This window comes from Aulonocara sp. 'chitande type north' Nkhata Bay, linkage group LG9, assembly GCF_057382095.1.
Source record: "Aulonocara sp. 'chitande type north' Nkhata Bay isolate Kocher_YH1m ecotype deep benthic linkage group LG9, A_spYH_male_GT1.1, whole genome shotgun sequence".
In the NCBI taxonomy this organism is placed as follows: domain Eukaryota; kingdom Metazoa; phylum Chordata; class Actinopteri; order Cichliformes; family Cichlidae; genus Aulonocara; species Aulonocara sp. 'chitande type north' Nkhata Bay.
Genome location: NC_141352.1, coordinates 245,903 through 307,500, shown reverse-complemented (window position 1 = coordinate 307,500; position 61,598 = coordinate 245,903). Strand labels below are relative to the sequence as shown.

Genomic DNA, 61,598 nt, shown 5'->3' with positions numbered 1-61,598 from the left:
ATGATAACAGTACCCTGTGTCGCATATTGACTCTGGGTACTGTTGAAACAACCTCTGTGCATGGAGAGTTTAGGTAGCTGCTCTGCACTGTGCTGCATCGTTGTGGGGTCTACTTTACCATGTTTCACGTTGAATATGGGAGAAGAAACTAATGTGGTTAGGAGGGACTTCTCATTAAGAGCTAGTTACTGTCATTATAAATGGCCTGGATGACAGGCCACTCCAAATAGTTCCAGATTATCCAAAGTTAAGAAGAGACAAATGTCATCTACTTTGTGCAGAGAGTATCAGTTCATACATATTTAACATCCAGTTCTTTCTTCCCTAATGGGCTTCCAGATAGATGAGCATTGCATTCATCAAACACACGTTGGAGGCCTGTCATGGTGCAGGGCCAGTCTAAATGCTGCCTCTAACCAAAAAGGCATAATGAGTATTTGAATCTGTTACACTGACTGTAGTATGGAATAGGAATAGGTCATGGATGACAATTCAGTTGGTAAAATACTCTCTGTCCAATTTGAGGATGCACTAAGATAAAGAATTTGCACTTTTATTTATAATGAGCAGTGTTGGGACTAACGCGTTATTAAGTAACGCGTTACAGTAACTACGTTATTATTGTGGTAACGAGCACGGTAACTAGTTATTATGCCAAAACCAGGAACGCGTTAGTCGTTACTGGGATTTAGATAGGCTCGTTACTCGTTACTTCGTGTGGTGGCATCGCGGAGCTTCCACAGATTCAGTAACATTAGCAAGTGGTGGAGGCCAGCAGGTGGATGAAGGAGAAGAGACCCGAGGCTGCCGCCGGTCCAAGTGTGAACTGAACTTCAGGTAAGAAGTTATGACCTGCAGTCTCTCTGGGTCAGATATAAACCAAGTTTAGGTGGAGTTTATTTTCGTTATGCTGACTTTTTCCGTACTGCGTGCTAGCTAGCATGACGGAGTTTCTATACAGCTGGGTGGTGCTATGAAGTTACTGATGTTGAACTTTATTTTGTTCATAAGTTATTAGAGTTGCCAACCGTCCCGTCTGGTATTCAGAGAAAATATTACGCGTTTCTTATTGAGGTGAAAAGGAACAGTTTGTCCCGTAATTCACCTTCAATGAAAAAGACACAAAGCTGCAGTTATTCTATGTCTTTGCTGCACAGCTGCCTCTTCTTCTCTCATTCTCCCCCCTCCCTCTCCCGTTTCTACTTCAATCATGAAACTGATCAATGATCAGCTGATCGGCTCTCTTGTTTGTTTATCGCTCACTTTGCGCCGAAAGAGGAAACCAGCGGATAAACAACAGCAGCACGTTTAAGCTTGATCAGCTGTTGTTAGAATTTATTTAATATTAATTTCTAGTATCAGCTGGTGTTTGCTGGAGCCACAGCTGTAAAGCTGCTGGTCATGATGTCGGTTTGTATATCTGGTGAGAGGGAAACATGAAGATGAAACCAGGAGATGTCCTTACTGAATCATCAGAGCTGAACAGGTGATGGAGAAACAGGTTTACCTTTTAGGTGACATGGATGAGTTGAAGTTATGAACTGTTTCTGAGAGACAAATAACACCAGGATCCTTTTCTAAGTAGCTGACAGCTGGTAACTGTGCAGGGGCGGGTCTAGCAAAGTGTTGCCAGGGGGGCATGTAGGGCATTAACAGGGAGAGGGGGGCACAAGGAAATACTTTTCTTTCTTATTCTCATTTAAAATGTCTCGCTTTTAAAAAATAATTATCTGAGTCTTACAACAAACGATTGATAGATTGATGCATATATACCATCAGAACTGTGTACATCACTGTCACAACAGTGTTTGTTTTCATTCAAAGGCTTTATGATTTTTCCTATAATGGCGGCCGGTCTCTAGTCAAAATGTCCGGGCCAATTTTCTGTCCCAGTCCAGCCCTGTAAGCAGCTCATCTGCAGTCTGGTGTTACCTACATCTTCCTATTCAGAAGGCAGAAGTTCTGAGTACAATCGAAAGCACCACGACTGCAGTTTTTGTGTTGGATGTAAAAGGCGCACATGACGCTGTGACGTAGGCTAGAATCATGGCAGCAGTCAATGACGGTCCAGGCGTGGGATTTCTCTCGTGGAAATGTGCACATTATCTTTTCCTTTGGTAGGTGGCACAGTGCACTGCGGCAAGTAAGTAAGCTAGAAGACTGGCAAAGTTATGGAAGAAACACATTAACAAGAGAATTCTGAGTAAAACCAAAGTTACTTTCCCTAGTAACTAGTTACTTTAAAAGTAACGAGTAACTTGAAGTAACTGAGTTACTTTTGAGAGAAGTAACTAGTAATGTAACTACGTTACTATTTTAAAGTAACTTACCCAACACTGATAATGAGTACATAAATAAATACCCTGTTACTAAATTCTGCTCACCACAGTCTTTTTACCAATACAAGTAAAGATATTGGCAAATCAGGCATCACTATGGCTCTCGTCTGTGCCGAGAGTTGCACCTGATGCATGGACTCTCTGTGGTCCATAAACTATGTGCAGATCAAGTTGAAAATTCACAGCAGGCCAAAACGACCCTTAGGCTACTGGTCCTCTGATGGCCAGTCCACCACTGGTTATATGCATGTGACAGCACATTGCAAGGTGTAAGCTAGACAGCTGACAGGAACAAGTGCCCAACTAGCTTCAGCTCACTGTGTGACTATAGCAGCTCAATGTGAAGTCTAAAAACTCAGATCAGCATCCACCATGTTAGGAGCAGAGGGAAAGAGGCACAGGCAGAGTGATGCAGAGAGAAAAGAGGGATACGAAGCTAGTTTGCATGTGTGTGTGAGAGAGAGAGAGGACATCAGCAGATGGCATCAGTGTCTGTGAGGCTGCAACAAGAAGAAGACGCTAGCAGGAGAAAGAGGGAGGAGAACGTGTTTGTCGAGATACTTGGAGGCTTCAGGACGATACCTTTTAAAATTGAACAACAGAGCCGGGTGAGCCAAGTTATTTAGTGCGTCATTGAAAAATAATAACAGCCTACTAATTAAAAGAGGTAAGCCGGGTAATTAATTTCAGCTGTATCTATCACAACTGGTATTTTTCACATGATAAGGACTTTTGTTATATCCCAGTTGTTCGTAATTGTTGTGATATTTTGCACAATGAGATTATGATGTTTCATATGTGTACAGTCAAATTTTCTGCTAAAAACCCAGTTTTTTCCTAATTTGGGGATTTGTATCCTCTAAGGTTTGAAGCCTTGTATCTAATTTTTCTTTCCCCACCATTAACGTGCAGGACAGCATGCTGACTTTGCCATTTGATGAACAGTCCTCCAATCAAACCATCAGTTCAGTAAGGATGAGTTGGACCTCTAACAAATTAGTCAAATTGATTAAGCCAGAGATTGACAGAGCCCCAGAGGAAAGCCTTGATACCAGGAGGGAGGATGAACTGAGGGATGTTGAAGTGAAGGAGGAGGAAAGTGAAGCAGGAGATCCAGCTTGGCTCAGAAGAAGGGCTTCTCAAAAGAAGAAACTGAGCCACTCTTGCCTGGACCGGGTTCGACTACGACGGATTGAAGCAAATGCGCGGGAAAGACACCGTATGCATGGACTTAACAATGCATTGGACAGCCTGAGAAAGGTGGTTCCCTGTTATTCCAAGACACAAAAGCTGTCCAAAATAGAAACCCTCCGCTTGGCCAAGAACTACATCTGGCTTCTCAGTGAGATCCTGAGCACTGGCAAAAGGCTGGACTTGCTCACATTCGTTCAGACTCTGTGCAAAGGTCTCTCTCAGCCAACCACTAACCTTGTCGCTGGCTGTCTCCAGCTCAACACCTGCAGCCTCATCTCACAACCCGACGAGGAGTCATTGTCTCTGTACGCAGCCTATGATCACCATCCTGGTCCCGAGGCTGGGGGCTCCACCACAGCGGGTAGCGGTAGGTCTCTGCGGCCCTTTGGCTCTTTCTGCAGCCCCTTTGAGTCTGTAAACGACAGTTCCTCTCCAGACAGTTCTGGTTCTCTGGATATGGGGACTCTCAGCCCACCCTTCAACTTCAGTGGGCTTTTCACCCTCAAACACGAGGAACCGGTCGACTACCGAAGTTGTCACAATGGTCTCCGCTATTGTCCCATCAATCAGGCCTCCAGCTCAGACCTTGGTCCCTATGACATCCAACTCCGGGGACAGTTTTACCAGGTGCAGGGGGAATTAAACAAGCCTTTCCATAATTAATAAACAGCATATAAATGGATGAGTTCTTAAGAAGTTCAGTAGTGCCAACAATAACAGGGAAAAAGCTAGGGTTTGTGAGTGCATGATGAGAAAGTAGTAAGTCATCTTCACTGAACTGTCTGCGGACGACAACCTGTAATGTGACAGACACAGACGGACACACACACAAGGAAAACATGCAGAGTCCCATAATAATAATAATAATAATAATAATAATAATAATAATAATAATAATAATAATAATAATAATAATAATAATAATAATAATAACAATAATCTGTTAGCTACATAATGACTTTTTCTTCTTGTGGGCCAAATCGCTGAGGGTTTTACCCAAAACACATGAATACTTTTAAAATATCAGGGCATTTATCCAGAACTTTGCTCCCTGAAACTACATTTAAATTGAATGCACGGCCGTTTCCATGGTGTTTTTGCTGCAGCTGGCATGCTGGATGAACAGAACAAATGTGGTGTGATATTGTGATCCTCTCTGTTTTGCTTTACGTAGTAAATTATTATAAGGATGTCAAATGCATTTTGTGTGTTTCTGTAACTCCACTTTGTTTGTTTTAGCAGCTGCTGGGTGAATGTTTGATGGTGAGCTGTTGTTCTGCATTACATCTTTACCACATTTGTCACAGCTTTGTTTTCACTGACAAATACATGATGAAAATAATATTCTGCTGATAACAACAAGTCTCTGTTTCATTAATAATGTTTGGATTCATTGTGTTACACAATGATGAAAGTGTCAGTGTTTCAGCAGCTTTCCAGAGCTGACTTCAGGCAGGTATATACTGTGTACATGGACGTGTATGCTATGTTGAACTATGTGTACTATTTACTATCATTTAAAGTCTTATTATGTTCCTTGTGATTGATGTTGTGATTTGGCACTGTGTTAAATGTAATTAATTTGGCCCAAATAAATGTAACAACAATAGTTACTGTTTACTTCAGCTTAGCATTAACAATTATATTTGAAGTATTGATTCTTGAACTCTGCAGATATTTGGCAGATTCGGCTCCAGTGGTCAAAGAGAAGATTTACATGCACAGGCAGCACTTTGAGTGAAATGTAATTGTTAACTGGTGCTATGTTAATAAAACTCACACATCATAATGAATTGCATTTAAAGCAGTATGTGACTAATGTCAGATGTTACAGTGGTCATGCACTAAACACTGACGATAAACGTCTTCCCAGCTGTTCACATGCTCAGTACATTTAATGAACAATTTCCTCTTCCTACAATTTTTACATTACAAATTCAGCCCCAAAGGACATTGGTCCGTCTTTTTCACAGCAGATCTTCATGGACTGATGGAAAATGTTAAAGCTCTGATGTGAATTACAGTTAGAAGATGCAGAGTTTTCTCTGTTATTAAAGCAATGAATTGAACTTGTGATGCGTGAAGCTAGTCGCTGATAGAGGTTTCCAACAAGCTCCGGAGTCACAGGGTGACCAAAGCAGCAGGAAGCTGAATATTGCCAGGAGCATTTTAATAAGAAAGTACTCAGAGGCCCTCGTGGGATGTGGCTTAACAGCCAGTCAACAGGTGATTTGCATTTTATATCCGAATCACTTTGGGATGACTCGATATATCTTCCATGACCTCTGGACCCAGAAGACGCCATCCTGTTTCTGTGGTTGGCACTGTCCCACCTTTTGTTTTGGCAGGATTGTCGTGTGTAATCCTGTAAAGGTTTAGAGAAACACTGGGATACTTACTGTTATACATTTAAACTACTTCCTGTTTCAAAGCTCCAGTTTCCATCACACATCCACCCATCCATGCATTCATCTCATCATTCTTCTCTTCTGTTTTAACTTTTCAATTTTAAGCAAATGCCACACATGGAAGCTCTGCACTGTTTTCTTTTATTGCTTCTATTTTGTGATATAATTTTAATCTTGTGTCTTTGCCTTAGAAAAGCTCAGCTATTTTTTTGTTGTTATAACAACTTAAATATTTATCCAAAAAAGGGGAAAAAAGTTTGCTTTGTCTTTGTTTATCATGGACTGGGAAACCCAGCAGTACTTTAACTACAGGGGAGTAAGAGCCTGGCTTCATTAGAGGGGTGGAAGTAATATCAATCATCCCACTGGTCTGGGATCAGATACAGCACCAGGTCATGTCAAGAACACCATGTCCTGATATTTCAAACTAATCAATAGATTAGCAGCAACTGTAATGCAGTATTTGATCAATCGATCAATTTTATTTATATAGCACTAAAAACAACAACTGTTGACCAAAGTACTGAACAATAAAATAATCAGATAAAATTTAAAAGTTAAATAAAATGAAAGAAAATAATAAGAATAAAATAATGACAGACTCAGACAGAATTAAAAGCCAAAGAGTAAAAATGGGTCTTTAAACGAGTTTTAAAAGTATCCAGTGCTGGAGAGGTCCTGATATGTAGTTTATTCCACAGAGCAGTCACAGCAAAAGCCTGATCTCCTCTGTGTTTTAATCTGGACCTGGGGACAACTAGAAGCATTTGGTCCGCAGACCTCAAACATCTTGCTGGAGTATACCGATTTAAAAGATCAGAAAGATATATAGGAGCTAGTCCATGCAATGTTTTAAAGACAAGTGTCAAGATCGTGTAGCGAGGTGAGTATAGGGGATATGTGCTCTTGCTCCCACGTGCCAGTCAGAAGCCTTGCTGCAGCATTTTGAACCAGCTGTAGTCGGCCAATAGATGACGAGCTAACACCAGAGTAGAGGCTGTTGCAGAAGTCGAGGCGAGATGACTCACGGAAATCGCACGGCCCGTGACAATTCTGTTTATCACAGTCTTTGAGTTGATCTTCAGAGGAGCAAGCAGGTAGTTAACGGTTAAGTTCACATCAGGCCAAAGGCTTCCACCGCCAAGGACACACATAAATGAAATATGCTGATGATGTACAAACAGGCTCTTAAAGTGCTTGGTGAGTTGTTCACATGGGGATAACACCACCTTTGTGGAGAGTTCATTCTGCAGTTTACTGAAAAGCCGCTACAGCGCCGGTGGAGGAGCTACACTGGAGACCTGTCTGATGACTGATGGGGAAGGCAGCCAGAAGTGTGGTGCTACCAGAACATTCTGCAGCAAGTGCTGTTTGTGTTTATTTGTTTTATCTTTGTCTAACATTTAAATTTGTTTGATGATCTGAAATATTTAAGTGTTACATACCCCCCCCCCACACACACACACACCGCTGTACATGCATGCCCCAAATAGCCTCCGTTCTCACACTGTGACCAACCTCTGACATACCACAGAAAGCGAGAGGTAATGAACTCAAGGCTGTGGCAGCTTTGAGCCTCTACAAGTCTTTCACAGATAACTATCACATTTGCTGCTCTTACACAAAGTACACAAGAGAAGACCCCTGTGTAAGTGACCTAGTGGCTGTCACAGTGTGTGGCTGGAATGAATGACAGCAGAGATCCCACTGAGCCACACAGCAGCATTAATGAACGTGGGACTCATTGAGCATATGAGCCTGTGAGAGCTGTCGGTCTGTAAAAAAGGACATAGTACAAGAAATCCCAATTTCAGTTCATTGATTTAAAACGAGGTAGCTGAAGAAAATGATCCACAGCGAGGTCATACCTAACAATAACAACAGAAACCCCCACTGGGCAGGAGGCTCCTTATTTTGGGCTCTTTCAGAACATATCTGAGAGTGAGAGCAGAACACAGGAGACACGAGGGTTTGCAATGAGGAAATGTATCAACAGTGAAGAGCTATTTACAGGCACAGTGTATTTACAAGGCAGGACGTGTATAGAAACGCAGAGCCAGGACGTTATCAGAAGCCAGACTGGGCGGCACGGAGAGAGACCGAGAGGCGGGATGCTTCAGCCCCAATAAAGATGATCTCCACGGGTGAGCAGGCACACAGGCACTCCTGAAAGGACCATGCTCCGACACTAGACATGCGTCGCGCTGCTCCTTAAGAACGCTTCTGATGAATGCGTCTGGTGAAGAACAGGTGTGCCAGAGGCTCAGTGTAGCCCCGCCTACCTGTGCCAAAAAAGGAGACACAAAACCAGACAAAGACAAAAACAGCACACAACAATAATCGGGCTCCTAATAACATCATGTCCTTCTGTTTATTCAATGTGTGAGTGTTTTTCAGCTTTGAACGATTTCACTCAGCATAAGTAAATTCAGAGCCGCCTGTAGCCCCTCTGCATGCACACACCACCCCAAACAACAACGGTGTTGTGCAAATTTCATTTTGTTTGACTATAACTAGCTTTCAGTAATAAATGCTAGTAATTAGTAATGTTAGTAACAAACGTAACTGTAATATTTAAGAATAATAACAATATAATAATGTTCTTACTAATAGCAGCAACAGTAATATTTACCATGACAGTGGACTTGTGCACTTCCATCTGTCAGGAGGCCTTTTAAAGTAGTTGCACATACAAAACCCCTGATATCATCTTGATGATATCATAATGATTTTGTTATTTATTAAATAAAATGTCATGTTGTTTCTCAGCCAGAAAATTGTGTAACAACAAAATGGTGTGCACACTTTTCCTTCTGTCAATCTTTGATCTGATTGGTTGGCTGCTAGCTGTCTCTTCGGGCCACAGATGATCCAAAAGGCCCATCTGGCAGCCTTCTCAGGGTGCTGATTAGTAATGGATACAGTCCACTGTATCCTTCCCACTGCCTATAACAACTCCCTTGGGTGTCTTGTACATGCCACCCACTTACAAGCTGGGCACATGGCAGGCCTTTCTGAGAAGCTTTCCCCCAATAACCACCGACACACATAAAAACATAAATAACAAAAATGAAATAGTTTTCCCATAAAAAGCCTTGGTTGCTTCTCTTCAGGTTAGCCAGCTGCGATAAGTCAGAGCTCACACGGTTAACTTGACCCAGCAGCGGTTGAGTGCTTTGATATGACCCCCCAGGTGCGATCAGTGCATCATTTTTGTTTTCATTTCTTATTTTTTTGTAATGTTTTGATTGTATATTTTGTAATTTTTGTAAAGCCTCACGTAATTGTGGACCCTTGCACATCAGCTTTGTTTTTTTTTTTACATTTTCATTGAACTTAACCTGCTGTCTCTGGTTAAACAGCCGTGAGGCTGCAGCTGAAAGAATAAGAACGTAAACTGTCTTATAGAGCATACGTTTGCTCTCAAACACACCACTCATTTCCCTGTGTTGCTTTCAGTCTGTGCCTAACGTCTTCGTGGTGTGTGTCTCTCTCTTAACATATTGTAGTTTGTAAAATCAGTTGCTCTGCTGCTGATGACCGGTCTGATGCTACCAGTGTGTGTGAATGTGCACAGACAGACCAGGAAACCCTGAGCTGACTCGTTAGGTAACAGGTCTCGTGACCACTTACTCCAACTGCTGAAATGAGAGTAAACGAAGCCGTATGGGTATCCTGTAACTATACTACTCTGTAGTAGAACCCTGTAAAAAGTATCCTTCATTAGGAAACACACAGAGATTAATTTACAGATTACTTTAGTTACCCTGAGACAGTTTACATGCTGTGTTTTATGGAAGGCAGCTTCATTCAGTCCTGCAGGTGGCTTGTTAGCTCAAGAATTATGTATGATTTAGATGTTTTGGTGACACCTAGTGGTAAAAAAAAGACATTAACTTAGGGTGTGATCAAAGGTTTCTAAGTGGAGTAAAGGCACCTGGAACTATCTGTAACAGTCATAATAAGAGTTTGTTCTTTACTGTCATCGCCGTAGGACACACTCAACATTGGTTTTTATGAAAGTCAAAGAAATATAAAAAAGGAAACAGTTTAGACTGATACTGTCTGTAATTGTCATTTTTTCCCGTTTCACACCAAAATCTGATGATATTCAAAAGCAGACTGTGAACATTTAATCTGGCTTCATGAAAGGCAGGAGTTACACAACCTCTCCACCAGGAAGAGGGAATGTCTGCGGGAATACAGCTCATGTCAGTATAACAAACCTTTTCACTATTTATTCCTGATTAATATGTTAACAGCATATAATTCAGATATATTTTTCTCTAGTAGTTTATCTGTTGTATGACTTGCGTGAACAAGCACAATAATCTTCAGGACTCGACTGTTACCACAGCAGACCCACATCAGTATCATTCTCTGTTTGAAGGCTGTGCACATGGATTTTCTGTGCTTCTCTTCACGGTTATCAGGAAAGGTACATTTTTGGACTGCATGCATCCTTTTAATTCCCTTTTCCTCTTTCTAACTTTAGGGCAGACATTACTCATAAAACTGCCCATAAAAGAAAATCACTTTGCATTTTAAAGTCAGCCTATCAGCTCTTCCTGCCTGCTGAGGCCTGCTGCCATTAATGTTCATGCAAAGTGTCCCTGATAGGAAAGCCACTGTGCAGAGACAACCCGACATGCTACTTTAATGACCAAAACTTTCCTTTACCCCCCCAAAAAAGAAAAACACAGAACAATACTTCAACTTCCTATCAGCAGGAAAATCTGAAACATTTTGTAAAATGATATTTACAGAGAACAAAAGCTTGTATTAGGACATGAACTCTGTAACCAGCAGAGGAAGTAATAAGTAATTAAAAAATGAACAAAACTCTGATGAGAGCGAGATCGTTTCACACAATTACATGTTTTTATAACACTCTTAGAATAAACCTTTACGACATATCCTGGGGAGGAGTACAAAGACATTTTCTTACATTTTCATGTGGATGTACGCAGGCACACACTGATAAAATAAGAGCAGGAAGTATTCAAAGGCATTAATCACTCAACCAGGAAACAGTATTTCCTTGTAGGGCTGAAAAGTCTAACCAGGTCATTTGCATGTCCGTCCTTTGCTCGGTCATGTTTACAGTGTGGGAAGAGAGCGCGATGAAAGCTGCTCTCTGTGTTGATCCAGTTATAGGCTCAACTGTCTTGGTGCCTGAAATTCACACTGGTAAGTCATGTGTACATCAGCCTATAATTCTGTATACTTCATACTGATGTTCTGAAGTTTCTCTCTGTAGTTGTCTCCGTCCTACCTTCCTTTCATGGCGTTTGAAGGAGCTGCGGCCAAAAGGGCCAAACTCGTTGCATCCAGGGTCCACTGGGGCAACACGGGCCCATGTGTTTCCATTATGGACCAGGACACTCACGGTATGGAAACTACATGCACTTACATACCAAAACTAAAGAATACTAGTTGTTTGCCAGTTTTATTCTCGTTTGCTTAAAACCTCATGTTGCTAATATAAAGATAACTAAAGATGAATTACAATAATAGTTCCCCAGATCATGTTAGTGTTTTCATTACTTTTCTGACATGTGACCCTCAATACTTCCAACTTGTTTCCAAAAATAGCCACATGCTTCTTATTGTATTAGAAAGGATGTCTTTACTGTTAAAGTGTAAAATGACCATGTCAGTTCAACTGTTGCTGTTATGGTGCAATCTGTTAGTGGAAGCGTCCTGCTGCCGTCTCTTTGTGTTTACTGTTAGTGGTTTCTTTATAATTTGCTTGTCCGCCGCAGGAAATCCAAGTCAGGACAGTGTTGGGAAGTGGCTCAGCACCAATGTCACTCAGTGAGTATCAAGGCATGAATACAGACTGCTTTGTCAGTGTAAACAGTTAGCAATCAACCTCTAAGATTACAAAATACCACTTCACTTATTTGTAGTTTTGTCACATTTTACCTTACCCAATATCATAGAAAAACGCATAATAGACACAGCATTTCATGCCTGCAGAAGTAGCATTAGCAGCAGGGAGAGATGATATCAGTAGTGAACAAAAACATGTGAAGGGTCCTCATTGTCAGAAACCATCAAGCTAAGGGGCTGATATGTACATACATATAAATGTGATAATAATGTAATAATGCGTTCCCATTATTATGTTCATGATGGCTTGAACATATCTCCCTCTGCTGGCAACATACTGCAACTTCCGCAAGTGTGTCCATTTCATGTTGAGGAGAGGCACGGCGTGCCTGTTACACGCTTCGCCGTGATAACGCCGCGTACTTTGCGGTGAATTTTTCACACGCCTAGTTGGGAACTGTTAAGCCCAAAACACAATTATTTTTTTAAATTACTCGTCTAATGAGTGACTAAGCTAGGCAGCAAAATTAAGGGTTCAAATCAAACGTTTTGGAGTCTAGATTTTTATGGAAATGACTTTTTTCTTTTTAAATCAAATCTCAATTACCCAGAAAACCTGTGTTCACCTGGTCACACCCCCAGCTGCTTTGTAATGATTCACAGAAAGTATCCTGGACCTAGTTTTATATATAATGTTGAAACATGAACTACATCCTTGTATGGGAGAATGTATGTGAAGACCCACTTTACTGACTTGGCTTCATACTAATGCAAGAGGAAAGGTGATCATTGTAACCTTCTCTGGTTCGATGGCTTTATTAACTCACTGGTTCTATGATCACAAGCTGAAAGTTACAATGGCACTAGGGTCAGTAATCGGTATACTGTCAGTTTAAGTTGCAACAACACCAACAGTTTTATGTGTTCTTCCAGTACAGACAGCTGGTCAGGTCTGAGGACTGTTTTTAATAGATGATGACTTTTCATTGGGGCATTAAATTAAACAAAGACAAAAGATGAACTAAGCCACACTGATCAATATGATTTTGAGATGTCACTTCCTAACATCATTGTTGTTTTGTTTTGCTGAGAACACATTTTAAGAAACACAAATGTTTCCTGTGGATAGTAGTCAGAATTTCATTTTGTGCGTCATAGTTTTTATTTGATTGATCATGAGAAACATCCTCAGGTGTATTCAAACTCTTGACTAAAGTAAAATAAGTAATAAACTATTTACTACTACTTAGTAAATAGTTTATTACTTCTGCTACTTTACTACTATTACAGGTATTTACTATTTAAAGAAATAGTAAATACCTGTATAATTGACCTCATTTTTGTCATATTTGTGGAGGAGATTGAGGATGAAGATGGAGCATACTGTTGCCACTCTTCACACACAGTACCCAATGTTTATAAAGGATGGTGCCCACGACAATAGTACCGTATCCTGCCCACATTATGTGTGCTTAAGTGGACTACTTAGGATGTAGTGACTTGGCTTTATTTTATGAATGAAATAAAAATATAAATAGTTTATTTTTAGCATGAAGACGAGCTGCAGGGATATTTTAAGAGCATGTTTAGAATATGGCAGGTGGTGATAGTAAACGTATCCCCATCCCGACTCAGCGTAATGATCTCAGAAGTGATGGAAACTTACCTGTGTGTGAGTACTCTGTTCCTCCTTCTCATAAAATGTGACCTGTGTTTGCAGGGAAGATGCAAAGCAAGAGCCACTGCAGGAAGACGCAGGTACGAACAATGGGAATCCTTCTGTTTCTCTTTTGCCTGTAAGCTCTTTCACGCCTTCACTCCGCCTCAGCTGTATATTGTTTTATTCTTTGTGTTAGTTTGTGCTACAGAGTGGTGAGTACTTTGTCTGTTTGGATTCGATTGTTTCTGTAGTCATCTAGAGCCCTTTTAAATGAGGCAGAGAGCTCCGCCTGCAAAAAATGTTGGTTATTCTATCCTGTAGAGTAGACGCTGCAAATCCTTGATAGACGAAGCTGTCTGATCAATAGATGTTGTTCCTGCTGTACGTTTTTTATACAGTCTATTTTAGATGATCCAGTCTCAACATCATGTGCTGTTTAATGTTTTAATGAGTTGTTTTTATCCAAAACGGCTGCCACAGTCATCATTATGCTTTTTACTGAAGACTATAACTACATTTGAACTAAAACTGAAAATCTGGTGGTTTGGAAATTAAAAGCTGTTCCAACAACATGCACACATTTATGCATGTTGTTGTGGAGCAGTATGAATTATGTAAGCCTTCTTGCCTCACCCCATCCTGAGGCAAGCCTATTCAAACAGCATGCAAATAGTGGTTGAGAACACCATGGGAACAACAAATAGTCCTTATGCCTCTTTCCCGCTCCGGCTCCCTGAAGAAAAACATCCAGCTCGCTATTGTGTCTGTAATTCAAGGCACTGTTGCTTCTTTGTTACACGTGTTTAAATCAAAAGAACCCCACACTATTCTCTGTTTGACTATAACAAGTCACTCACAGTGATTCTGTGGATTTTACAGAATGATGAGTTTGGGCTACAATATCTAGAGAAGAAAATATAACTTTAAGAGAATAAAAACACTGGTGACTGGTCATTTGTGCCATTATTATTCAACAATCATGAATAAACACATGTTTCTTGAACATTTCTACGTACCTGCGCTGGAACCATGTATTTTAACATGGCGTTACAGATCTCAAATCAATGTGCTGTTCTGTCAGTGACAAACAGATGGTTTGTTCATGTCTGTGCTGCTTTTGGCCCATTAGCTTAGCATCTAATGTGTGAAAGGGAAAAGTAATAGACAAAGATCTTCTTCATTATTATTATTATTATTATTATTATTATTATTTATTATTAAATGAAAGTGAACAAAAAGTGAATGAAAAATATGCTAGAAGGCATGGTATACATGCAACAGCATAACCAAGTGGCTGGCATAGTTTCCAGTAACATTTGTGGTGGTTTTGGTCTGGAAGACCTGCGGTCCAAAGGAGATACGTCCCCAGGGGTGGTTGAGAATAACCAAGCTAAGCTCCCATGGGACTTTCAGATACAGACGGACAAAGTGCTAATGGCTAACCAACCAGACATACAAGATAAATTCACAGTTACAAGCAGAGAAGGAAGGTCGTAATCATAGATGTAGCTATACATGGTGATAGCAAGATCAGGGAGAAGGAAGACAAGGAACTCAAGAAATACCAAGGTCTGAGAGAGGATCTTGAGAAGAGGTTGAGAGTAACAGTGGCAATAGTGGTCCCTGTGGTAATCAGAGCACTCTGGGCAGGGACTCCCAAACTGGGTGAGCGGCTCCAGCAGATCTCAGTAATGACATCTGAGATCTCTGTCCTAGGAACACAAAGATACTGCGCACACTGTCGTACTGTTCAAAAGTGTTACAAGGAAGGAACAGTGGTGAACAAGCGAAAGGGTCATTTAATTAGCCAAGACTAATTAAAGAGCAAAGGCTGGTCCGTACACAACGGACAAGTTACTATAGCAGCTCAAACTGATGAAAGACAGAAGGTGACCTCATCTGATGAAACACTTTTTCTTTTCGTGGAAACGTTTGTAAAAGACATGGCACCAGGATGCACTATGGGAAGAAAACTAGCTGGTGGAGTCAGTGTGATGTTTATGTGTGGCTGGGAGTCCTTGGCTTCAACCATCCATGTGGAGGTTTCTTTGCCACGTACCACTTACCTGAGCATTGTTGCACTATTCCATGGAAACTCTATTCCTGTATTCAGCAGGTCACTGTGCCCTGCCACAAAGCAGAAATGAGCCTCAATCCATGGAGGCTACAGCCCACAATTCACAGGACTGAAAGGATCTGTTGCTAACATGTTAGCATCAGATACCTCTGCACACCTTCAGGGGTCAGTCCATGCCTCACTGGGTCAGGTCTGTGTAGCTGAAGGGGGACCCAATATTAGGCACATGGTCATGATGTTATGCCTGATGACTGCAACATAGTTTCAGTTGTACGGTACACTTACATATACCATGTTCAATTTCAAACAAAAGTTACATTTAAATGACAATTAACCCTCTATATTCAGGAGGAAAAATGAACCTTTGAGCTTGACAGAAATAGTGATGTGATTCATAGTGCCACATGGAAAACATATAATTGTAAGATTCTTTCCATTTTGACCTGGCCCTGTAAAATGCTTACTGTAGAGATGTAGACATCTTTGTGATTTCATGTTCCAGTCAGTGAAACGGCATACTTTCATCTAAGTGTATCTGCTTTGGCTGAAACAGAAAATGGAAACTGCATTTACACTTTTTGCACTTTTCTAAATGTCTAAATGACCATCAAAGACATTCTTACTGTAAACACCTGATCTACCTCCCATTAATGGCCAATTAAAATCACCAGTTAACCTTCCATGTCTTTGGACTGTGGCAGGAAGCCAAAGTGGATGCTTGTATAGCACTTTCTCCTGGGATTGTCTGTAAATCTTGCACAGGCCCTGACACTGTTGATGCACACTGCCGTAGTATTTTCTGGTTCTCACAATGCTGTATCTTCCCTTTAGGGCCTCTGCAGAGGAACCCCAGCAGTGACGATGACTTGGCGCTGGGTGTAGAAGGTAAATAGTGTCATTTCCTGGACTTGTAAGGCAACATCATCAGCAGGGATTCCTTACAAGCAAACAGAGCTCGCAGTTTAGGAAAATAAGTCACTGCTTAATCTTTCAGTGTATATCTTTCAACACCAGCAGAAAGTTGCCAGAATATCTTGTGTATTTATACTGAGGACAGAGTTGCTGTGTTGACACTTCACCACAACTATCTCAGTGTTTAGCTCATAGAAATCAGGACAGACTTCTTCGAGTACAGATTTCACCGTTTTCAAGTTTAGTCACAAACATGAACTACAGTCATCACAAACCAATCTGACATTTGATGTACCAGGATATAAAAAGGGTCATTTATTTGCTGCCAAGTCTTAAAATGAGGAAACCTGAGAGAAGCTATAGGAATGACATCATCATCATCATGTATTGACTTTTTTCACACACTGCTTTTTGGCTTCATGTGTGTTAGATAAACAATGACACGGTGGAATATGTAGCGTGTTGTTGCCCATCTGAGGTAAGACTGCACACATGGTTTTCTATTACACACTGATTTTTAAACCCATGTCCTGTACTTTCTTTTTACTATGTGTGTTTGCACTGCTGTCTTGGTCTGTGGCTCATTTGCTGATGACCTGTCAATCAAAGGTCAGGAAGTTGGCTTACTCGTATAATTATCATCATCAACATGGTTTATTCAGTATAACATTAAACAAACAACTAAGCTCATAAAATCACCATGAACGGGTTTACTGAGGCTTCAAAGCAACGAAGCTGAGGACATAATGATCACAGAGCTACAGACCACCTTTGGCCTGAGCATTACAACAAAGCACACACATGGAAATGACTGTTTCTGGACTCCCAGTCTGGGAGAGGGAGGCAGGGGCAAGTGCCAAAGCTTAAACATCCTCCAGAAGAAAAAAGGGTGGGAGGGTGAGGGACAGAGAAACACTTTCCTAATATAGCTCAGGGACTTTGACAGCAGACCTTTACAGGTTGTACCGACTTTCAACGAGCAGCAAATGTGTTGTTTCTGCCTTCCTGATGTTTCTGTCTGTGTTTCTGTCATTATAGCTCCACATGCTCCATTTGCTTTGCTATTTGGCTAACACGACCTTTCTTCCCTGCAGCGTCTTTATACGCCAAACAAGGAGTGAAGACGGTCCAGGAGTTTCTGCGGTAAGGAGATCGCTCTTCTTCACCATGTTTCTGTCAGTCATACAGAACCACACAGACAGCAGTACAGAGGGAGTCTGTTGTGACACAGCACAGAGCTCCACTTAAATGTATTTACAGAAGAATAGCTCATAATCAACCAGCATAGACGGATGAGTTTGTTGTTATCAGTGAAGGTGGTTTGAATATGAAAGTGCTGATCGTTTTAAATCAAGGACTAACTATTGATGATGCTTTTAGAGGTTGGATCAAATTTAATATGGTGAAATTTAAGGTGGGAATTAATCGAGGTATGTGCCAACATTGAATTTCTCAATGAACAATATGTTAGGGTGCACAATAGCAACAGTAAGATGTTTATTATAGTTCAGAGGAGTTTCCAAATCTGACTATAACCGACATGGTGGCATGGTAATTAGCTCTGCTGCCTCACAGCAAGAAGGCTCTGAGTCCGGCTGTTTCTGTGTGGAGTTTGCATGTTCTCCCCATGTGTGGGTCTTCCACAGTCCAAAGACATGCAGTGTTGAATCTAAATTGCCCATAGGTGTGCATGGTTGTCTGTCTCGCTGTGTTAGGCCAGCCTGTGCAGGGTGTACCCCGCCTCTCGCCCAATGCTAGCTGGGACAGGCTCCAGCCCCCCTCAGCCCTGACAAGGAGAATGGATGGATGGATCTATAACCTACTAAAAACTATAAAACTATTAAATTAAAAAAAAAAAAGAAGCAAAGACTTTCAGGGTTTAACTCAGCGCCAGGGAGAGGCTGCTACAAACACATATTACATAACTTTCAGTTGAAGCAGACTATAAGATATTACACATCCTTATATTAAGCAGAGCTAAGTGGTGAGTGAGTGCCACTTCAAAACTGTGCTTCATTAGAATTAATAAAACATGTTACAGTGATACCAGCGCCTAAAACTACAAATATAGTTGCACAACTACAAGTAATATTTACTAGGCAAATGAGCTCACGCTCCCCCTCTGCAAAGCACATAGTTTGCATAGAAAGTAAAAGGATCATGGAAAAGCTATTAGGATGCTTGACAGCTGTACAATAAATATGAATCAGCCAAGAGCAAAGGGGTCAAAGACAACAGGCTCAATCGGGCAGTGATCATCAAAGACCAGCAGAAGATGTGAGTGCACAATTAAATGTGTCTTTTCTCTTTTCTTTCTCTTTTTTAGTCTTGATTAGCAGGTCTGGAAAGATTGTGTGCTTTTGGCAGCTTAAAATATCAGATCTAATATGGTTGAAATACCCAAACACTGTACTCTAATGTAACTTGAATGTTTACAAATAAGCATAATAAATAAAATAACACTAAATGTAGGTATCTATCATAGCGTTTGAGCCTTTAAAGAATATAATGGGATTTCTGGTTTGGGTTGCATGCGCACATATATAGAAGGAGATACGAGATAAAAAGCTGGTCACTCTGATGAGCTACAGGTCACTTCATTTAACATCGGTAAGAAAGAAGCTAGGCCATTAAATATAATGCAATAATCCACACATGACAGGTGTCATTGTCTCTGGCTCTCAACTTCAAACCACCTGGTTACTAATGAATATGTAACTGAATGACTTCATCTATGAAAGCTTTTTAAACTAGAGCTGCACCATCGTCGCTAATTCAGATTTGAACCTGTCCAATCAAGTTTTGCAGAGTCTGATTTCCTTTCTACAAAGTATAACTGACAGCATATGCAAATAAAAGCTCTTCAACAGAAAAAGGTTTCATAATAAAATGACTTATTAAACTTTATACTCTCTTTTAAACAGCAATAAGTTACAGTATCTTATCTCACATACAGTGCTCTGCTGTACTTCTATTTTATTTTAATTTTTTGTATACTTGATTAATCCCCTGTAGGGAAATGACACTGTGCATTTAACCCATTCACTCAGTGAGGCAGCCACCAATCCAGCCCCCGGGGAGCAGTGTGTGGGGACGGTGCCTTGCTCAGGGGTATCTCAGGGTAGCCATTGATCGTGGTGTGAACGCTCTACCTACTGAGCTATCTCCTCCCCCGTTTATGCTAAAAATCAGAGGATTCCGGTTGCTAGCTGATCGAGACATATCAGCGCACTCGTTCGATATTATTTTTTCATTTATTTCTAGAGTTTTCTTATGTTACGAGCTGAGCAAATTCATTGCCATAGTTTTGGAAGCCATAGATTTTTTTTTACCCTTGTTAACCAAATTGTATAACGTCTATCTATTTGTGCAGGGATAAATTCCTTATGTGAGACCCATCTGAGTTGTTTGAGACCAGTTCCTAGTTTAAGACTTTCACACTCATCAAACCATATCTTTAAAGGAGTTTTAGTCCATTCATTTAAATTATTTTTCTGTTCCAAATATAATTTTTTATCTCCTAATATTGTCTGTAGTGGTAATTTTAATTGTGTCACCTCTAAATATTTCCATTTTGCTTCATACGTTGGATCACACCAATAAATTAAATATCTTAATTGTGCTGCTTTAAAATAACTTTCTAAGTTTGGGAGGGAGAGTCCACCTCTTTCCTTAGGTAGTTGCAAGGTTATATATCTAACTCTTGGTTTGCGGCCCTTCCATATAAATCCCGAAATCATTCTGTTCCATAACGCAAATTGTTTAGCTGGTATATGTACCGATATAGATTGAAAAAGGAAAAGCAATGGTGGAAGTATATTCATTTTAATCAGGTCAATCCTATTATACAGATCAAGTGGCAGTAGGTTCCACCTTTGAATATTTTCTTTCAATTCCCTTGTAATTGGTGAGTAGTTTATTTCATAGATTTCTGTCAGTGTTTTGGGAATCTTAATACCTAAATATTTAATTATTTTATTATTCCAATTAAATTTAGACATACTTTTGATCTTTGTTGTGGGTACGTAATTGTATGTGATCACCTGTGTTTTTTGTATATTTATTTTATATCCAGAAAGTTCTCCAAACGTTTCCATCTTTAACCATAACTTAGGTAAGCTTCCTTCTGGGTCTGTGAGGGTCAGCAAAACATCATCTGCATATAATCCCATTTTATATTCCGTATCCATATCCCTTTAATTTGTTCATCCTCTCTAATAGCTTGCGCCAGTGGTTCAATAAATAGAGCAAACAGGGGTGGGCTAAGCGGACATCCCTGCCTGCATCCCCTCTGCAAGGCCACTACTCCAGTTAAGCTCCCATTTATTTTTATTCTTGCTGAAGGTGAATAATATAAATTTTTAATCAGCTGAATAAAAGGGTCTCCGAAACCAAACCGTTCCATAACCAAAAATAAATAATCCCACTGGACGGAGTCAAACGCCTTTTCTGCATCAAGGCTTAGTGCAATTGATTCCGTTTGGGATTTATTCATATAATCCATTAAATGTAAGGCACGTCTTATACTGTCTTGTATCTGTCTGTTTTTGAGAAATCCTGTCTGATCTTCGTCAATAATTTCTGGTATAATATTTTTAAGCCTTTCTGCTATTATTGAGGTGAATAATCTATAATCCATATTCAGAATTGAAATTGGTCGATATGAGCTGCATTCCCTTTTGTCCTTGCCCACCTTTGGAGTTAATGAAATGATTGCCTGTCTCCAGGATGCTGGTGACTCCCCTCCCTCCAACACATAGTTAAAACATTTTAATAATAGTGATGATAATAACTCTCTAAAGGTTTTATAATATTCTGATGTAAATCCGTCCATACCCGGCATCTTATTTGTTTTTGTTTTCGCAATGGCTTTATCCAGTTCTTGTTTAGTAATTTGTTGCATTAGTCTTTTGTTTTGTTCCCGTCCAATATTAGGTAAATCCAGAGAGTGCAAAAATTTCTGACTGTTTAGAGGGTCAGCCTTTTGTGTCTCTGAATATAAGTTTTTATAATAGTTTTCAAATGAGTTTTGTATTTCTTTAGCAGTGTAACACATTTTTTGTGTCTCATCATCTTTTATACTGTAAATTCCTCTTTCTTCTTGTTGTTTTTTAATTCTCCAGGCTAATAGTTTCTTTGCTCTAGGGCCGTAATCATAATACTTTTGCTTAACAAATCTGGCCTTTAATTCTTCTTGTTTGTCATATATATCATTTAATTTACGTTTTGTTAAATTTATCTCTTCCAATGTTTGAGAGTCTTCAACAGTGGCGTGTTTAGTCTCTAAATTCTTTAATGTAAGTAGTAACTCATTAATTTGCCTTTGTTTCTCTTTCTTTTTGTACGAGGACCACATGATCAATTTTCCTCTCATTACCGCTTTGGATGCATCCCATGTAACACTTGGGGACACCTCTTGATTATCATTTTGTTCACAGTAGTTTTTATACTCATTTCTTACAAATTGTATACACTTGGTATCGTTTAACAAACTCCAATAAGTCATTCTGTCACAAATGTTTTAAAGGCACACTGCTTGGTGGTTGGTTTCATAGACCCATGGCAATGGGGGAGAAAACACCTGAATTCAAAGGTTAAGTGGTGTGTCTGTCTATTTAATATATGCTGTTCTAAAATCCATGTTCATCATAGTGTGTTAATAGGCTTTCGCAGATCCACTAATCCACTAATCATCAGTGATGATTCTTAGTTACTGTAAATATAAATTACTCTGACAGTTGGTACGGATTCAGATTGAAAGATCAACATCACTGGCATTAACTGAGTCAATCGAGGAGATTACAAATGCTATAGATCAGAAACAGTATGCAGCTTAATCAATAAACGGTAAATAGTACGGGATCAGGGGGATTGTACTGCACTGGGTGACAGGAAACAATTTGTGAAGCTGGGTGACTATTCTTCATCATGCTTGGACATCACATGCGGTGTTCCACAAGGCTCTGTACTGGGTCAAAAAATGTTCATTATCTATAATAATTTATTATAAATTATATTTGTAAGGTATCTGATATATTAAAATTAGCATTATTTGTAAGTATTTTTTGTTCTGGGAGGGAATCCAAAGGACCTGCTGGATATGATCGACTCAGAAATGTGCAAAATTAAAAAGAGGTTTGACATAAACAAACTGTCACTAAATCTGTAAAACTGCTGATTCATGGTGTGGAGACTGAAAGAGTTCTGAAATACAAGTTTCTTGGTGTGATAATAGATGATAAAATAAGATGGAAGTCTCATATAAATAATTTACATAACGTTTCAATATTAAGTAAAGTAAGAGACATTCTGGACCACAAGTCACTCCAGAGTCTCTATTGTTCATTGCTTTCACCATCTCTGCATTACTGTGCAGAGGTTTGGGGCAAAGCTTATAAATGTTCGCTATCATCAACCTTCATATTGCAAAAAAGGGCCATAAGGATAATCCATAAAACTGGTCACAGAGATCATACAAATCCCCTATTAAAATCAAAAATACTAAAATTCACAGATCGGGTTCATTTTCTCACTGCACACATTATGTATAAAGCAATAAACAACCTGCTTGTTGACAATACTCTGTTTTCTAAAAGGGAACATCCCTGTATCTGTATCTAAAAAGTGATTGCAGCTCTGTGTGGAGACAGACGTCCCAGCAGGACCTGAATGTGGTTTTTGCAAAGCACGAGGAGGAGGCGGGGCTTTGATCACCATTTTCACAACAGCAATGTGTATATGTGTGTGTGGGTGCGTTTATATAAGTATATACATATGTATGTGTAAATTTGTACATTTTTTAATGTGTTAATGGGGTTATAAAAATAATAAAGAAAGAAAGAATATTAATGAAGAATTTGTGATGGACTGAGCATAAACAGGAAGTAAAGTGCAGACTATGAGTTATAGTGGAAAGGGGGGTGGGATTAAATAAGCATAGGCTTCTTCCTGCATGTAAGTTATTTATTATTATTGTTTGTTTTCCTTTTGTTCTGCTTTGATTGTTTGTCACTTTTTCCTCTCGTGTTGTTCTTGTTATACTATTCTCACATGTTCAAAGTAAAGATTCGACACAAACGGTGGCTTTTGAACTGAGGACACAGCGACGTGTGTGTGTCTGTTTTTATTGTGGTGTGAGTTCTTGTGTCGTGTTTCCCTTTGTGTTTTACTCTGTCATGTTTTCCATGTTTCTGCAGCGCGTCATGTCCGTGCTCTCTCTCGTGCTCTCCTCCACTCCCACATCATGTTTCCTGTTTTATTTTGAAGGTGCTGTGTTTTCATGTCATTCTGTTCAGTCCAGCCTCCCCTGTCTCGTTATGTTTTTCATGTCAGCTGTGTTCCTCGTGTGTTCTCACCTCCTTGTTATCCCTCTGTGTATTTAGGTCAGCGCTTCCCTCAGTCCTGTGTCGTGCCCTCCCTCATGCTGTGTGGTCCCAGTGTTTCCTCGTAGGCATTATTTCTTAGAGCTACCCAGTCTAGTTTAGTTTCGTACTTCCTTGTGTCCGCAAATAAAGCTGCGTTTCTGCCTCAGTCAGTTTGCGTTTGGGACTCTCCTGCCTGCACACAGCCGTTTCATGGCAAATTGAAATCATGAAACTAGTTTATAAGTTCAAATCTAATATTTTAAAATACTGTTAAGTATCCTCGATTTATATATAAATGCATTAAATCAAATAAAACCTCGTGCTTTGATTGTATCATACAGGTGGAGCAGCTCAGGTCCAGCCCTTAGTAGGTGGAACAGCTTTAGCTCAGCAACTTCAGGTCACTCTGGACCACTCAGGTTAAACACTGACCGACACACAACAGAACTATACAACTGGAACTATTTGAATCGGTTCTGAGCAATTATACCTTCTCATACTTGCAGTGTGATGGATGTACTTAACCTATGGAACGACGACCCAGAAGAGATTCTCTTGGACCTGGGCTTTGGCTGTGATGAGCCTGACCTCTCTGGACGCATTCCGGCACGATTCATTAATTATCAGTCTCATGCAAGAGGAATAAATCTCCAAGTGTTTCTAGAGGCTCAGAAAAACCGTCTGGACCTGGAGAACCCAGACGTCAGCAGTGAGTCCAACTGATTCCTTGTTTCTTATATAAAATATTGACATCTGGTGACAAATATTTGCTTTCATACTGTCATCAGTGAGGTCCACACTAATGGAGGCTGATGAGATCTGGTTCACAGTCAAGCCCCCATCAAACTCAGATTGTTGATAGAAGTGAAAAAACAAACAAAAGCCTGTTTTCAAAAGTATTTTGAAGGCATCAGACTTCAGCACACACAAGGAATACTAAATCTGTGCTACAAATACACAAACAATGGAGAGACATTGTTTTCGTGATGCTGTACGTTGTATAATCAAGTCCATATTTCTGAAAACAAGACTTTTTTTCTTCCTATCTCAGATCGGTTTAGACAACTTGAGGTTCTACAGCAGGTCACTACAGCATTCTCCAGCTTTATAGGATCTTCCTCCTCTCCACTGAAAGCAACACAAGGAAAAGACCTGCCTCCTGAGGCCCAGGAGAGGAGAAGGCGCATGAGCATGCTGTTCAGACGAGCATCAAAAAAGTCACTTGGCCAAATACACAGGAATAAAACCCATGGCCTGACTATACCTGCTGCCAACTGTGTTCCTGCATCTGAGTCACAGCAACCCACATCCAGCCCTAGAGACAAAAACGTCTGCTTAAAAAGAGTTAAACCAGGCTCTCTAGAGACTGCGTCTCTGAGTACTTTGGCAGAGGAACAAGGAAATGATCCAGACCTTCAATCCCAACATCCCTTGGTTTATTTACTATCCCAGGAGGGAGCGCTCAAATCTGCACCCCTGAGAGAAGGTCACCCCTTGGCAGCTAAATCTTTCTTACAGAGGAAGAAGAGCCAAGGACAGATCAGGGAATCGTTTGAAATGGAGGAGGCAAGTTGAAGTCTGTTATAGAACAGAGAAGCCCTTAAAACCTGAAATATGAAAACAATGGACAGTTTTTTTTAAAATAGAGAGTTTAGTGAACAATTTTGTTTACAAAATTAATTACATATTAATTTCCATATATTTCATTTGTATCATTTATGCTACATCTGGTATTTTTTTTAAATAATTGCTTAAAAAAGTGTTGTGCAATTTAATTAGGTTTTTCACACCATTGTTTTTCTTGTGACATTACCAATAAGTTTGATGTGTCACATGGCCCTCTTCCTATTGTATCCAAGATGGCCGACTTCTAAATGGTCACCATGGTCACCACCCACCTTGAGGAGTTTGCCCCCTCGCATCTACTAATGTGCCACAAACAGGACGTTAACATCACCAACCATTCCCATGTTATTACGGTGTATCCGTATAAATGGCCCACCCTGTATATCTAATATTTTTCCTTCTGTGTTGACTTCCTGTGAGTTTTACTAATCATACACATTATATTTCATATCTCATTCTAGATACAGAGCTTTGATGAAAGCAGTGTCGCAGTGAGCTACGTGGGAGGAGCAGAAAACTTTGGTTAGTAAAACTGTACAATTACAAAGTAACAAGACTGTAGCAATTAAAGAAATATCAGCAAAGTTTTCTCTTCATAGAAGTAACATGGAAAGAGGACAAAGTGGATGCTTCATTCAGGTGCTACATGATCTGTTAAATCTCTGCATACCTTCTCATTCTTTGCTGTTTTTTATTCACTCACTATTTTTTATTCAGTCCCAATTATAAAAGGATAAAAACTTCCTCATACATGAAACATCTGGGATTCTTTGTAGGTATGTAATTCATGGACATAAACAGAGCACAATTACATTATTTGCATGCAGTTTTACCATCATGGAAGAGTCTACCATGATCCAGAGATGCAAAGTCGTTACAGGCTTTGGTCATTTTCATATTTGGATCATTGCTGTCAAACCAAGTATTACATCATGTTGTAATTGCAGCATTAATATGTGATCGAGGGAATTTTATTGCATTGCTCTCTTGCACCCTCAAGTGCAGAGACCAGAGCATGTTTAATATTTACACAGTTGTGTTTTAGGTACATCTAATTAAGCTTTTGCTTAAAAAGCATACACTTGACCATACTATACTTCAAATACACTTGACTTATACTTGAACCTACACTGAAGAGCTTGAGATGTTGTCCATTTATAGACCTATATGGTAAATGCTACATGGGTTAGAGTGCACTATACAGGTCATCGGATGTTCAAGATGGGCTTTACGTCTACCAACAACTGCTCACACTGCCAAACCAATTCACCGGACAATTATATCCACGCTCTTTGGTTCTGTCCACCAGTTCAGAAGTTTTGGCGCGAGATATGTGAAGACTTATCGAAGTGTCTGAAATGTAACATTCCAACTTCCCCCTTAGTGTGTTTGTTGGGCAGCTTAGATAATGTCACTTCAGAAAAGAATATCGCCCATATGGTTTTCACTGCCCTATGCATAGCCAAGAAAACAGTCCTCATGAACTGGAAAAATAAAAATAATCTTAATTCTAACCAATATAGAAATTATCTATTAGATTACATTAGTCTTGATACAGCCTCTGCCACCACATCAGATCAATTGCTCTGGGCTCCTTTGATCAGCTCCATCACCTAGTGGGGGTGGGGGGCATAGTTTGGTCCCGCCTTCACTGTTGTGATTGGTGTGGGGGTAGGGACAGGCTTAGGGCGTCGGGGGGTTCCCCGGAGGCATCTTCCTTGGGGGGCTCAACCCGGGGTAGCGGTCATGTCCGGTTAGGGGCTCTGTTGGCTCTCAGGTGACTGTTTCCTCGTGGCTGCGTGCAGCGGGGCTAGGGGAGGGTCTGTGCTGACGGACGTGGGTTACTGACCTGGCAACCTGGCTGCCCCTGGGTGGGTCCGGGATGGGCGTGAGGTTCTGGGGGCGCTCCGTCTCTGGGCTGGGGCCCTGGCCGGGCCTCGGGGGCTTGGGTCCTGGTTGGTGTGTTGCCGGGGTTGTGGGCGGGCGGGTGCATGGGGGCCCAGCCCTGGCGCGGGGTGCCGCCGGTGCATCGAGCCACCTGGGGGGCTCTTCAACTGGTGGGGGAGATTGTCACATCTTGCAGGAGCTTTCCTCTCTTCAGGAACTCTCTCTGCAGGAAGGGGAGATACAGGAGAGGTGGAGGAAGATCTCAGCCTGGGCGTTTATTGTCTTATGTAGTCTGGAAGATGAATGGATGGTGGGGTGGGTGCAGTTTTCTCTGTGGTGGGGTTGGGTGGACTGTCCCGGGCTCTGTGGGGCCGGGAGGCGCTGCTGCACTGGTCCCCGGTCTGGATGGGCCTGGGCCCCCTTTCCCTGGCGGGTCGCGGAGTGTGGGAGTGCCAACTGGGGTCAGCGGGGGAGCTGGCCCCAGGGAGGGGTCACTTGCCCCTCCCTTCCTTCCCTCCCCATCTCCAGCTGCCTCCCTCTTCCCGCTCCACCACAACCACCCACACATGCAGGACCTTGGAGTAGGGGTGTGTCACCAGGGTGCAGAGGAGGCTACCCCCCCCCCCCCCCCCCCTGTCCCCTTCTGGCTGCCTCTGCCTCAATTTTATCCCACAACTTAGACATTCACATTACTCACACTCTCATTACACATACATATAGGATCTTGGGGGTGGGCACGCTACACGGAATCCAAGTTACCATCAGGGTGTACACCCCACCCCTGGCGTCGTTGCCCACCTCTCAATTTTAAATACACGTAGACATTGAGGGCTAGCAGGAGGGACCATGCGCTTACCTGCTGCTCTCTGGCAGGTAGCTCCATGCCCTCCTGGGTTTTAAATGCACCTTAGAACACACATGCATCAACACTACAATGAGCGGGTGGAGGGAGGTTTGGAGTCTTCTCTCACCCCCGTTCTCTGCGACCTGCTGGAGCGGGGGGGCTAGGAGGAGGAGTTGGCCGTCCGACTGCGGTCTGGAGTGTGGGGCCTCCCTGCTGCTGCGGAGTCGGGGCGGTCTGCCTCTCCCCACCGCAGGGAAAAGGGTAACACCACCTGGGTCTGGGTGCAGTTCCCCCCTCCAGGGGCAAGGGTACCTAGACCCGGTTCGTAGAGTACGCTTGGGGAGTGTGATCGTGTGTACAGCGTCTCTTTATGTCTGTCTCCACGTTGGTTGAGTGTGGAGTAAGTGCATATGAGAGCATGAGGGTGGGAATGGATGTTTGTGTCTGTGTGTGCCTGTATGTCTGTGTCTATATGTCAGGTTGGATATCAGACGCCACCTCTCTGGGGACATCTCAGGCCCTCCAAGGTTTGGAGGCCTATCTCCCCCCACCACCACTTCCCCTGCCAGTGGCGGACCCCCTCAGACATCGGTGCGTTGGTGGTTCTTTGTGTCTGGGGATGGGCGTCCAGGTACACGCCAGCTCACTCCTTGGCGGCCGCTTATCGGGGCCTGGAGCCTGGGGCTCGCTCAGGCCACTTCGGAGGTGGGGTGCCCCCGGCCTCTCGGCCTGGGGCTCGGTCACTCAGGCACAGCTGGCTGCCGGCGGAGCACACGGGCGCGTCACTGCAACTCCCCCTGGCTTCTGCTCCGCGGCTGCTGGGTAAACCCTCATCTGGGACTCTCCTCAGCTCTTTCTGGGACAGTGGCGCGGCTGCCCCTCTGTTGGTCTTCCTTGGTCTCTTGTGTTCTGGGGGCCTCTGGATGTCTGGAGTTTTGATCTCCTCCATACCTGCTTCATGCCCTGGAGGACGGGGCTGTGGCCCCCCCACACCCTCTAGCAGATCATTACATGAAGGAACCTTTTAAAAAACAAAAAACAAGCGCGTCCATGCTCACAGGTGTACACACGGGTGATCACACCCACAAACTACACCCTTTTTGGCTCCTACCTCAAAGCACACTGTGTTCTGTTGATCTTATGTGCTGCACAATAATGTTTAACATTTAGTATTTACTGTCATATTCCCATATATCATTGTGATGTTGTTTATTCTATTACTCTTGTTCTCTTCTGCTTGCTTTCTTTTTTCTTTCTCAGCAGGTGATCCAGGTGATCGATATATGCATTTTTTTTTCCTTTTTTTGTTTTTTTATTTATTTATTTATTTTTTCTGCTCATTCTGTTGGTTTTTGTTTTTTGCCCTTCTCCCCCGTCCCTCTTCTCAGCTGTTTCTCTTTCCCTCTTTCTTTCTCTCCTTCTTTCTCCAGTCAAGTCTGTCCCGTATACAGCAAGTGAAAATAAAATAAACAATAAAAGGTGAATCAAATGGACCATTATGGCAAGGCTGGGATGGTCAATTTGGTAAAGTAAATCCGTTGGGCATCTTTCTTTGCCTTTAGACAATAATTCTGATGGCAAAAGAGCCAAACGGGACAGGCAAAAAAACAAAAAAAAAACAAAAATGCTACATGGGTTTCCAGTTTCCAACTTAACTTTCATGCTTTTTTCTTCCTGGAAAAGCTATTAGACTTACTACATTTTCAATGGTCTAAAGATTAAACAAGCACTAAGCAGCACTAAGAGGAACTTCTACAAGATCTTTGCACAACCAAAAAAAATTCCTTGGACTTGACCTGCTTTATCTGTGATACAATCATATCCGGCCCACGAGATAATTTCATATGCCAAGGCAGACCTTCCGAAGACAGCAAGTGTAGTGGTACAGGCCAGGTGCACAAAGAGACGGGGAGCCGGATTTAAATGCAAGCATGTCAAGAAAAAAGTGGAGAACTGAGTGAAAAATGTAAAATGAGCAGCATCTGGCTGCAGCTCAATGATATTGGAGACTGCAAAGCGGAGTGCAGAATTTATAAAATTAGGAACTGGATGAAGTGATACCGGTGTTTATTTTCAGCCACTTTTATTGTGGAGGACATAATGTTTCAAACTTGTCCAAGGCTTAAACCTCATGTATGTTCTCCCATTAAGTTAAGTCAAGTGGCTTTATTGTCATTCCAACCATGCATAGTGGTACAGTACAGAGACGACGTTACTCCAAGACCATGGTGCTACATATCAACACAGGATAACATAAAGTGCAATGTGCAAAGATTGCACAAAAACAAAACAAAGACAGTGCAACAGTAGACAGAACAGAACAATACAGAGACAAGACAGTGCTGACACAATAGTGCAATAGAAATGTGCAAAAAGTAACTTGGTGTATGAAGGTGTGTGTGTGTCGGTCCAGTCACTGAGTGTTCAGGAGTCTGGCGGCTTGGGGAAAGAAACTGTTTCACAGTCTGGCAGTGAGGGCCCGAATGGTCCGGTACCTCTTGCCTGAAGGCAGCAAGATGAAGAGTGTATGTGAGGGGTATGTGGGGTCCTCCACAATGCTGGTGGCTTTGCAGATGCAGTGGGTGCCATAAGTGTCTGTGATGGAGGGAAGAGAGGCTCCAATGATCTTCTCAGCTGTTCTCACTGTCTGTTGTAGGGTATTGCGATCGGATACGGTGCAGTTACCATACCAGACAGTGATGCTGCTGCTCAGGATGCTCTCGATAGTCCCTCTGTAGAACATAGTGAGAATGGATGGAGGGAGATGGGCTTTTCTCAGCTTCTGCAAGAAGTAGAGATGCTGTTGGGCCTTCTTAGTCATGGAGCTGGTATTGAGGGACCAGGAGAGGTTCTCCGCCAGGTGGACACCAAGGAATTTGGTGCTCTTGACCACCTCCACAGAGGATCCATCGATGTTCAGTGGACAGTGATCTCTCCATGCTCTCCTAAAGTCAACAATTATCTCTTTTGTCCACATTCAGAGACAGGTTGTTGACTCTACACCAGTCCGTTAGCTGTTGCACCTCCTTTCTGTATGCTGACTCGTCATTCTTGCTGATAAGACCCACCACAGTCATGTCATTGGTGAACTTGATGATGTGGTTTGAACTGTGCATCGCTGCACAGTCGTGAGTCAGTAGAGTGAACAGCATTGGGCTGAGCACACAGATGATGTGTTCTCCTTCAAGATGGTGCAGTCGCCATTTCATAGAGCTTCCCTGAACATGTCCCAGTCACTGTGCTCAAAACAGTCCTGAAAAGCAGAGAGAGCTCCTGCAGGCCAAGTTTCATCTGTTCAGAACTGGTTTCCAGCGTCTGACGAGCGGTCTGCATGCTGTAAATAGCATAACAAGTGGTCTGAGTATCTGAGGTGGGGGCGAGACTTTGCTCTCTACATGCTGAAATGTTTGTATAAACAAGATCCAGCCCATTTTTTCCCCTCACCGCAAAGTCCACGTGTTGATGCAATTTCAGAAGCAGTGACTTGAGATTTGAGTGGTTGAAATCTCTGGCGATAATAAACAGTCCATCGGGTGTGAGTTCTGCAGCTCGCCCCCTTAGCGTTAGTGCTGGGTGGCATTTACACTGCTGTAATGAACACCGCAGTGAATTCCCGAGGAAAGTTAAAAAGGTCTGCATCTAACAGTCCTAAACTCTACCAACAAAGAGCAGTAGTAAGAAACAAGCACAGAGTTCTTGCACCATTCCAAGTTTATGTAGACACACAAGCCACCACCAGGAGTCTTACCGCACAGAGCTGCATTTCTGTCTGCACGAAATGAAATGAGCCCGTGTAGCTGAATGGTGGTGTCTGGAGCTCTGTCACTGAGCCATGCTTCTGTAAAATGCTGCATGCTGCATCTCTGTAAAAACAAAGATGCAGCAGTCCCTAAATTCCCACTGTGTGGTCTGCTCACTGGACAATAAACTGGACTACATCTGACTAAAACAGCAAGGGTTTGAGAGCAGGATAGATGGGAGAGCTTGGATTTAAGCTTAGTAGTAAATGCATAAAAATAAGTCTCAGTTCAGTATTGAGCATTAATAATAATAATAATAATAATAATAATAATATTTCTTAACATGTTTGATCTGCTAGGTTTCACAGCATTTCCTACTGATAAAAATTCACCCTATGGCCATTCATACTACACAAAGTAATTAAGCAATAAACAATTAAATGACAGAAAAGTTCCTGTTTTTCATTTTCTACTACAAGATCAAAGTGGTCTGGGGCATCCATTGTCAAACTGGGCGACTTCGGTGTGATTGGACTACTGGAGGGATGTGATTGGGAGGAACAGCTTGCCTAATCTAAATCCTGAGAGTACAGAGTCTCGTCTTTATTGTTGAACCTTTGTGATTCTTTCAGTTTGTCTATAATAAACATTATGTTTAGCTTAAGGGCATTTATATAAGGTAGGGCAGTGAAGGGAATACTTTGAGAATCTCCCGATTCGCACTAAAATGCCTTCCTGGAAGGAAGCAAAGACCAAGGATAAGTAGGACATCTTGCACATCACTGGGAATGTATAAACTTCAAAGAGAGTCCCTACTGTGGTCACAAAACAGGTGGAGTCTAACCAGTAATTTTCTGTCAAAGACATTGTTTATTAATACATACTTGGTCACAAGCAATACCAGTAACTGACTCCAGGATGAACCAATGCCAAAACAACAATCAAAAGCGGCTATCTTTCAAGGAGCTGTGCTACCTTATTCCTATGTGACAAAAAAACAAGCAAAAAACTAAACAAACAGAAGGCATATGCTAAACCTAACTCCCTAGATGAACAACAGGAGAACAAGTGTTCAGAGCAAAAAAGCAGTTCAGCTCTTACGTTTCAGTGATCTGTGTATATACACAATGAGTAAGTTAAGCACAAGAACTACTAGCAAGAAACCAGCTCACAGACACAAGGCCAAGCAAAGCTAAGGGTCTCTCCACAAGGCGCAAGAGAATAATGTTGCTGCTGTCATTTGCTGCAAGGGAAAAGCTGTTGGGGACCGGGGGTTTTGACATGCACATATGTTCAAAGTACCAAATATCATGGATATACATGGATTCGACCAATCTGGAGGAAACCTGCAAAAAACTCAAAGTTTGTGAGGTCACAATCTTATAAAAAACAGTGCACACAAAAAACACACAAAAAGCTACAATGAACAAGGGTTAAAAACAATTAAATCCATTATATTCAGCTCCATACAATTATCGCAGCAATTCAACTAGCAAGAGTTGACTGATCTCGGTTCATCCTATGACCCTGAGCTGTGGGAGCTGATGGAAAGAATGAGACTATGTATGCAAATGTCTTTCTCTGAAGGGTGTCTGATCCTGGGGCAGGCACTGGACATGCTGGAGAGATTGTTTTTATTAGCTGGCCTGGGAACAATAGACCTCTAGAAAGTTTGGAATAAAAAACAGATTTCCCACAACATGTTTTTAAAACTTTTTAAATTCCAGTGTTGAGACAAATACCAGAGACTTTGATAAGTTGTGGATATAATTCCATGTCCTCTTTCTCTTTGTCTTCTCATTCCTCCTTCATTTGTTTGAGCAGTGAGAGGTGTAATGCGGACCAACAGCTGCCAGTCAGACAGCAGTGGCTTTCTAGAAGAACCCTTTATACCACTGGTCCCTCATTTGGCATCACCAGGATCTGAAATCATCAAGGTCTCTTCTCTTGTCAATGCAGTCTCACTTTTCTCACAGTCTGTCAAGTTTATTGAAATGCAGCGCACTACCCTAATTCATAACACTGACACTAGATCGTAGAGTATACTAAGTTGCTATTTAGGATATTTAGAGCATTTGAATGTTCAGATGTTTGACTGTATTTCCTGTTTGATTTCAGGCTCGCTCAGGGTTTTCAGAAATGAGTGGTGACAATCAGGACAGTGAGAAACCAGAGTCTTCTGCTTTTTCTCCTCATACTGACAAATCTCCCATCCCTGCCTCAACAATGACCTCTTGTGGTTTTAATAAATATCTCCCTTCCTCACCCTGCCCTTCACCAGATTCTACTATAGACTCGAGCTCTTCCATAGCTTCTGCCTCACTGCCTCTCTCAAGTTGTGACCTGCAAATTGCAAACACTGAAACAGTACCAAATCCGGATCAGTCTCCACCCGCTTCAATAAAAAGTTTTTCTTCTGGTCCTATATCTTCTCAGCATCCCACTTCTCCTCCTTTACCTCACTCTGCTAACAGAGAGATCTGTTCTCCACCCACTTTGGTCTCTCCCAAATTACTCAAGTTAATCTCACAAACTCCCGAAAGCAACAAAAACAAATCTTTTTTTCTAGATTCTGATGGAATAAGTTTTTCAAAGCCAACTGCTGATACACAAAAGGAAGAGGATGAAAGTCTCCCTTTGCTCTCTTTTCGTTTGGACAAAGCTAATCCATCAGCACCACCTGTTTTGGACTTCTCAAAATTAGAGGAAGGTTTTCCCACACCTTCCTCCCTTTCTTATAAACTTTACATCCCAGTTTGTCAGCCTGATGTGTCATCACAATCACATCATCAAAATGACCTCATAGACCCAGCTTCAGGAGAAATTTCAGACCAGTCAGAGCAAGTTGTCTCTGGACAGCATAGTGCAGTCTTACCCCCAGAGAACAGACAGCATTCTCACAATGATAACAATGATCTTGCTCTATCCTGTCAGATCCAAAATGGTACAAATGCCAAGATGAATGATATACTGTTGGAAAAATTTCAGAGGAATGAAAAACAACAGGAAAAAAGTGAGGGACACGGTCCCCAACTTTCTCAAGAAGCTGTCGTTTACATCTCAGACACAGAAACTCCCGCTAATCTGTCAGAAGGTTCTGCACCTTCACCTTCTGAAGTAGAAAGCCAGTCAGAAATGGATACACTGGTCAACTCCTCTACTGTGCATGATGACATGTCAGCAAAGACAAAACACAACGATATTAGAAAACTCTATCAAAAACACGTTGCTGGTAAAGAAAGTGAATCACCCGGGAGTTACATACGCTTACACAATCAAGTTGCACAGGCACACAGTGGAGATGAAGTAAAACCCAATAATCTCATTGCAATTGAGAACTTAGATCTGGTTTTTGAAACCTCAGTAGATGACTCTGACAATGAGAATATAGATTTAGATGACTTTTTTCAGCAGCTTGATACTGAAGGGCGAGTCTATTGGGCAGAACCCATCCAGTTGTCCAATCCAACCCCTGAAGCGTCAGGAAGCTTTGAAATCTCAGATGGAACTCCTGGAAATCTTCCTGTAGATTCATTTTCTTCCACAGGCAATGCCATCCCTTTACCGATGTCATACTCAGCGAACACAGACAGAGGCCAGACCTCAAGAGCTGCAAATGGCTCCTTGGATGTACCTTCCTCACTGACATCCACATCCCAGTCTGCAATCCCGAATGTCAGACCATCAAATCGTTCTGTTTCAGTTCAAATGCCGTCATATCTGTCTTCTCATATTGTCCACAGAAAGGATGTTCCATACACTCCTGAGTCAAAAAGCACTCGTCTCCCTATCATTCTACCTTTGGACACCTCCAGCCCCTTTCGTGCTGTCCAGTCATGGACAGACCTGCAAATTCAGCGCAATACTCTGACCAAGAATTTATCATATGGGGCTCTTCATGCTGTTCCAAACAAAACAAATTTGTCCATGAGTTGCCCAGGAATGACACAAAGACCAACAAATCAAGAGCTCTTCTCTCCATCTCCTTCTTTCTTTCACCTGTCTAATAATTGGAAATCACAGGAGACTATCCCTGAGATGGCTATAAATTGTAAGCCAGAGTCAGTATCTGTAGATACAGGATTGTGGCCGGATGAGCAGGAAGAAGACATGAACAGAAATGGAAATGAAACTCAGAAGCAACTTTGGGAGGGCAATCAGCAAGACACCATGGCATGCTGCTGCTCCTGTGACCATACCTGCTGTATTCACAAGAGTAACAACAAGGAACCCACTTTCGGAAACAGTCCTGTGAGTAATACCACACTGTCCAGTATCCTTACTTAATTTTGTGTATTTAGCCAAATAGATTTATGTTGATACCCTCATATAAAATTCACACCCTTTTACGTATAACTTCAGTTGCTGGACTACATGTATTCAAGCACCACAGTGAGTAAGGTTTGGTTTTATTTTATGTCTATAGTCTTACAGTTTTTCAGGTTCAGAACAAGGCCGATAGGCAGTGTCTGATGAAAGTAGTTTAGAATTTGAGTTCCATTCTGAACTTTTAGGGCCCGAGGACTAAAGTTATTGGGACTGCTGTCCCTCATCCTGCACTTCCCCACAGCTGGTACTACCAACAGAAGGTTCTTATGACTGTGAGTTTGCCTGTATCAATCAGTTCTTCCACATGAAACTTTTCAATAAGGCACACAGGGTAGGTAGGGGCAGGGATGGTTGCATTAAGAGATTTGATTGGGCAAGAATGGGCTGCTGTCAGTGCTTGTGGGGCTGGTGTGCGGCAACCCTGCAATCTAACTGAAACCTATTTATTTATTTGCAAGGCTAGAATGGGACTGGTAATTTTGTTTCAGGCAGCCCATCATGTTTGCTCAAGAAATCAAATCACACACAAAAAAACCCTGCTTCACTCCTCCTACACTTCTCCACATCTGGTGCTAAAAACAGCAGCCTCCTGTGACCGTGAGGGCTGGTTACTAGTTGTTGTTGGTACTACTGTTGACAGTGCAACATCACCAAAAGCTAATGTCATTAATTTGAAACACTTTGCTACATTTATTGTTAGTTTCTTCTTTCTTTTTTTTTCTGTTTTAGCTTTTGAGCTCCACCTTTTCGGCCATTCTTCCACACAATAATCTAACAATAATCTTCCACACAATAATCTGTTCTACAAGGTGCGTGAACACACAGCGAAGATAGGGGAGCGCCCGGTTGCGTTATGAGATTTGATTGGGCAAAAAAGTGTCATTAATGAAAATGAACAAATGGGCTACTGTCAGCGCCCGATGTTGTACTTGTTCCTCTACATGAATGCCTTAGTGGATTTTGAGCAGTGTCTCGGGTCGTAGTCTTGTTGAAAGATCCAGCCCCGGCGCAGCTTCAGCTTTGTCACTGATTCTCCAGAATCTGCTGATACTGAGTGGAATCCATGTGTCCCTCAACTATGAAGGGATTCCCAGTCCCTGCACTGGCCACACAGCCCCACAGCATGATGGAACCACCACCATATTTTACTGGAGGCAGCAGGTGTTTTTCTTGGACTGCTGTGTTCTTTTTCCTCCATGCATAACGCCCCTTGTTATGCCCAAATAACTCAATGTTAGTTTCATCAGTCCACAGCACCTTACTCCAGAATGAAGCTGGCTTGTCCAAATGTGCTTTAGCAAACCTCAAGTGTCTCTGTTTGTGCTGTGGGCGGAGAAAAGGCTTCCTCTGCATCACTCTCACATACAGCATCTCCTTGTGTAAAGTGCGCCGAATGGTTGAACGCTGCACAGTGACTCCATCTGCTGCAAGATGATGTTGTAGGTCTTTGGTGCTGGTCTGTGGGTTGATTCTGACTGCTCTCACCATTCGTCGCTTCTGTCTATCCGAGATTTTTCATGGTCTGCCACTTTGAGCCTTAACTTGAACTGAGCCTGTGGTCTTCCATTGTCTCAATATGTTCCTAACTGTGGAAACAGACGGCTTAAACCTCTGAGACAGCTTTCTGTATCCTTCCCCTAAACCAGACCTTCCCAAAGTGTGGGGCCCGCAAAGCAGGAGATGAAGCATCGCTGAATATGTTTCCAAACCAACTTCATTCTAAGCCAAAGACTAGAAAATATGGTGAAGCAAATCTGCCCTTTGGCTTCACCTGCACAAGTGCCGAGGTAGGTCTCCCTGCAGGATTGGTTTTCCCTTCGTCGGGAGCAGCGCTGGGCTCTTCAAATCACGGACAAACAGGATCCCACAGTTGTTTATGTTTTTGAACCCATTTTGCACAGAGAGGCATTTTTTGAATAATGTATTGATGCAATGTTGAATATTATTACACAGGAAAAAAAAACAGCTACAGTAAAATAATCACACCGTGACGCCTCTGCCTTTGTAAATGGAGGGACAGTAACTGCGTGTAAAACCTGCAGACAGTCAGATTAACAGTATTTTGTCTCTATCTGCCATCCTGCAATTCATCTCATGTAAACAATAACGTGGCCACAGCGTGACGTGAAAAAAGACACATACCTTTGACGTTGCGTGACGAACTCTGTATTCCTCGTCCACACATAAACGAAAAAAAAAGGAGTTTAAAAAAATCTCAGTTTTCGGTGATTCGAAACGCCGTTTACGTGGACGAAACAGCTGCGTGTTCAAAAATACCCATGTAGGTGCGGACATAGCGTAAAAGAGTTAGTAGTTTATTTTCTTACTACCTGTAATTTATTGCAGATTACTTGTATTTGCTTAATTATTTACTAAATGTTTGAGGTGTGAAATAAACCACAATGGAGCAAAATATGGGCGTGTGTGGTTGGAGGATGTGTTAGTGCGTGCGTGCACGCAGGGGGGCGCGAACATTTTTCTTGTAAAACAAAGGGGGGCCCAGCAAAAAAAGTCTGGGAACCGCTGCCCTAAACAGAGATGGGCAGTAACGCGTTACTTGTAACGCGTTACTGTAACCTGATTACTTTTTTCAAGTAACGAGTAAAGTAAGGGATTAGTATTGCAAAAACTGTAATTAGATTACCGTTACTTTCCCGTAGTAACGCTGCGTTACTGTGTTACTAAAACCGTGATTCTTTGCGAGAATGTCTCACGACAGTGACGTAAGCGAGTGCGCCGTTAGTGACAACAGCTGTGTGCAGATCAACAATGGATCACATATCGATTGTGGGAGAGAGTATGAGCGTGCAGCGTTTAAAGCGTGGAAGTACTGACCTGACTTTGAGTTTGATTCCATAAAAAGTGACAAAAACATTAGTGTCCGTTGTGTGTGGGAAGAAAACTTCTTTTTACAGCGAAAAAAACCCCTAAACTTCCAAACAAGCACCGAGTAGCTACGACGTAATGGGAAACTCAGAGAAACTCACGGATTCTTCCACTGACCGCGGCACACCTGCACCAGGGTAAACCTCCGCCTGCCCCACTCCTGCTTTACAGGTGAAAATAGAGCAACAGGACCGCTGAGTCTTTGACTTTATTTATTTTCTGCTGTGTTTTACTTGCATCTATTTGAAAGACTGAGTGTAAACACAAAAAATATATTATTTTATGTGCTGGAATGTGCAGAAAATAGGTTTAAATATTAAACTAATTTCTTCCAGTCAGAGAATGTTGCATATAATTAAATCTTTGCTTGATGCATAAAGTTAAAAGATTAAAACTGATAAAACAAGTTTTAAAAAGAGACTTTTCCATTTGATTACATTTTGTATGATGGATTATGTAGAAAAAGTAGAATTGGGCTGAAAGATCTATCGCTTTATCACCTCTTCAGGTTGTAAATCGTGTTTTTAAAAAGTAACTAAGTAATTAATTACTTTTGAAAATAAGTAATCAGTAAAGTAACGGGATTACTTTTTTGGGGAAGTAATCAGTAATTAGTTACTGATTACTTTTTTCAAGTAACTTGACCAACACTGGCCCTAAACCATGATGATGAACAATCTTTGTCTTCAGGTCGTTTCAGAGTTGTTTTGAGACCCCTGTGTTGCTACTCTTCAGAGAAAATTAAAAGACGAGGGAAAATTACAATTGACCCCCTTAAATACTCTTTGTCATTATTGGATTCACCTGTGTATGTAGGTCAGGGGTCACTGAGCTTACTAAGCCAATTTGAGGTCCTGAGACAGTTTGTTTCAGCTATTTAAGTGGGTAACATTAAAAGTTATGTAATGAGTAGTATATTAAATTACTTTCTCCTTGGAGTAATTGAGTAACATATTGCTTTACTTTTAACAAAAGTGTTCTTTGTAATATGTTTTTTAGTAATGACCCCACATGCAGAACCATTTGACCACAGAGCATGCTATTAATCTGCATGAATCTAATCTGTAATCTCTGCCCACAAGTTTGCATCGGCCCACTGGGCAACTGCTCGGTATGCCAGATTAGAAGTCCAGTCCTGGAAAGGTCTACTGTGTATACATCAGTGAGTAATTAGCTAGCTATTACACAAGAAAAGCTTTTTCTACCAACCGTAGGGTAGCCAAAGACAGAGAAATCCAAAGTATGAAAAATACAACACTAAAGTATAACTAACTTCAATAATTACTTCCTCCAAACCATCAACGTGTCTTTTAGACCCCATTCCTACAAAACTGCTCAAAGAAGTCCTGCCATTAATTAATTCTTCGATCTTAAATATGATCAACCTATCTCTAATGATCAGCTATGTACCACAGGCCTTCAAGCTGGCTGTAGTTAAACCTTTACTCAAAAAGCATCTCTAGACCCAGCAGTCTTAGCTAATTATAGGCCAATCTCCAACCTTCCTTTCATATCGAACATCCTTGAAAGAGTAGTTGTCAAACAGCTAACAGATCATCTGCAGAGGTTTATTTGAAGAGTTTCAGTCAGGTTTCAGAGCTCATCACAGCACAGAAACAGCTTTAGTGAAGGTTACAAATGATCTTCTTATGGCCTCTGACAGTGGACTCATCTCTGTGCTTGTCCTGCTAGACCTCAGTGCAGCGTTTGATACTGTTGACCATAATATCCTATTAGAGCGATTAGAACATGCTGTAGGTATTACAGGTACTGCACTGCAGTGGTTTGTATCATATCTATCTAATAGACTCCAATTTGTGCATGTAAATGGAGAGTCCTCTTCACACACTGAGGTTAATTATGGAGTTCCACAGGGTTCAGTGCTAGGACCAATTCTGTTTACATTATACATGCTTCCCTTAGGCAGCATCATTAGAAGACATAGCATACATTTTCACTGCTATGCTGATGACACCCAGCTCTATCTGTCCATGAAGCCAGATAACACACACCAATTAGTTAAACTGCAGGAATGTCTTAAATAATAACAATAATAATGGATTGGATTTATATAGTGCTTTTCAAGGCACCCAAAGCGCTTTACAATACCACTATTCATTCACTCTCACATTCATACACTGGTGGAGACAGCTACAGTTGTAGCCACAGCTGCCCTGGGGCAGACTGACAGAAGCGAGGCTGCCATATCGCGCCATCGGCCCCTCTGGCCAATACCAGTAAAGACATAAAGACCTGGATGGCCGCTAACTTTCTGCTTCGTAATTCAGATAAAACTGAGGTTATTGTACTCGGCCCTGAAAAGCTTAGAAATATGGTATCTAAGCAGATTCTTACTCTGGATGGCATTACCTTGGCCTCCAGTAACGCTGTGAGGAACCTTGGAGTCATTTTTGACCAGGACATGTCCTTCAATGCACATATTAAACAAATATGTAAGACTGCTTTCTTCCATTTGTGCAACATCTCTAAAATTAGAAATATCCTGTCTCCGAGTGACGCTGAAAAACTAGTTCATGCATTTATTACTTCCAGGCTGGACTACTGTAATTCATTATTATCAGGATGTCCAAAAAACTCACTGAAAAGCCTTCAGCTAATCCAAAATGCTGCAGCAAGAGTCCTGACAGGGACTAGAAAGAGAGAGCAGATTTCTCCTGTTTTGGCTTCCTGTTAAATCCAGAATTCAAAATCCTGCTCCTCACATACAAGGTCTTAAATAATCAGGCCCCATCTTATCTTAATGACCTTGTAGTACCATATCACCCTATTAGAGCACTTCGCTCTCGCTCTGCAGGCCTACTTGTTGTTCCTAGAGTATTTAAAAGTAGAATGGGAGGCAGAGCCTTCAGTTTTCAGGCCCCTCTTCTGTGGAACCAGCTTCCAGTTTGGATTCAGGAGACAGACACTATCTCTACTTTTAAGATTAGGCTTCAAACTTTCCTTTTTGCTAAAGCATATAGTTAGGGCTGGACCAGGTGACCCTGAATCCTCCCTTAGTTATGCTGCAATAGACATAGGCTGCCGGGGGATTCCCATGATGCATTGAGTTTTTCCTTTCCAGTCACCTTTCTCACTCACTATGTATTAACAGACCTCTCTGCATTGAATCATATCTGTTATTAACCTCTGTCTCTCTTCCACAGCATGTCTTTATCCTGTCTTCCTTCTCTCACCCCAACCGGTCACAGCAGATGGCCCCGCCCCTCCCTGAGCCTGGTTCTGCCGGAGGTTTCTTCCTGTTAAAAGGGAGTTTTTCCTTCCCACTGTTGCCCAAGTGCTTGCTCATAGGGGGTCATATGATTGTTGGGTTTTTTCTCTGTATCTATGAAGCGCCTTGAGGCGACTTATGTTGTGATTTGGCGCTATATAAATAAAATTGAATTGAATTGAATTAAAGAGACACTTGAGCCATGAAAACATCAATATATACTTCTATCTTGTTAAGAAATAATGCTCTCTGTTGTGTCACTTGTGCAACTGGATTATTACTAACAGACTATAATTAATATTTAGTAACATATTTGATAACATATCCATCAAAAGTATAATGTGTATTATAAAACAAACCAACCTTAAGCTGTGTGAAGGAGTGTTGTGGTATCTGGCAGCGAGATGTTAGCAAGAAATTCTTCAAATTCTGCAGCTTACAAGGTGGGGCCTCTTTGCTGGATCAGACTTCTTGGTCCCAACTACTGCCAAAGAAGTCTTATCCATGGAGGCCCACATTTGCTTGATTGGACTGAGACTGGATCATTTGGAGGCCAAGTCAACACCTAAAACCTGTTTTTGTGCTCTTCAAACCACTGGTGAACCATTTTTTTCCATAGTATCCAGGGAATACAGTTTCCATGGCTCATGTGATGAGACTATGATCAATAGTAGGTCGAAAACCCTCTTTAGTGACAAGTCTCACTAGGGCCTAAACACCTGGGACTTTCCACCGTCTGTTGTTAGAACTGAAGAAGCTTATCGGAGAAATGTCTTCGACAGATAGGTGTTTTCTTTTTTTAATGATAACTGTGTCTTTGTTCTCTATAGTACTCTCTGGATGAGCTGGAGGAGATGTTGCTGTGTCTGCAGCAGTTTTGGTCTGTGCTAAGTAACATGGAGGAGCAACTCTCTGAAGACCAGGCTGCTGTGTTCAGTTGTCTCTCTGACCAGGACAGGTACAAACAATAGTTTATACATTTCTAGTGTGTTCTGGCTACAGGCGCAACCAAAGTCCTTTCAGAAACAGGTTTTATCAGTTAGCAGTCCACTTGAACCGCGTCTAGGAATTAAATATATTTTGTTCTTTAAAGTATTCATTTTTAACCTTAATTTAATATAAAAACTGCACGTATAGAATCACAAGTCAAATCTGACAAAAACATTAGTCTGGGTCCCAGATCTTGCAAAAAAGTGAGGTCCTAAAAGCTTTTCCCACACATGGTAGTTATGGTTCTGCTGTTGTGTCACTCTCTTGGAATTTCTCTGTTTTACGAGAATGCAGTAGACGTGCAGCTTTATCATAGAATCAGTGAGTGAGGTGCTAATAACGTTCTGACCGTCTGCCCACCTCAGAATCAGATTGTTCTTTTTGCTTATGGAATATGTCATATATTTTATCTTCATACTATTTTTTCAAGTTATAGACCCTGGGAGTTCATTAGCATAGGTAGTAATTTAGCAGTTTTAAATGATCACCAATATTTATTTATTGGAGCATTTTCTGGATCCTTGGCCAATATACTGAACCCTGAATTGCCCCAGATGCATCCATTGCAGTGTAACTATGAGTGTACACTTGGAAAACACTTAATTGTTTTTGGTCCACATGATAACCAGCTTCGAGCATTGGCATGGTGATAATTACCATACAGTTTCATGCACCCAACAATAAATGTGTGTGTGTTGTGCGTGTTTAGAGAGAAGATTCGGGACATCGAAGAGCTGAGGCGTGCAGTAAAACGAGAGGCTGGTGAGCTGGAGAGGCAGTTAAAAGAACTGGCCTATGAGTATGATGAAAGCTTGAAAATGGTAACAAAATTCATCTCCTGAGACAGATCGGCAGGCCGATATATTTTTGTTTTTTTTAACTTTATGTTTTCTGATTCTGTGTTTTGGAGTAGAAGATGCACAGATTGCTGGATGAACAGTCTCTCCTCTGCTCTCAACTTAAAGTCTTTCTACCTGGAACAGTCCCCACACCATCATCTAAACCAATGCCCAACAGGACAGTAGCCACTCAGTGCTCTTTGCTACCCTTGCTCACGGCAGCTGACATACAGAGTAGCCACATTTCTGATTGGAAAGGCTGGAAGACTCTGAAACCTGGACTGGATTCCAACAGACAGTCACTTCCTGGGTCTGAGAGCATCTGTGATGGTCAGGGCGGCTCTCCCACCAAAGCAGACAAGCTAGACATAGTAGGCTTCTTGCAGAGAGTAAGAAAAAAAATCCCATTTTTATCTTCTCATGTGTCGATAAATCATGCCTGCCACACAGCCGAACTGTGACAAAAGTCATGGGTTCTATATCTTCGGCTGCCTGCACTACGAGCTCTTAAATTGAACCTGATTGTGAAATAGAAGACGTTTCTAAACTGTCCACGTGACTAATTATACTATGAAAAATTTAAATATGAGTATTAAATTAATGTAACTTTTCAGAAAATCCACATTTTACATGAACTCCTCAGCTTATGAGGCATTTTTTAATTTAAGATGGTACACGGGAGTTTGACATTAGAACTAGTGACATTTTCTTGAAACCTAGATAACTGACAGAATGATTTACAATATTTACGTGAATGTGATCTTGCTTTTTACTGTGGATTGTGTATCCTGTGTTTCAGCTGAAGGAGACTTTGCATCATTCTGTGAACACAGACCCATCAGAATAAGAGGTAAGATTCAGTTGCAGAGCTTACAAACTTGTGAAAACACTTTTTTTTGTTTTGCCTAGTTAATGTGCTTTCTGCAAACTAGTGGCCCACTAAAGCATCGTCACCCTGGATGTAGCCACAGGTTGTCTCGAAAGTTTGTGAGACAACCTGTGTGAGCTGACGTTTCCTTGGGTTATCTTCAAATCCAGCTGTTCGTTTCTAATAACTTTTATGCCTTCCTGTTTTACAGGTGTCAGGAACATTGTGTGATGCACACCTATGTTTTGTCAATATTCCATTCTTTCAAAGCCTTATTGTATGAGATGTGCAGTTTTAGTGTTTACTTAGTATTTCTGTCATTTTCGCTTTTACTGTTTGTGTCAGTATAATGGATCTGCTAACAAGACAACCAAAAGAAAGTGAAAAGGCATAGCATATCAAGTTTTACAAGAATGATGTTTGTTTTTTAAGATAAAGCATAGCAATATAATTGTGACTTAATTCATTAAATATAGTATGTTTGGCAAGTTTTACACCTTAATTATATTAAAACAATATACCTTGGAAAAGTAAAACACATTTGTGTGATTTGTGCATTCATAATCTCTGTGAGTCTTTTTTTGTGCGACTTCAGACTGGAGCAGGATGTACCAGTTACTGGAGTAAAATCCTGAATAAAGACTTCTAAAGGTTTTGGTTTTACTAAAGGATCGAGAGCAGGGCTGTGCAGAGACGTTTGAAAGTTAAAGGGGCACATAGAACCAGGCTAAATAACAACAACCCAAGAATCAAATATGGAATCACATCATACTATATCACTGTCACCAGGTGGGGACAATGCAAAGCAAATGTAGCCCATGTTTTACCTGATGGGTACAATGTTGCTGTTGAAGAGTTGCTGGTCCTGCTGCTGATAGTGTAGGAGGGCAGGGCTGTGTTGATCTGAGCCTGTAGACATTAAAGAGTCCACAGGAGAGATGGTAGCTGATTAAAGTGTGATTAAGTGTTATGAGATAATAATAAAATGCAAAGATTGGTGACAGCGCTTGGAACCATAAGACAACAAAACAGTGAGAAATAAACCAAGCTCTGCCTGTGACTCACTCTTTGCCTCTCTTCCTCCATCTATCACTCTCCACCTGCTGTCCATCGGAGAACAAGGCACAATCTGCTATTGTATTAATCCATTATTTAATTATTCACACTTAGCAACTCTTGAAAGAGGTTATAGAACCAACACATTGTGTTTATTATTGTTTTTATACTTGAATACCTCTGCAACGCAACACCTGGTACAGATGTTATTGTTACCTGTGCTCTTTGTAATCCAGCTGCTGAGGGATCCACTGCCTCACACAGCTTCTTCTGTCACTGCTTCCTCTTCATGTCCTTACAGAGCATGTCTGGACAATGTTATATCATCAGTAATATATTTTTTAAAGTCTATACACATAAAACACAAACACACATACACATACAGTGACATTTTAAAGCAGGGGTCGGCAACCTTTTTGATGACGAGTCCCATCTAAAATTTCCTCAGAAGTCAATGTGCCATATGATTGCATTAGCAATAAATTTAATAACGCTCTATATTATCAGTTGCAGCGCTGAGCGGAGAGCTCCTGAAGCATTTGAAGTGTTGGAATGTGGAAATTTCAACATCGCTTGAAAAAACTGCCAGCTAACAACGTCCCTCTCACCAGTTGGCGAAGTTAGTTTTAGCCAATTACAAGTTGAATCTGGTAGTTGGGGTTGTTAGCTAAGATACCGTCATTAAGAAGCAGCACAACTAATGTGTGTATGCGAGCTAATTTGCGATGTGCACTGCTGGCCCGGCCATTTATTTTTTAATGCACCTGCTCAGATTAACTCACTGCGTGTCGTGCCCAGGGCTGGACTGGAACAAAAAAATCAGCCTGGGCATTTTGACTAGAGACCGGCCCCCCAGGTATTAAAGCCATAAAGCCTTTGAATGAAAACAAACGCTGTTGTGACAGTGATGTACAGTCTTGTATGTATGATTTCTATACATTTTACATCTGATAAAAACTTTGGTTGTAAGATTCAGATAATTATTTAATAAAAGTGAGACATTTTAAATGATAATAAGAAAGAAAAGTATTTCCTTGTGCCCCCCTCTCCCTGTTAATGCCCTACCTGGCCCCCTGGCAACACTTTGCTAGACCCGCCCCTGCACAGTTACCAGCTGTCAGCTAGAAAAGGATCCTGGTGTTATTAGTCTGCTGTTGACGATTAGTACAGCTGGATGAAGTAATGTGAGATCACTGGGTGCCGTAAAAGGGGATACGCATCGATAGTAGAAACATTGATCGGCAACCCTCTGATTGGTCGGCGAAAATGTCGAAGGAGCGCGCTCGGTATTTTTCGGCAGCAGAGCAAGAACTCTTGATTGAGGGATTTCAGGAGTTTCAGAGTTTAATTAAAACGCAAGGGAACACTGCAAAGGCTGCAAAAGCAAGGAGAGAGGGCTGGCAGAAAGTTGCTGACAAATTAAACTCGTAAGTAATCTAATAATAACAATCATAATGGAGTGGATTGATATAGCGCTTTTCAAGGCACCCAAAGCGCTTTACAATGCCACTATTCATTCACTCTCACATTCACACACTGGTGGAGGCAGCTACAGTTGTAGCCACAGCTGCCCTGGGACAGACTGACAGAAGCCAGGCTGCCATATCGCGCCATCGGCCCCTCTGGCCAACACCAGTAGGCGGTAGGGTAGATGTATTATATTACACTATATTATCCAATATTATATTACATTATATTATATTATGTTATATTATATCCCCTTTCACATTAGAGCCACAACAGGACCCACTAGAACATGGGAACAAGTAAAAGTGGAATATAAGAATATTCTACAGAATGGTAATATTTATCACTTATATTGCTTTTAGTCTCTTGGAAAGAGACCCTGAAATAATCTGTTTGTTTATAACAGCAACCAAGAAAAGGGCAGAGCAAAAAAAGACAGGTGGTGGTCCTGCACCCCCTCGTCAACAAGTTGGTTAAGTAAATAATATCCTCACGGGAAAATCGATATCTCTCTATGAGCACACTGTCGCGCTGAGCTAAAGGATCCTGTCTGTCCCGCAAAATACTCTGAATTCTGAGGACTCTCCTTATCAATCTTGCACCTTCCGCAATGGGCTGCTCGCGTAAACGGACAGGATATGACTGCGACAGACTTCCCAAATCCACCTTCGCTTTTATAGCCGTGGTCTCTCATCTTGATTACACGAAGTAATTTACAATTACTACTCTGAAATATGAATTACATCTGTAATAATCACATACATGTAATAGAATGTTAATAGTACATTTCCCTTTTTTAGGAAATGACCTGTATGTATCTGTGTGACATCAATAAAAGGATCAAGTGCTGCATTATCTTTAGTTACATTGATGTTATTTATTTATGGTGAAACAGTGGTGGAATATCGCTGTTGCTTTCGTATAAATGAAGCGGACATACCTGCGTGGCCGCGATCTAATCCTGTTTACATAAAGTAAACCTGCTCCCCAGCAGGTTTACGCTTACGGCTCTGTTGCTATGACAGCAAGTCCCGGATGAGCTTCGGGGAACCGAACGATCCAAGATCACGCGAAATCGTCAACAATCTAATCCAGCTAACTTACTTAGCGAGGTACGAAGAACGGGCCCCAGCTCATAACTTCAACTCATTCATTTCACCTAAAAGGTAAACCTGTTTCTCCATCACCTGTTCAGCTCTGATGACTCAGTAAGGACATCTCCTGGTTTCATCTTCATGTTTCCCTCTCACCACATATCCAAACCGACATCATGACCAGCAGCTTTACAGCTGTGGCTCCAGCAAACATCAGCTGATACTAGAAACTAATATTAAATAAATTATAACAACAGCTGATCAAGCTTAAACGTGCTGCTGTTGTTTAGAGCAACATGCGCTGGTTTCCTCTTTCTGGCGCAAAGTGGGCGATAAATAAACAAGAGAGACGATCAGCTGATCACTGATCAGTTTCATGATTGAATGAGAGAAGAAGAGGCAGCTGTGCAGCGTAACGACAGAATAAATCCAGCTTTGTCTTTTTCTATTCTAGCTGAAGTCAGGGACAAACTGTGCTCCTTCTCAGCTCAATATGAAACGCGTAATATTTTCTCTGAATGCGGCAACTCCGTTTGTATGGGACGGTTTACAACTCTACTAACTAACCTTATGAATAAAATAAAGTTCACTATCAGTAACATCATAGCACCCACCCAGCTGTATATAAACTCCGTCATGCTAGCTAGCACGCAGTACGAGTTATTGTAACTGACTGTAAAACGTCAGCACAATGAAAACAAACTCCACCTAAACTTGGTTTATATCTGACCCAGGGTTTCCCACTTGGAGCAGCTTCACTCCAAGCTGTAACCCTGTGTAAAAACATTAGTCAGCAATTAAATGTTTAGCTTGTTTAACTCCCAGCTCCACCCAGAGCCTGTATCCTAGAAGACAAATCTGTTAAATCAAACTTCACATTTGCAACCAACTGCAACTCACAAGTGTAATAAAGTATTCAGCATCACAGAAACAAGTATCCTTGCAGGTTTATTCTAAACTCATTAAACTCCTACTTTTTTCATTTGCACCAAATCATTTAACATCTCAACGTCATTCCACATTGTAATCAGTGACTTCCCTTAAGTTTGTCACTCACCATGAGCCCAATAGTGGTCAGATAATGAACCCCATGTAACTATTCTGTAACCACTGCACATCTGTTCAATTGTCACTTGTCTGTCTGTGCTGAATCCTTTACAAGCACTCTTAAAGAAAAACAAACATTAGCCAAACACAAGGTTCATCCTGCTGGTCAGGCATCGGTCATCCAGATTCCAGAGGTGCTGTGAAAAGTCATAAAGTTAACACTCTGCTGTAAAAAGAAGCAACACTGGTTTCAAACACAGTATCTCACTGTATTAACTTTTTCCCCTGTAACATTCACATTTCCTCAACAACACAGTGTAATTTCATCATCAACACATAGCCTGTAACCACAGTTTTCTTCACACAAAGTCTCAGTAATCCTGTGATAGACAAACATTAAGTTGTGTCCTGCTGTAAATCACAGGATGAAATCACATGATTAACCATCTGTTGTAGAAAAGAAATGTAAATGTTAGCGCTGCGCAGGTGTATACACTCTGTCTCACAATAATCTCTGTGAGCAACACAGGGTGGTGAATGACACACCCATGGTAAATTCACAGACACAGAAAAATTTAAACTAAAAAGGTTAAATTTTCAGAGTTCACATAGTCATGTGACCCAAGTTTCCTCCTGTGGTCTCCTTCTGCTCCTGCAACAAAAGACACACACAGAGATACAGCCACACCTTTGTCAGGTGGGGGTTGACTTCACACAAAGGTGTTAAGTCAGTCAGTCTTGTCAGCTTTTATCAGTCAGTCAGTTCCCCATTTTTAAATTTTCATTCATTCACTCAGCGATTCTTTCTTTGCTGATAGTGGAATCTATCGTCGCATTTCGTTTCCACCCTCAGCAAAATGACGACAATTCAAAAGAAAAAGAATTTAGACTGGATTACCTCGATGAATCCTTTTGGGGACTTGCTTCATAATTGTTCCAATAAGTGGCTTTCTCCTGAGCCCATTTTAATTCTGGAGAAAAAACTTTGCAACCATTCGCAACAACATGTTGTAGTTCTCCCTGCTCAACGTTCAGATCTGCTTAGATGACAGAGAAATTATCAAACAAAACTTTCAGTGCACCATGAAAGTAACAAAATAAAAAGGAAAGGCCTTGTTAAATCACGACACGTGTTCTTCATCTCAGGGGGTAAATCGTACCAAACCTAATTGGCAGGCTCAACTTTGCAACAAAAGACAAATGAACAGTCAGTTTAATCTTAAACATTTATCCAAATCAGCCACACACAACATCAGCATAACCCTGTTGTCTCGTCACATAATAAGTTTCTTCTCATGTAACTAAATGTGTGCCATGGTAAAACTTCTTCACACACCAGAAACTCACAATCAACTCACTCAGCTCACTCATTTAAAACTCCTCATCAGCATTCTGCTTCCTCCTCTATGATGCAACCATCTGTCCTCCTATAATATTCAGTCCACTAGTCTATGTATCACTTTCATCTTACTAGTGACTTGGACAAGATGACAAACAGAATCTCATGCTTAAGATGCTGTCTGGTCTTCATGAGTGTCATTGTATGTGCATGTAAGGGTTAGTATAGTTAATGCATTTTCTGTGTGTTTTTGTGTTCCTCTCTCATCATACTTTCATTATTCTCATCACTGCTTAAACAACACACATTTCTCTGTTTTTTTTTAACTGTCCTTTTCTCCAAAACAGAAAGTGGCATTACAGCTGTTTCAGGCTGAGGAACACCAAACACTCTTCGTGCTATCATTCATCAACACAACTATTTAATTTCTTTTTGTCCGCTGGGCAGGTGATCTGCAGAATCACGTCTGCCCCAGCTGGATACCTTCACTCACATAGTTTCACACCTCTCTGTAACTCACACACACCATGACGTCAGACTCAATCACCTGTTTTCACCAAAACAAAAGCATGGTGCTGATGTTACAAAAGTCTCACACACATGAATCAGGATGCAGAAAAGCTGTTGCCCATCTGAGGTGTGAGGAAGAAACTGAACTCACGGATAGCTGCATGCTTGAGATATCATAGCTCTGTTTCCCTCCCTCTGATACGTTTAACCAGCTCCTGCTCTGAACATGTGTAGCTTGCTCATCAGCTTAAAAGTGACGTCATACGGGGCTTCCGGTGACGCCATGATCTAGTAAAGCAGCATAAGGAACGAGCTCAGTCCAGATTAATACATTACTCCTAACTACAATTTTAAAACTCTGCAATTTCCATTCCAACCAGCATGGCATCGTTCCTGAGAGGCAAGGGATCCAGCAAACAGGATCAAAATAAAGATAAAGGCGAGCATTTGAAGCAACTAACTTTGTCCTCGAACGCAGATGCTAATGCTACTGCTAGCACTCGTGATGCAGATACGAGGATATTAGTAGAACTGGAGAAGATAAGAAAAGATAACAAAGACGGGCATATGGAAACACAGCAAGCTCTGACGAGACTGGAGGCGTCTTTCAAGATTTTGAGAGAAGATTTGACAAAGCTGGAAAACAGAACAACGGAGATGGAGGAGCGGATCGGCGACAACGAAGACTCCACCAGGCGCCATGAACGAGCCCTCCGGTACTTGTTACATAGAGAAATGGATCTCACAGCACGATGCGAGGACATGCAAAATAGACTAAGGCGAAACAACCTGAGGATCTATCGTGTCCCAGAAGGGAGTGAGGGGAGAGATGTTAAGCTGTTTGTACTAGAGCTGTGTAAATCAACTCTTCAACTTCCCGCTGATCTTAACATTGGAATAGAGCGAGCACACAGAGCCATTGCTGCTAAACCCAAGAACCCAGACGCAGCACCGCGCTCACTGGTGGTCAGATTCTGGGACTTCTCTGTGAAAGAGACCATTCTATGACAAGCCTGGGACCAGAAGCGTGTCTTATAGCGTGTCGAGGATGGTGGTGAGAAGACGTTCTCAAGTTTGACGGAAGCCCTGCCGACGCTTCAAGGGCTGGGGATACAAGTGCGAGTCGACCAGAGGGAGCGCATGGAAACGGAGCTATCCCGGTGCCGATGGTCCGCTGAGGGAACTAGGGCAGGTATGGCCCTCTCCCTTGCCGAAATAAAAACTTTCTTTATGGAGGACTGAGATGTCATTAATGATAGGTTTGTAGCATAAACCTATTCGCTGGAACGTTAAGGACAATCTGCTACACAGCAAAAAGCAAGACTCAAGGCACCAAAGTTCTCTGGTTACTCATGCATGAGGGAGACCTGGCTGGAGCCAAGCGTCGTTCCACCACTTGACCACTGTCAGACTCTCAGCCAGGTTTCCTCACAGCACTCCTTTTATTGTGGTTACATGAATATGCATAGGGTCATTAACATATAACATCTTACATAGGTATACATGTGAACAAAGAATACTGTGTGTGTGTGTGTGTGTGTGTGTGTGTGTGTGTGTGTGTGGGGACTGCTGATCAAAGGGTCAAACATCCTTGGTCAGGAAGAGGGTAGCCTCCCCCTCACCCTAGATGGTTCATCCTAGATAACACGGTGAGGAAGTCCTGCAGTTCATCTAAACAAAGAGCACCTAGACTAGAACAGATGTAGCTACATTAATCCTACCATAAAACAATAAGACACGGTATGACCTCTCATGCTCCCAAAGTGCTGTCTAATACACACAAAGTTTGCAGACTATCAAGGATCAAAACCTCTACCAATCTACAACTAATTACAAAACTCTAAGCATATATAAGTAAATATTTCTAAGCATAAATGACAATCAACAATACAAATCTAACATTTCCCCCCTTTTTGACCTTTATGCCTGAAAAGTTCCCAGGTATGAATACCTCATGTCTGACAGTTTCAATGCAAACCTTTTTATACTCAGCATATGTCAAATCACCCTAAATTACTGAAAGGTACACAGTTTAATAAATGTATTAGCAGTTACCCCATTCATTGAGCTCATCTCATGGCAAACTGCATCTTACGAGCAACCAAAGAAATTGTTAATTTAATAGTGAAACTAAAAAAGTAACATTTTCAAAAACATCTCAACTTGGTGGTGCTTCCTCCGGGTGTGCACATCACATGTCTCTCTGCAGAGTGGTTTAAGCTCTGCAGGGCGTCATGAATGTCTCTTCCAGTTGTTTCCATCACTGTCCATAGGACCAGAGTCCAAATGTATGTAGAATAGACATTCAAACATACTAGTTGGTTTTGTGGTTCGTCAACATGGGTCTCAGCTATTTCCAAGCTGCAGACCTCTCAGCACTCTAGTTTTATGGCCTCTTACCAGCCCCCATCACCTGACTTCAGACCTTCGTCTTGTGAGGGGGATATTTATGACTCCTTAATTGTCCACGCTCTGCAGAAAAAGCTCTCTGTGGAAAGGGTGCTGGGTTCCGTCATCTTACTGCTGTTATGATCCCAGCAGCCTTCAGAGTGTCATCGTATGCACAGTACAGTGGCACAGCGTTAGGTGATGTTCATAGGAAACTGCTGTTATCACCACCATAGCTTCTGGTTCCTGTGCTTTCACAGAATCATGATGTCATCCTCGAACTCCTTCTGCGCTGTCGATGGAGCTTGGCACGCTCCCCTCATCCCACGAGTTTTCATGTTCCAACGCTGCTGAAGGTTTAAGGCAGAGCACGTCGTACACCTTAGTTGTCTTCCTCAGCGTCAATATTGAATCTTTCATTTTATTTAAAATCTTGCTGTGGGAAGTCTCCTCTTGATTTCCTGGAAGCTTAGTAGCACAGCTCTCTGTGTGATGTCTGCTGTGCTGAAGATGATCTCTGATCCTCCTGAAGCCTCTCTCCCATCTTGTGGACGATCCTCTCCTCTATTTTGCAGGCAGTTTCATGGTCCTTGCTGTGGCTCCAAGGTCTGATTTCATGATGGGCCCCAACCAGCTTGACCTTTGACCTCAACCACTGCCTGGCTGTCAGCTATGCCTGGAATGGTTCACGCTTCTCACTGGGCCTCTGAAGATTTCTCAGGAGATTACTGCTGCACCTGTATTTCCTTGCTAAGAAGAAAAACTTCTATTTGGAGAGCATGTCAACAATCATCAAACCACATTCTTTAGTTCAGTGAACTTTACTTATAGGCCATCAAAGCCTCATCTGAACATGGATGCACCACTTGCATAGGTTTAATATTTGTAAATAAACGGCTAATCACACAAATCACTGCAACAATAATAAAAAACATTGTTTAATGTTAATCCTTGGACCCCTCCTCTTGACGCATGGACACACCCATGCGTCAACTCACCAAACCTGGATTCCAGTCTTAAAGAAAAAGATTAGCTAGATCATATCCCAGGCAACATCAGGGCATCTCCTCCCCTGGAGCAGCACCACCCTGGACCTATAATCCTGCAATGAAAATGTTAGTGTGCTTTGCATATTAAGTTTGCTTAACACCTGGCTCTCCCAGGAGCCTGCATACACACCATCATGGCCTGGAAAACAAAATCTGGAAGTAAAATCAAACTCCATACCTGTAAACAATTGTATCATAAGGACAAGAAGCATTCAACATCAGCAAGACAAGTGTCATGTGCAGGTTTTCTCAAATCAGTAAACTACAATTATTTTCATAAGTCGCCTCAGACATGGATCATCCCATGTACTCAGGCAACATTAATGTAATCGGTGACTGCTCTTAAGCAAAGTCACTCCACTTATATATTACTATGGGCTCAAAAGTGGCCAGCTAATGAGCCCATATCAAACTATCCCAGAAACACTGTATCTCTTATTTGTTTTACTCATGTCACTTGTCCGTTTCAGCTGAATCTTCCACAGCATTCTCAAAGAAATTAACATTAGCAATACACATTGACTGTAGTCAGACAGAGGTCAGACACAGGTCAACAGGTTCCAGAGGTGCCATAAAAACACCATAAAGTCAACCCTAGCTGTGGAAAGAAGTAACACCAGTTCTCAACACAGGAAATTTCACACAGGTTATTCACATTATCAAAGTAACCTTCACATTTTCCCATCAACACAATGCAACAGCATCACCACTCATAACCTGTAAACACAGTTTTCCTCACACATAAACCCAGAAATCCTGTAGTAGGAAAAAACATCAACCAGTTGTCCTGGCATAAATCGCATCATCAATTCACATGAAGAACTGGCATGCTGTAAGAAAAGAAAATGCAAATATTAGCGCTTGCGCAGGCGTATGCATACTTTGTCACAGCTCCCTCTGTGAGCAACACAAGCCTATGAATAACACACCTGATAAATGCACAGACACAGAAAATGGCATTTAAAAGGTTAAATCATCATGCAACCTCGAGTGTTGCTGTCATCTTTCTGCTCCTGTAAAAGGAAACACATGGGTTCATCTGCACCTTTGTCAGGTGGGGGTTAGCTTCACACAATCATGTTCAGTCAGTCAGTCAGATATTTTAAAATTCTTACTCATTCACTCAGTGGTTCCTTCTTTTGCTAATTGTGGAAATTATCATCGCATTCGTTTCCACGCTCAGCAAAACGACGTTATTTCAAAAAGAAAAATAATTTAGACTGGATTTCCTCGTTGAATCCTTTTTGGGGGGGACTCTCATTTCCTAATTGTCCCAAATAAGTGGCTTTCTCCTGAACCCATTTTAAATGTGGAGAAACTCACTTGCAACAATTTTCTTGACGACGTGTAACGCTTTTAATTCCCGACTTGCAGATCTGCTCAAAGAAAAGAAATTCACAAGCAAAAATCAGTGCTTGTTCAAAAATGAAAAATAAAAAATAACAGAGATTATCAAACCAAACTCTCAGTGCACTGTGAAAGTATCAAAATAAAAAGGCCTTGTTAAGTCATGACACAAGCTCCTCATCTCAGGAGGGTAAATCATACCATTAGCATGGTTTATCATACCATCATACTAATCGGCAGGCTCAACTTCACAACAAAAGAAAAATCATCAGCTAGATTCACTCCAAATCAACCATCAGCTGCACAACACACAACATAACCCTAATGTCATATTAGCTATGAGTTTAATCACCCGGTCTGTGCTCTTCACTCATTTAAGCCACAGATCTATTTTATTCAATTTTTCCTTTTTCCCTTCATCATAAAACATGTGACATGCTGTCATGCACTTCACAAAACAGTCTGTTCTGACGTATTCAGAGTTGTGTATCTAAATACAGGATTCACTCGCACATCAAAGCAGGAAACTCAGTGTTTTAGAGTCTCTACTCAACACACAACAAACTCCAACACATCTCATTCACTCGTGCTAGAATTCAATCACCTTTCATTAATCTAAAACCGATCAACTAATTTGCATATCAGCTATTAACCCACTAAGTTGACAGGACGACAGAAAAGCATGTTCAAAATAGTATCACAAAAGACAATTTCCCTCATACAGTAAATTACTTATGCTGCCTCAATCAAGCAGGAAGCTTCTCCCAATTTACCATTTTAACAACTAAATTTATTGTCTGATCACTGGTTGGTCAAACCAGGATCTTTTTTTTTTTTTTTTCCCACAAAAGTTAAATTGTTGTCCTGCAACTTGTAGAGTCAATTTTTTTTCTTTAGGATAAATTCAGTATTTGATAACAAGTGTCTGCTAAATTGACACTATTGTAACACTGATGAAAGATAACAAGCTAATTTTCATTGCATGGGTTTGTGTTATTAGGCAGGTCTAATGCATGTCTGTGGAGCTGCATCTCCAGCAGAGCATGTTCTTAAAGCTGCCTTTCCTACACATTTCTCTGCTATTATTTAATCATTTCTTAACTAATGTGCTATGAGTCTTCATGAGTCATTTTGTGTTTTGAATTGTTAGTAGGGTTAATGCATGTTCTGCTTGTGTGTGTGTGATTTTGTATATGTTTCTATTTTCGCAATGTTTCAGACTCCGTCTCAATTTTCCAACTTAAGCAGTCAGTTTTCTTTTCCCCAGGTTTGCTAACCCAAATTTTGATTTCCCACATTAAATAATTCCTATGTGTTCTCACCTAGTCTTCTCACTCTGTTGTCCTCTCACTCTTCAACAGTCCCGGCAGTTCTCCTTCAGCTTTGTCCTGTCTAATAGCTGAAGTGCTGCTGCTGCCTTCTTGGGCGACTTCTTAGCAGCTGCTGCCGATTTCTTGGCTTTGGCCGCGGCGGGCTTCTTGGCTTTGCTCTCAGTAGCCTTGTTCATCTTGAAGGATCCGGAGGTCCTGGTGCCCTTGGTCTGCACCAGAGTGCCCTTCGCCACCAGGCTCTTGATGGCGGTCTTGACACGGGCCTTGTTCTTGTCCACATCGTAGCCTCCGGCAGCCAGAGCCTTCTTGAGAGCGGCCACAGACAGGCCGTTGCGCTCCTTGGAAGCGGCCACGGCTTTCACAATCAGCTCGCCCACGCTGAGGCCGACCTTCTTGGGCTTGGAAGTCATCGTCTTCTTCTTCTTGGCCTGAACCTCGGCGCAGGGCGTGTTTATGATGGAGCCTTTCCCACCACAGCGCTGGCACGTTGAACGCATCATGAAGGGTCCATTTCTTTCATGTCACTAGCCGCATGTGGCTTGCCCGAGTCACTCAGTCCTTTTTGAGCATTTCAACATGCTGCCGCCGCAGACCCTGGCCTCAGATCCAGCAAGTTTAGCGCGCTGATCTCCAAAAAAGTCCCGAAGGCCAGAAAGACATCAAATAAGTGTCTCGTGCTGAGAACTCAAACAAAAACTCCTCTTCACGCTGCCATCTTGCTCGCCCCTCCGTGAAATTCAACCAATCAGACAGGAAGATGGGTTTGCTTTCTTCTTCTGCTGCTGTTTATCCACATTGCTGCTGCTTTGCTGGGACTTTTTGTGCTCAGGACTTGCTGCTGTCTCTTTATCATGTTATTGCTTTGGAGCTGCATTCCTTATCTTCAGGGAGGAGTGAGCTCGCTTGTGAGGTTGAGAAACACATGGCACTGTAAATAAGTCAGCCAGAAACTTGGCCTGCATGTTTCCAATGATGTTAAACTATAACTTTCTTCCGACTGTTGCATGTGGAAAATTGATACAGGTCTGCTTTTCACCTGAAAGTGACAAACTAAAACATGTTCATTATTATCATCACTGCTTAATCAACACACATCTCTCTCTCTCTCTCTCTGTCTGTGTTTGTGTGAACAATCCTTTCTTAAAAGCAGAAAATGACATTGTAGTTGTTTTTCGGCTGATCAACACAAAACCTTTTTCCTATGATTATTTCTCTTCGTCTACAATGTAGTAATTTGTCTCTTTTTCACTCTTTTTTTTTTTTCTTCACAATAGCTGGTGGTCTGCAAAATCACCGCTCTCACTCACAATCAGAGGCAATCACTTTTGCACAGTGCACAAAAACACTGTGATGTCAGACACATTCACACTCACTTTTTCATCTGCATAAATCATATGGCTGGAGATATGTGCCATGGTGATCCATAAGCATGATCACCAGTTTATTTAATTATTTTTAATCCAACAAAACAAATAAACAAAAACATGATGCTGATGTTATGAACACTCTACACACAAGTCAAGATGCAGGAAAACTGCTCATGGAAACGCTGCACACTCTCTGTTTCCCTCTCTTTGAGTAGTTCTCAGACAGCTCTTGATCTGATAATGTGTAGCTTGCTCATCAGCTCAAAAAACAAAAACAAAACTGCAACGCGACATCACACAGTAGTTGCATGCTCTGCCCACAGTGGCAAAGTCTTACACTTACATATTCAACACAGCTTCTCCATCATGTATTTTTAGATGTTTCATACAGGGTTGAGCATATTAGTTGTTTTCACTGATGTGCTCTATATCTCAACAATGGCTCATAATAAGACGACAGTCTTCCACACAGGTCAAGTGCCTCTATGCACTTCATGAGTTTAAATATTTATCTATATCACTTCACCTCACATGTCATTGTACTGAATTTAAGCAACCACAAGCTTAATGTAGATTACTTTTAACAACTATCCACCTCAATTAAATCTATGGTCTGGCACACAGGCTGCTGTCGATCAGGGCAAGCTAAAGAATAAACATTGTGTCAGCAAGGGGTGGGGGGAAAGCCATTCACCAGAGCATATCTTAAGTGCTGCTGATGTGGGCTGGCCTTCTCCACAGCTCTCCAAGGCTGGTGTGTTTTCTGAAAACTTCTAACATTTGAATCTCTTCCATTTATAAGCCTGCGATTAACCGCACGGCTCAGGTCCGCGTGACCGCGCTCGCGTGAACCCGCGCAGCTGTGGAGCCGTCGCTCTCTCTTTTTTACATAAATACTTTGTGCTGCCAGGAGCAAAGTCCAGCACAAACGTCTGTCTCCCTCCGACTCACTCTTGGTTGCTTAGAAACCCGTGATAACAACAACAGTCGGTGTCACAGACCACATGTTCTGCTCCGCACACACAACAACAACAACAACGACGACGACAATGACAACAACACAAAATAGGCCTACTGTCCAGCACAATCTGGACCCCGCGGAACTTCTCAACACCCCACTGAGCGGTGGAGAACTCACTACAGTACCCCACACAGCGGTCTGTATTTCGCCCCACTAAGACGGCGAACCAAAAAAAAGTTCGAACTGCGCAACTCTGCGACTTAATGCTTCTGTACAAAAAACCCCACTGAGCGGCCTTGTACATCGCCCCACTTAGACGGCGAATTTTAGCCCCACTGAGCGGCCACGGGCAACACCCCACTGAGCGGTGAAGACGTAATTATAGCTATAAACTCTTTTTTTTTTTTTTTTTCTTACTTGGAGTTGCTTATTGCATGTAGCATCAGTCCCGAATCCCATCAATCGCCATCCATCGAGGAGAAAAAAAACAGACGGCTAATCCACCGGCCCGATGACGAATTCTCACGCCTCAGGACTTTGTTGCAGGACCTCTATAAGTCCTGGCTGACGTCAGTCTTTCGGTGTGTCTCTTTTCCCCTCGGTGAACGTCGACTCCAGGGATCCGGCTCTCGAAGGACCAATTAATGATAGGTTTGTAGCATAAACCTATTCGCTGGAACGTTAAGGACAATCTGCTACACAGCAAAAAGCAAGACTCAAGGCACCAAAGTTCTCTGGTTACTCATGCATGAGGGAGACCTGGCTGGAGCCAAGCGTCGTTCCACCACTTGACCACTGTCAGACTCTCAGCCAGGTTTCCTCACAGCACTCCTTTTATTGTGGTTACATGAATATGCATAGGGTCATTAACATATAACATCTTACATAGGTATACATGTGAACAAAGAATACTGTGTGTGTGTGTGTGTGTGTGTGTGTGTGTGTGTGTGTGTGTGTGTGGGGACTGCTGATCAAAGGGTCAAACATCCTTGGTCAGGAAGAGGGTAGCCTCCCCCTCACCCTAGATGGTTCATCCTAGATAACACGGTGAGGAAGTCCTGCAGTTCATCTAAACAAAGAGCACCTAGACTAGAACAGACGTAGCTACGTTAATCCTACCATAAAACAATAAGACACGGTATGACCTCTCATGCTCCCAAAGTGCTGTCTAATACACACAAAGTTTGCAGACTATCAAGGATCAAAACCTCTACCAATCTACAACTAATTACAAAACTCTAAGCATATATAAGTAAATATTTCTAAGCATAAATGACAATCAACAATACAAATCTAACAACTCCCGCCTGTTAAGTCTAATTGTTGAATGTTGCCATTGTGTTTCTTAAATTTGTACAGTCTTAGTTCAAGCAGTAGGATCAAACCCATTCCTTTGATCCTGACCACCTCTCCAACCACTCTGTACTGGGGGAGGTTTTATTGTAGATACATCCTATCTGAAAGATCTGTTTCTTTTGATGTAAGCTTCCTGGGTTTATGACCCTTTGGTCAGCAGGAGGTCTGACACACACACACACACACACACACACACACACACACACACACACACACACACACACACACACACACACACACACACACACACACACACACA

The 61,598-nt window shown here is 41.7% G+C and overlaps 2 protein-coding genes and 1 pseudogene across 3 annotated transcripts; 2 read left to right on the top strand and 1 right to left on the bottom strand.

Moving 5' to 3' along the window:
* The first annotated feature begins 2,791 nt into the window (after nucleotides 1–2,791).
* Nucleotides 2,792–5,667, top strand: LOC147321350 (neurogenic differentiation factor 6-A-like). 2 transcript variants are annotated; one of them, XM_086305069.1, is made up of 2 exons: nucleotides 2,792–2,947; nucleotides 3,252–5,667. In XM_086305069.1, exons 1-2 carry the CDS (start codon nucleotides 2,819–2,821, stop codon nucleotides 4,194–4,196), a joined length of 1,074 nt encoding a protein of 357 aa, XP_086161195.1. In that variant the 5' UTR covers nucleotides 2,792–2,818; the 3' UTR covers nucleotides 4,197–5,667. The 2 variants fall into 2 exon arrangements, with proteins under 2 accessions (XP_086161195.1, XP_086161196.1); XM_086305070.1 differs by having other exon boundaries at nucleotides 2,840–3,006.
* A 5,376-nt stretch (nucleotides 5,668–11,043) lies between these two features.
* Nucleotides 11,044–45,547, top strand: itprid1 (ITPR interacting domain containing 1). Its single transcript, XM_086305259.1, has 17 exons — nucleotides 11,044–11,131; nucleotides 11,202–11,331; nucleotides 11,707–11,758; nucleotides 13,497–13,534; nucleotides 16,345–16,398; nucleotides 17,520–17,568; nucleotides 24,131–24,208; nucleotides 24,296–24,498; nucleotides 24,841–25,355; nucleotides 25,877–25,937; nucleotides 33,711–33,823; nucleotides 34,005–36,137; nucleotides 43,161–43,288; nucleotides 44,030–44,141; nucleotides 44,234–44,548; nucleotides 44,959–45,009; nucleotides 45,239–45,547. Exons 2-16 carry the CDS (start codon nucleotides 11,226–11,228, stop codon nucleotides 45,004–45,006), a joined length of 4,005 nt encoding a protein of 1,334 aa, XP_086161385.1. The 5' UTR covers nucleotides 11,044–11,131; nucleotides 11,202–11,225; the 3' UTR covers nucleotides 45,007–45,009; nucleotides 45,239–45,547.
* Nucleotides 45,548–57,678: 12,131 nt separating this feature from the next.
* LOC147321348 (histone H1 pseudogene) lies at nucleotides 57,679–59,035 on the bottom strand (annotated as a pseudogene).
* Between the last annotated feature and the right edge of the window lie 2,563 nt (nucleotides 59,036–61,598).

What these genes read in the sequence shown, in the direction of transcription:
- LOC147321350 (XM_086305069.1), top strand. Translation starts at nt 2,819, where the DNA reads ATGGCATCAGTGTCTGTGAGGCTGCAACAAGAAGAAGACGCTAGCAGG. An exon ending in AAATTGAACAACAGAGCCGG is followed by an intron (nt 2,948 to 3,251) that starts GTGAGCCAAGTT and finishes ATTAACGTGCAG; the next exon opens with GACAGCATGCTGACTTTGCC.
- itprid1 (XM_086305259.1), top strand. Translation starts at nt 11,226, where the DNA reads ATGGCGTTTGAAGGAGCTGCGGCCAAAAGGGCCAAACTCGTTGCATCC. An exon ending in TATGGACCAGGACACTCACG is followed by an intron (nt 11,332 to 11,706) that starts GTATGGAAACTA and finishes TGTCCGCCGCAG; the next exon opens with GAAATCCAAGTCAGGACAGT. An exon ending in ACGGTCCAGGAGTTTCTGCG is followed by an intron (nt 17,569 to 24,130) that starts GTAAGGAGATCG and finishes TGTATCATACAG; the next exon opens with GTGGAGCAGCTCAGGTCCAG.